The following is a 72089-nucleotide window of genomic DNA, read 5'->3' on the forward strand; positions in this document are numbered from 1 at the left end:
GAATGTAGATATTATAGTAATCATGATGACTTGAAATCAAGATATTGGATTAATAAATGTACATACACAAGAGATTCACTGGTTTTGAATTTTATCTGACGTACATTTGAATTAATTCCTCTTTTCTCACTTAATATGTTTTTGATCGTATTACATGTATGTTATTTGTTTGATATTCAGACAAAGACCCTGAAATTACATTGCATAATTACATTAAAAGCAATTAAAAAAATGTGTGTTTGTGTGAGAGAGAGAAATCGTGGGAGGGTGAGACAGAAAGATTGGGATAGAAAGGAGGGGTTGGAAAGAGGAAGTACATAGACAGAGGGACAGAGATAGAGAGAGAGAGAGAGAGCGAATAATTAAGCTGGAAACAAAGCGAAAAGAAGTAGGAGGGAAAATATAGTCAAAATTGTTTGAATTGTTACTATAGTAGACATCATAAATGTTTAAGTTTAAATCGGGCTATTCAAACTTGTGTGCAGAGTAAAGAAGAAGAGAGGATACAAGAAAGATCAGTCGTTAGTCTGTTTCAGACTAACGACTGATCTTCTGAGTTTTAATTAATCAAAATTCTGGTGCAAAAGACCCTTGTGTTGAATTAAAGTGGGCTAGGGGAAAAGAGACCCACCTTCACCCCCCCCCCCCCCTCCCCCTCCCCCCGAACAAAATATGACAGTCTTTTTGAGGTAAAGTATGTGATTTGCATTTTATCAGTCAAGCAGCATGATAAAATTTATTTAATGATCTGTCACATCACATGAAATCATATTTATTCATACGTATTTTATACAAATCTGTGCATAAATACTTCACATAATATATTACATAATATTGATCTAAAATCATACTTTATCTACACATCTAACTACATACATTTGATCTATAGCTTTGTACATATTATTTGCGTAGATCGTTTCAAGACTTACACAATCATTCTACAAGAACATGTCCAGTAACCCGTGATACACGGGCAGGGGCCTATAAATATATATACTTTCAAATAACTGCAAACAATTTCGAAACTAGAATTGTAGCTCTTTCTTTGTATACATGGATAGGGCATGTCAGTACAGGGCTCACGATCAGTGATACTCGACACACATGGAATAAATCTTGTTTAGTTTTGTTGCGAATATTTCATCTCCTAGCTATAACTTAACTGCATGTCGGTCACCGAATCGTGAACACTCAATATGTTTCCCAAAATCCATGACTTTATGAACATGATCGCTAATACTTTCGAAAAATCTACCTAAAAGGCAAAATTCAAAATTGGCCCTGTCCATTACTGTCCATGCGAACATTAGTATTGTGACTTGTTACATCAGGGGCCATTGACCGCGAGTTGATTGCTTGGAAGTCTTTACCAGTTTACGATTGTGTTTATTATAAATTATTGGATTTAAAAGTAATTACTCCTTGAAATAAAGTTATTTGGTATGAGCAGCAGAATGTAAGCCATTAATATGCAGCAGATAATTTAGTTTACCCCCCGGGGGTAGTGCTACTATTAGCATCGAGAGAAGCAGTGAATGATGAGTGCTCATTGCTTTCAGAAACACTGCCTGCATGTTCAATTTGTTAGAGTCCCCCCCCCCCCCCCTCCACTGTCATCAACGTTCTTCCGCGTCTGCCATGAAATAAAGTTATAAAACCGATGAATTGGGATTCCTTTTTATTACTTGACCTTGATTGGTCCAGTCGAAATGGTGTACATTTCTCGTACTCCGCGGATATGTCGTCTGTTACGAGGTTCTCGTCTACACTCTTGCCAGCAGTGAGCCGCAGACTCCTGGCCACGACACACTTGAACACGACAATGCATGAATACCTGCAGAAAATGAAGATAAAACAATAAAGAATTGGCAACTAGGTCTTTTCATCTCTTTATTTACCTCTCTATCTTCTCCCCTCTATATCCCTTTCTCCATTCGACACACTCTCTCTCTCTCTCTCTCTCTCTCTCTCTCTCTCTCTCTCTCTCTCTCTCTCTCTCCATCTCGTCTTGTGCCCCTATATCCCTTTCTGTTATCTTCTCTCCTCATCTACCTTCTATAGTTATGTCATTTGCCCCATGCAGCCCGCCCCAATCTCTTTATCTCTCTCTCTCCATCTTTGCTTGTTTATATATAATATATCCCTTTCTATTATTATCTTTCGTCTCTCTTTCTCTCCCCATTCCTTCTCGCTACGCCATTCGGAATCTCACCCTATATCTCTCTTCCCCTCCCCGCCCCTCTCTCTCCCTTGATCACACTTTCTACCACTGTAGCCTCCACTCCCTCCATCTCACAGGCGATTAGGCCTCTATTAGGCCTACAAAAGAAAGATGTAGTATTGCCCTATGCAACCGACCCAAAAATCTTGAAATCTATGGTCGGCTTTTTAAAAAGTTTTTTTTTTTAAACCGTTTTTTAGAGGAAAACAAATATTAAAGCATTCAAAACTGAGAAATATCAGTCAAAAGAGGGAGTAAAAAAAGAAAAAAGTTATGATTTTTTTGTTTATAAATCAGACCGACCCATGTTTTGGCACCTAAAGGGCAATACAACATTTTTTCAAAGGCCTTATAGTATACTGACCTCATTATACTCTCCAATGGGGCTGAACGCATCGACCGCTATCGGCCTGAATCGAGGATCATCGGCCGAGGCTCCGATATGGATGGTATCATCAATCTCACAGCTGAAAATTAAGGTTTCAATACTCTTACATATTTTAACGGTATGATTAAAACAAAAACATGAACAAACAAACATGAGCGATATATAACAAGAAACAAAAATTTAGTTTTCTGCTGTATATGAGAGCGTTTGCAGAAGCATCTTCCAATGAAAAGTTCGGGTGGATCGAGGTGTCTTGGTATAGTGGTTACTTCACTTGGCTCGATCTCAATCCAAAGGTTGAGGGCTCGAATCCAAGCCCAACATAACATCTTTTGGCACGGCATTAATTCAAAATGTGTCACTATCAAATGGGTACCTGTAAATGCTGGGTTGATAGTTATAGTTGCAGCGCCTGCAGTATTAATACTGATATGGCTATCCTGAGTAATTAAGACCCAATTATCAGAAGTTTGCTCATAATCGAAATACATTCATGTGTTAGTCAACCAGTAAAGATGCGATATGGATGTTATCATAAATACCACAATCGAAAGAAGAAAATTCGCGGCGATATACTTTTACATAATTTGATGATTTAAACCAAAAGGTGTGAATCGTTGAAGATAGATAGATAGAGAGAGAAAGTTAATGAGAGAATCTTGTACGCATATGACATGTGTAGATGAATTTAATCAAAGCTTTATGATATAGTTGGGGTTGGCAGGGGCTTTGGTAGACCGAAAACTTCACTCTCTTATACCCACGGTGGTTTAATTGAGACTACCTCTTGCTCTATTTACTGACCACCATTGTACCGATTGCTAATATAAGTTTAATCAAAAAAAATCCCATACTAGACGGTTATTTCTGTCTACTCAAGGCTTGAGGCTATTTATTTTCTATCTTTGTGAGCCAGCGAAAGGATTTGTGCTGGACACTTGAATGTCTGAATTCTGAAAGTCTGAATAAAGGTGGCAGCTGCCGCCAAATTGCCAAAAACACAATTGGTAACTTTGAACTCTAAAGGAGGAGGGGAAACCCAATGCAGCCCCTACCTCTTATACACATTTTTCGACCGGTACACGGTATGATCTTGTACTTACCCATCCTGGATGAGAGACGTTGTGTCCTGGTCTTGAGCGTCTGGTCCTGGAGTGGTCCAGCACGAATCAACGAACACATTGGCATCCACTGAGGACGTCAGGTTCACCGCAAAGACGTTCTGCCCCGGCTGAACCCCTTCCATCCATGTCCCAAACAGGTCTGTCCCTGAGGAGGCATTGCTTGATGATGACCCGAAGGCATCATCCATGTACTGGACAAGACTAAGAGACAGGTCACCTAGGACAGCATCAGACAAGACCAGGGCGCTTGGTTCCCGGCGACCACCGGTAAGTGGTGAGATCCCGCTGATTCCTGCTTGGTCCGATTCGCATTTGAAGGAGAGGTAGCGAAGGGGAGAGTCAGGGGTGATGACATGGTCGGCGAACCTCAGGGTGTTAGAGAACGTGACAGAATTTCCTTGTTCCTTATAGACGGAATGTTTGATTAAAAGAAACGGAATATCCTTAATCAAAACACATCAAAATTGCTACAGGAAATTACCAAATGACTATTCGTTAAGGCCATCGCGTACTATGACTACGACTACGACTAGATTGTGACAGAAAAAAATGGGTTGGATATGGACTTTCAAAATAAGTTCTTCCTGTCTCAGACTCGAATTCCAAATGAGGCAATGTTTGGTAATATATAGGGTAACCGATCCTCAATCAATCAAGTCGGCATACCACTTGTACGACTGATTACAAGTTCATTACCGAATAGTAGCCGATTATGGCTTTTTCTGCGACTGAAAGAGGTAACGATCTATTTTCCTTTCCCTTCACTGTCTTAATTATTTTCACATTCCTTTTTTTGTAGAGACGAAGAAAATGATTTCAATATACCGGCCAGCCGCATGACTTGGCACCTGGTTCATAATATTTATCATGAATAACAGCTGTCACATGTTCATAACTTTTAAAACATTTTCATAAACTTGCCAATGTCCAATCAAATGCAACTATTTCAGTAGCTATTGTAGTTTGTTTTTGATAACAAGAATTGTAAAACAGGGCCCTGGGGCGGGGGGCGTTTCACAAAACTTGTCATGGGTGACAAATGACAATTTGTGTTATATGCTACTGAAATCCTTGATTCTGATTGGTTATTAGCAGATTTGTCGCTGATTTCTGTTATTTGTCATTGAAAAAAAGGCTTTGTGAAACGCCCCCCTGGTCAGACATTCTGTTTTACCTGAACTCGAGTATCACACGAATCGAAGGGTGTAGTAAGCATGATGATGCCCTCCTGGATGATCACGTGTTTGCAGGAAGGATCGTTGAGGGTGACATCATCGGGACCGTGAACGAGAAAGACCGATGTATCCAGTGTAATAGACATTGAGGAGTTGTAACATTGCACCTCGTAACCTAAACAGATACAAAATGATCTCAGAAATATCATTTACCCCAAGTAAGAACAAATAAATCTCTATAAATGATATTATAATATAAAGTCCTACTCTGAACACCTTTAGAAGGAGATAAAATCACTAGCTTGTTTTGACTGTTGAGCAATACATTTATTATAAGTAAAGAAAACGAATCAGTCATTTCGTGCGTTTATGTGCGTGTGTGTTCTTGTATATATATATATATGGAAAAATACATGCGTAGAATCGTATGTGTTTAAGAAATAGTGAGTAAGAGTCTTGAAGTTTTAACTTAATTTAAATTTAAATTTGTAATTAATTAATTTACTTTGTGTACCTATTTGCTTTGATATTGTTAACGGGGATGACATAGATAAGTATTTGCACGTTTGTGATCCCTCCACTTCGTTAGATTGTATCATTTTGTACACTTTTTAATTTCATGTTTTGTGGAAATAAAGTCAATTCAATTCAATATATAAATCGACATCAGCTATGTTCAGACGGGACCGTACGATGTAGTATTACATTTTAAGAGTGGAAACCTCGAACGTGACACAACGACGAGGTTTTACACGTGACCGAAACAACAAGTATTTCAAGTTTTTAACTGAAAGCTGGGGTAGCAGTCATTTGTATATCTAACTAAAAACTGTCGAAAGGCTTCGAGTGATGACCCCTGCTGCTCGTACGTATATAGTTATAATAAAAATAATAATAATAATAATAATATTAACAATATGTCTTGTTTACCCAGGGTAGCCTCATCAGTATTCATACTGTTCTCCCTGAGGGCCCTGCAATCTTATTATCCCCCCAGTCATCGGATTCTGGCTCACCCGCACATGCAATGTATGTACATGTATCGTCATATCCTTAAAGCCCATCTGTACTAGTGTACAGGAGGGATTACACCACCCTGCAAGGTCACTGGACAGGTGCTTATCTCATCAACTCAGCTCTCAGTTAACATAAGAAAAAGAGGATCATGGGGGAACATTGGTCACCGATTAGGCATTGTTTGTTATATAGAGGGATCAAGTAGCTACAAGTAGTACAGTGGACCTTTAAGATTGCTCTCGGTTTATAATTTCGAGTAAACTTAACGTTTCGTAAGCAGAGTGCATCCGCACGGTCGCAAACTCCAAGATAACTTCGATTTTAAAACCAGGACCTAAACTTAAAGTTAACGGATTGTCTTGAAAATTAACTATGTTTTGCTTATCTGCCTTTGTAATAATGATATAAATGGGCTTATCGAAGGTTGCCAATTAGGAATATCATCTTAATAAGTTTCAACGTTGGAAATGTAAAGGAAGGTTGCTTAATTGGTGTATCTTCTGCTGAGAGCCATGCAGAAGAGCGTAAGCTATGTGTACAATCAGGTGAGTTAAAGTCCTACTGGCTCTCAACAGACGATGTATTTATCAGGTGTGGATCAAGAGCTCTGTTGATCGAGGAAAGCTAGGGGGTGCAATACAATTGTACTGTAAAAAAATAAGATAAAAATAAAAAGGTTTATCACACTTTTAAAGTGAAAGTTTTTTTTAGGGGGGGGGGGGGGGTCCATCCACCCTGCTTCGTCAATGAATCTACCACAGGGCTAACATATTATATTGTATCAACTAACCTGTTGGAGGAATGAACAGCGGTTCTGTACTCGGGACGTACAATCGTTTAAGATAATACGCCACAGGGAACGCTCGTCCGCTCAGGTACCCCGTTCCATAGCCAATCACCAAGAACCTTGCTTGAGGATCAGTATGGCCGATGGTGTGACGACCCGATTGTAAGGTTCCATGGAGGACACTTGAGACATCATCCTCTACAATGACACGCCAGTCTGGCGAATCGCGACCAACGAGGTTACCGTTCACGCGCAGTCCGGATAAGCTGATGTTCGAGTTTGTAACCATCACGGTGACGTGATCATTGTCCATAGAGGTGAGAGACAAGTCCCCGACGATGAACTGCTCGACGGGTGGGATGACGACCATGGACGGGTCCCCGACGAAATCTCCTGATTGGAAACCTTTCATGAACTGCAGAACCAGAACGGGTTCGGTTGATCGGAACGAGAGCTCGACATGACGGGTAAATATAAATTCGTGGTGTTGGTTTTCGTTGAGGTGCACATCATTTGCATGTGGGGATGAAAAGATGATGTTGGTGTCATTGAAAGGGGCGACGATTCGAAGAACATAGCTGCTTTCTCTGTCCTTAAATGGCGCTACGATGAACTGCTTCCCAAGGGTATGTACTGGCGGCATTTGCTCAAATAGGTAGTCGCAGTACTTGATTCCCTTCGGGACTCGCGAACATTCACTTCCGGTCACAACCGCCACGGGTTGATCCGACTTGATTCGTGAACCTGTCAGGTCCTTGTCACTCATGATTTGCAGGGACTCAAATGCCCCAAGCTGAAACTTAAAGACATCATGAGGACCATATAAGACGTGGCCAAATGCTACTATCTGACTGAACCTGATTTGTAACAGAGCACCCGTTTCCGTCGCGGTCACGGTAAAGCCTGCCTTGTACTTAGTGTGTTTTAGAGTCAGTGGCTCGTAGATACCTACGATGTAGTCGTTCCCAAGACTTCCGGTAGGGAGAGGGGTAAAGGCTCCAGAGTTTACCCCTGCTTCTATTTGGACATGAACGCTCAGGTCACCATCAGCTCGTATTCCAACAACATTCTGCTTCAAACCAGTGCCACGTGAGGTAAGGGAACTTGGTAGATCAACCCTAAGTTCACGATCACCAGGTACCTCAACGACATGGCGGAAGTTGCTACCAGAAGTGACAATCGTAGCAGTAACAGTTTGGCCACTGTGTGACGACAGAAAGACACGTTTGGAAGAGCTACGCCGATAGACGTAGTCCGATGGTATACCGAATACAAAATCATTCCCGATCGTACTCGGAATGTCAAGTGCTTCTGCAAAATAAAGGAAAAGAGAGCCAGTAGCTTAATTTTCACTTGTGACAAATTCATGAAATGCCCTTTTTGATTATATTGATATGGGGATTAATTCAAGCTGGTGTATCTGGGAGGGGAGAATTAATCAAAGAGAGTGAGAGAGAGAGAAAAAGAGCGAGAGAGAAAGAGAGAGAGAGAGAGAGAAAGAGAGAGATAGAGGGTATGGAGAGAAAAACAGGTCAGAGGCGGGGGAAGGGTGCGCCAAAGGAAGACGATACGACTTCTCTTCCTACGGCTGTTGCATTTGCTGTTGGAGAAGGTGGTAAAGGATTTTTTTCTCTCCTTTTCTCTCCTAACTTCTGCCTGGGACTTCATTCGGAAATCAATTTCCTTGTCTGGGTTTTGGGGAAATCGAGTAGGCCATTACTGAAGGCCTATAGTTACTATTTATGACTGTATGGAAAGTTTTATTATGACTAATACTTATCAAAGCAATTCCTGAATAATATAATACAAAGGAACCACGGTTGAGATTTCGAAATAAAAACAATAACCACATAAATCATTATGCCAGTAAAATTTGATAAAATAAAAAACAAGTCAAAGCGCTTAAGAGACCATTGCACAAGAGGCGCCAATCGGCGGTTGCGTTATTATTTGTGCTAATCACACATTTAAAGGAATTAGCCTATACGCTCGGTAAGTCAAGACAATGTTTGAAATATTCATTACACATTCACTCTCTGCATTGCGCGTCAAAGCTTGTGTCAGTAGGGACTTTTAGATTCTGCACGACGAGAACGTGGACTGCCCTTTTAAGGCAATGTGACGTCCTTTTAAGGCACTGGCAGTGACGTCACATTGCCTTAAAAGGGCAGTCCACGTTCACGTCGCGCAGAATCTAAAAGTCCCTATTCTTTGGCGCATGTCTACGTCAGGCAAATATCGCTTCGTGTGCATGCAACGTCCAGGCGTTCATAATTCTCTGTCAGGGGATAATACTCACTGGTCCCGTCAATAACCACCACCACAGCCATCACTACAACCATCATCCATGCCTTCGTCGTCGTAATCGTCATCGTGGTAGTTCACGAGATCGTTCACGTACAAGAAGCTCACTGGAACTGGTGTCTGAATTATTGAAGATCCAACCTTTCCACTTATTTCTGCAAGGCTTTCTCGCAATTAGCGTCAGCAATGAAATGTTGTCCACATTGCGTTACGCCATAACTGTATGGTGGGGAGCCTAGGAGGGTTGGGATTAGGTCTATTCCAATCTCTCTCTTGAACCCAACTAGTTTGTCGAGCTGCCAAGCAAGCTAGTGCGCAGTCAAAACAGTCCAGTTCCTGGTCCTTATTGGGTATTGATAATAAGTCATCACATGCTTCCTGTTTTGGATCGAGCCTGGCTTCAGAGAGCAGGCGCGGATCCAGGATTTCTTAGGGGAGGGGGCCCAACTTTTTTTTTTTTTGCTCCCGAAAATTTGAAAATCGCGCCGGCCGAAAAGTCGCTCAGTGGGGGGGGGGGGGGGGGGGGGGGGGGGGGGGGGGGGGGGGGGGGGGGGGGGTACAGAGCACAATTTTTTTTTTTTTTTGCTCCCGAAAATTTGAAAAACGCGCCGGCCAAAAATTCGCTCAGTGGGGGGGGGGGGGGGGGGGGGGGGGGGGTAGTGAGCACATTTTTTTTTTTTTTTTTTGATCCTCAAAAAAAATTCAATTTGCACCCCCCCCCTTGAGCGCCAGGGGGGGGGGCCCAACCCCCAAAAATCGTAAAAATCACGTGATTTTACATGATTTTTTTCTCAAGGGGGGGGCCCGGGCCCCCCGGGCCCCCCCCCTGGATCCGCCACTGTCAGAGAGCATGCACCAAGCAGCGGCGTATCCAGACCTTGATCTCAGGAGGGGCAATACTTTACTGTCATCCCTACACTGTTTGTATGCGTTACGTTTAGTAGGGGGAATGGGGGGGGGGGGGGGGTTATCGATAAAAAATGACTTATAATTTGGGTGAGAGGAAAAAAGTAAGTCCTTTCAGAAAATGTTTCACGTTATCTTCGGCGTCTTTTTGTTTAGGGATAAAGTAAAACCTCATCAGTACTTGAATAATCTATACAGTTGCCATGGTTATCTTACTTGGTAGGACATATGTCAGGAGGGGCAACGCATTGCCCCCCACCCCACCCCCCCCCCTCCCCCAACCCGCTGCGCTACGGTCAAATAAGCTAGTGGCATGTTCACGTTTGCTGACGCCTGTCCATGGAGCATTCTGTGTGTCTCTATCTAGTGGATAAAGTTAGGGTTAGCTTGATCGCATCTACTTTCTAAAAATCGACCTAAGGAAATTTTAATAGCTTCGTCCATCCCATTTAGAAATACGGGAACATTACAATGATGCATTACGTTATCAGCATATGATTTCTATATGATATACAAAAGGGTTTTGATATTGCTCTTTAAGGATTGGTCGAAATTAGTTTCGATCATGTTGTTTAGGGTTAGGGTTATAGGTAGGTATACTAGCTGTCGGGCTAAAAATGCAATATTTGGTTATGAAGGCCTTGTCTGCTGAGCTACTGTTGAAGGAGCATGTGTCGTATAACCGTTTCAGTTCAGTTTCAGTTTCATTTCAGTCACTCCGTATGTGGAGGATCCACCCCCCCCCCCCGGATCCACATCTTCCCCTGTTCTAAAATCGATTTTGATACATCACGATGCACAATCACCTTTACCCTTCATAGACAAGATATGAAGCTCTCCGCGTGCAGACTATTTAAAGGCTCAAACCCGAGGCACACCAACAACACCGACAACAGGCCGAACACAAAGAATTCAGTACTGCGAATGGCCACGGATCGGTCGGTTTGGGTTCGTGTGGAGTTGGTTTGGCGGTGTGACTGTGGTGTGAATGATCGATTCGAGGTCGGTTAATCATTGTTTGACAACAAACCCATTCAATAACGGTAGTTATACAACATATTGGTTTCACACAGGAAAGGAATAATGGCAATGGGAAGCCCACTACTTCCACCTCTTAATCTATCACTAAACCTTTCTTTCCGGCGCGTTCTTAGACTTTGATTCCTATATGGTTCCATTTACCGATACTGATCTCTAGCCTCTCATGCGTCTCATGGTTATCATTGTATCATGTATTCATACATGTAATGTATCCATTTTCAGCTTTCTTGTAAACAACCTAAGTGTATTAGTTAACCCTAAAAAGGCCGGGCTATTTGAGGTCTTAGTACGGCCGGGGGGGGGGGGGGGGCATTATGCCCCCCCCCCCTTAAGATCTCGGCCGCAAAAATTTGCACGCATGTCAAATGAAGTTTATAGAATAATATGATAATTTCAATTTTTTGAAAAATTTACTCATTTGCATATTTATGGTAATTTATGCAAATAAAGTCATAAAAATCATATTTTTACTCATAAATCATATATTATTCATATTTAAGCATTCTTTTTCACTACATAATATTCATTAGACCATTTCTAATAATAATACGACAAAAAATTCGGAAGAGCCAGCTTATTCCTCATGTTATCCCTTGTTTTGATAATTTCTTATGTATTTCATTGTTTTTTTAACTTATGTATTTCATTGTTTTTTTGTTTTTTTTCATTTCTTACTATTTTGACTCCCCAAACAACCACCTAAACTTTAAACAAGACCAAATAACCCATGTTCGATCTGTTTTTAGGAAAAATGACTTTTCCATATGTTTTGTACACAAATCACGAAAATGAGCGATTTTCGGGCTGACATGCAAAGACAAAAGGTCAAGTGACCTTGTAACCGTAGGTCCGATTTTCAAAAAAATTCTTTTAAAAGTTGCGCAAGAGTACTCGTAAGAAAAAAGTCAGCGAGTGGCGGGGCGCCATCCATATGTGTTCCCGAGCAATCGGAAAAATCGTGGGGCCTTATTAGGGTTAAAGAGCAATTGAATGTTAATATGTATATAACAATTTTTTATTTTGGTGTCCCGTGCGTTAAGCTATATCAGATTATTAAATGAACGTTTTTAAAAAATGTATTTGATTTGAAAATTCCATCACCTATTTCTTGTAAATGATTAAGGATGATTCTTGAATGATCAGTTATTTCATGGGGATACCAATTAATTTGTATTTTACCTGTTTATATGCTTGTGTATATATCTATTTGTTTTTGATGCTGTTATTTGTTGTTTTTATTACCAAACGCCTCATGGAAGACCCCAAATTGGTGACATGTGCCACCCTGTATAAATATCAGAAATAAATAAATAAATAAAATAAATAAATGCACACGAGGTGCACATTGTGGCTTACACTATATATCTACGCAATTATCATCAAGTCTTCATCAGCAGGTATTTCTGCGTTGCGTAATGATTAACATTATTTTAATCGCAAAACGTTTCAAGGGACAAATTTGTTTGTTTTTGTTACAAAATTTTATTTTTCATGTTGTGGTGTATTTGTATGTTCTATTATGTAATAGAAAAGGTCAGATTATATCGTGCGTTATGCCCCGGGGTGCTGCCGGGCCGACTACGTACCGACGGGGGGGGGGGGGGCTATAAATGCTCTTTACTTCTTAGCCTCTCTCTTTCCATTTAGTGTCGGTCTGATGGTCGTATCGTTTGTGCGGCCGGGGTATACAAAAGTATCATGCTTTGTTTTTTTTAATGTTACACTGAAATGTAAAACAAAATTATTGTAAGTGCATGTAAAACAATAAGATTATCAATTATTTTTTCTGCAAAAAAATGTAACGCATATTTTGTAAATCATTGTGTTTTCTGATCAATATAACTTATCAAGATCTAAAAAAAAGAAAGAGTCTACTAAGATAACACTAATTAAGCGCATAGGGTGTGTATTTTTGCGTGTACATATACGTGTTCTGGCAACAATTCTTGGCGCCTGGTTGCGGACACCCTCACTCCTCGAAGCGGATCTACCCCATTCTCTCTCCTCGATTACGTCACTCTATTTCCTTTTGTTTAAAGCCCCAATCAAAGATTTAACAAGCCCTCAAAAAGACTCATCTAAAATGTATCTATTATTTATTAATGACGCTGATGGTGCTGACGATGATCAAGATAATGATGGTGATGATAAGGATAATGATGATGATGCTGATGACGAGGTTGATGGTGATGATAATGATCGAGATGATGATGATAATAAGGTGGACTTTCTAATTCAATGTTTTTCCCCACGTAGTAGTTAAGCTTATCTAAACAATAACAAATATGTCTTTCAAGTTTCACGGATAAACAAATGAGATGTGGGAATTGAATAATGAAATATGGATAAATAAAAATGCAGAGTGGGCATGGTATGTAAATTATTTGAGGATACTCTTTACCGTTTTCGTTATTGTTGCTTTTCTTTATGTGTGTTTGTGTATGATGATTACTAAATATGTATATAGCTGATTTATAAGCTGATTTATAAGCTCAATGTTAGCTGTCAACCTGGGTTGTATTATTCTATATAAAACAAACTTTGATTGTTTTGGATACCTACTATGGTTTCTGGAAAATACTCGATAAAGGAAGCTGAAGCTGTTTTATAAATGAAACCCTTTTCTGACTGTTAAAAATGTGACGGTAGAAAACAATGTGAGAGATTCAGACTAAAAGATAATTCAATAACACCCTTACTCGCGGTTTATTTGTTCGTTTGTTATTATTGCTTTTCACCCTTTCCCCCAACAGCACTAGAGGGCGGTATTTACACAGCACTTTGAGTTGTCCGTGTATTTTTTAAAGCTGTGTTTTGGTATTAGTTTATAATTTTCTGTTCTTTTTCTTATTCCCTACTATTAGGACGTCGCAATCTGGAGATTAAGAGCACATGCTTCTTCTTTTTTTTGTCTCGGAAATTTGAAAATTTGGCCGACCGATATTTCGTTCAGTTAGGGGGGGGGGGGGGGGGGGTACGGTCTCTTTTTTGGTCACTATTTAGCACATTTTAAAAAATTTAATTTTTTTTTATTAAAAACATTTTGAGGTTTTCGCATAAACAAAAAAAATTAGGGGGGGGGTTGACCCCCCCCCCCCCTGCGTATACGCCTGCTGACATGTGAAGTAGGAGAGATGCTTCTCAAGACGACTCGTGTAAGGTCTCAATTAAGCCTGGACATAATGTCTCTCTGCGTCTGTGTTCAAAATAAGACGAGCAATTTTAAAAATCGTGTCCGTAATCTTATCCTCGTTCATCAAATTTCCTTCACAGAAATCATAACACTCGATCATCTTAACATCATCTTAAAAATTATATATTGATATAGTCACGTTTACCAACAAACCTTTAAACCGTCGTTATCATCAAATTCATCATCAATTGCATCAACATCATCATATTTGTAATCATGATGATCATGATCACCATCACCTTCAATCATCATCATCATCATCATCATCATCATCATCATAATCATAGCCACTGTAGTGTTTTGTGAAGCTTTATTGTATATTGTACATGCAATTTATTCTTCGATTGCATCGTTAGTTTCTCTCCATGATCTTGCTTTCTATTTCTTGGTATTCTCCTGCTTACTCATCAATACATCCTGTAGTGGACATTCCACCCCTCTTATTTATTGATAGAGATTCTTCGTACAAATTGACCACTCCTCTTATGACTCATTACCTCGTATCGTTTATGACAGAGAAAGTACTATGGTTGTTTTGGAATAACACTTCGGCCCGAATTCACAAAGGAGGTTTAACTTTAACCCATGGTTTAAATCTCCATTTACATAACCCATGGTTTAAATCTCCATAGACATAACCCATGGTTTAAATCTTCATTTACATAACACTGTCTAAAATTAGCGCAAAATAAGCGCGACACAGTCAGAGGTCCAATTAGACGAGCGCAAGGCAAGGTATATTTTGAGTAAATTTTAAAGCCATGGGATATGTAAATGAGGGTTTAAACCATGGGTTAAGTTAAACCTCCTTTTTGAATTCGGGCCTTCTAGTTTAGACCTCAACTAGTCAAGTCGTTCTGCATCCCTGTCCAAGTCTATAAATCCTTCATAGACTACCGTCGCTCCATAACAACCACCATCATCATCGTCAACATCTTCACCATTATCATTATCATTCTCACAACTACCATATACACTATGTAAAAAAAACAATGGATGATTCTTTATTGTTCAAAATATTAATTTAAACCGAGAAAAATACACTCCACATTGAAATATATACATCAAATTAAAGAGAAATTACTACTCTACCAACATAAATTATGATCAAGTTTTGAACTGCCACGATTGGATGGGCACATTAATTTACCCGTTAGAAGGTCTGATTTAGAAAATAGCGAAGATAGCAAGAAACCAAATAGATAACAAACCTAGCCATTCAAATGCAAGTGACCAGATTCAGCATTTCCCAATTTTCTTTCAGTTTACATTAAATATTAATTTAAAAATTGATATAAACAGTTAAACACCATAAATAGTAGACACACTACAAATGGTGTCAACTTCCTTTTGTTGGATATATATATATATATATATATATACATATAAACGTACATATATACATATAAACATACATATACATATAAACATACATATAAACATTTAAACAATAATGATTAAAAAATAATACGATGTGATTGCTCATTTTAAAGCCATTAGATAAATGGCTCGTTTTATCCTAGGGGCATAAAAATCCCAGATTGTAGACTTTCTTTTCGGTTATGCTCTAAATGTATTTCCTGTGATAAGATATCCATAGGATGTCGTATTTCCTCAAATTCATTTTGTTTAAATAGAACATGACTTGACCCTGTATTTCCTTCTTATTTCTCGGTCAGACTTACGAGACTGACACCAGACAGAATACAGAGCAAACAAATAAAAAAATACATTACCTCTAATGACCAATAATCGGTCGGTTACTTTGCTTTCATCCATCTGTTTACAGTGTGTAAAGCATATCAATAATATAATGTGAGGTTTCACTACACAAACGTCTGTATATAGGCCTACGTATCAATCCGTATCCGGACATCTATTCCCCCGGACATCCACCCCCGGATAACCACACCCAGTCAAATACCCCCTAGGACAACCACCCTCTAGGGCAACCACCCTCTAGGACGACTACCCCCAGGACAACTACCCCCGGACAACTACCCCCGGGCAAATACCCCCGGACATCTACCCCCTATAGTTGTCCGGAGGTAGTTATTCTAGAGGATAGTTGTCGTAGGGGGTAGTTGTCGTAGGGGGTAGTTGTCCTAGGGGGTAGTTGTCCTAGGGGTAGTTGTCAGGGGGTAGTTGTCCTAGGGGGTAGTTGTCCTAGGGGGTTGTTGTCCTAGGGGTAGTTGTCTGGGGGTAGTTGTCCGGTGGTAGTTGTCCTAGGGGGTAGTTGTCCTCCAGGGTAGTTGACTGGGGGTGGTTATCCGGGGGGGGGGGGATGTCCAGGGGGTAGGTGTCCTAGAAGTAGAACCGTATTAATCGTATATAGGCATGATGCCACGTCTTATTCGAAGATGTAAATTATTATTGTTAGCGGCAATGGCGTATCCACACCTTGCGTGAGGACTCGAAATTACGTTTCAATTTACGATGATCCATAAACATTTTGTCAGGAGGGCCTGGTTTGCGTTACAGGGCGTAAAATGAGATATATTGATATATATGTAATTACTAACCAGAAATAAAGTGTATAAATTTGTATATGTATGCACGAACAATATATGTCAAATCACACAATACACATCTGTAATCTACTTCAAATGATCATTGTGATGGGGTAATTGCAAGAGTTAGTATATGTGGTCAAGTTGGTGGCCAAATGCTAATAACGATTATTGATTATCAGTTGATTGATTACTGAATAATCATCTGAAAAATCAACTGGTAGTTCAACTTGAAATTCAACTGGTAAATCAACTGGTAATTCAACTGGAAATTCAACTGGTAAATCAACTGGTAAATCAACTGGTAATTGAACTGGTAAATCAACTGGTAATTCAACTGGTAAATCAACTGGTCTCAGTTAGCGTTGTTTCAATTTCCATATAAAAAACCAGTTGAATCTACTGGTTTCAACTGGTACCAGTTGACTTACTGGTTTTAACTGGTACCAGTTGCCTACTGGTTTGAACTGGAATTCCGACCTGGGGAGTTTTGGCTTAACGCTGGTCACATGTATCATAGAGGGGTAATCCTTTCATTTTCATTCTCTTGCGAATAATTGCTGTAAAATGTACATCATCCATGAAGAAAACTGAGCACCACTCAGGGGCCGCTTCCTTAAGTCTTGGCTTCACTACGCGTCGATCTGTTACGTCATCCTTCCTCACATCACGACATGTATCGGATAAATCAAGTTGAAGTTTTCGAAACGTTTTCAAATCTTCCTCAAAGCTGGGTCCATACCCCTTCACCTTCCCCCAGAACGTTCTATTGAAACGCTCGTACAACTTTACATCTGCAGAATTCCATGACCGGATCTGCGCGCGCACGTCGTCGGTCAGTGGTTCGCGAAAACCTGGTTGCCTCGCTCCTCTTGATATATATCTTAAATCGTCTAAACTCCAATGCATCAATTTACTTAGAAGCACCATCGACTCATCGAAATACTCGGTGATCATCACGAGATCAAGCTCATCCTGGAGACGATCTATCTTGCCATCGATGGTCGAAGGATCATCCATGTCGTTGAGATCAACTCCTAAATCGAAAAGCTGTTGATTGTGCATCCGCTTCTCTGTAAACTGCATATTTTTTCTCCTCATCAATTTGAAATTGTTCTCAGGGTCCTCAAAGAACCCCCCTAACGAGTTTTTCCCGCTGGAAGATACTTAAACATTTCGAAATAGTAGAACATGGATTCAAATTGAGTTACAGGGTCGCGTAATATGGTGACGTACCTCGCCTCATGGAATACTCCATCCATATCCGTGCGACTATAACGGGCGTGGTTCGTAAGGAAGTTGAACAACGTTTCCCTCTCTCTTGCAGACTTGGATGAGAGACCTTGGACTTTGGACAGGTCGAAGTGATGATACGTGTCAAGGATATGTCCACATTTCGGCATGAGGAAAGAGAGATCTTTGAGGTAGCCATACCGCTGCAGGACCGAAGTAACGGTGGAGGATGCCGTCTTGTGTGTCTTCAGGAATACCAGACGTGGCTGCTTAAGGGTGGGTATAGTCTTTGAGTCATTGAGGATTGGATGACGCACGCTGTTGATTGGCTGTGGCATTGGTCGTTCTGACTCCTCAAATTCTTGTTGAATCCCATTCCTGACAAACAAACCAAACCAAAAAACAAACAAAAATGATGCCTACTATTGCATTTGCATTCCTGCCGAATATGATGTTATCATCACTATTATGATTATTTTATTAATATCAATATTATTATCTCGTTTTTGTTGCTGTTATTATAATTGTTACCATTATTTTTTCAAGATACTGTGATGTGGTAAAATATCAAATGCAACGCTGTTCTTGTTATACCGAAAGGTCTGTTCAGATACGATGTGGCAAAAACGTTGCGGTTCTGCTTTATGCTGACGTAATTCTAACAGCAGTGGTTTTGGGGGGAGGGTGGGGGGGGGGGATAGGGGAGGGAGGGAGGTGAGAGAGAGTGGGGTGGTTTACCCCCGTCCCCCCCCCCCCCCCCACTCAAAGATATTTAGGATATACGCGTATGCATGTTCCCTCCCTTTGAAACACCCCCCTAAGTCCGGAGTGTAAAGTCAATATGAGCCGGACTTTGTTGCGTGAAAAGTACCCCTTTACCGGACATTTTAGGAACATGAATGCGGTCCCTCCGTTCCTGGAGTGAGGGGGCCGGGAGTTTACCGTGTCATAATAGGGACTTTTAGATTTGCGTGGACTGATACGTGTGACGTCCATTCAAGGCAGTGCATTAAAAGGACGTCGAAAGTAGCGATCCACATTGTCTTCGTGCAAATCTAAAATTCCTAATATCTAAACAAGCCTTCGACGCAAATAAATCGCCGATTCTTGGCAATCAGGGGATATCGATGTTTTGTTTGGTTTGGTATCGATCTCATCGGTGTGAAAGGGATATAATCAATTAAAAGACCGACATAACTTATCCTTTTTGAGTGGTAAGGTACATTGGATTAGGTTCATCTGACATGTGCTCCAGGCTGTATTTCGTAAATGATGTAGGTTTTTAGGTAGTGCGGTTACTGAGACTTCAACTATCATCTGGTCCTCGAACTCACACCCGCTATGGAGATCGTGCCTTCTCTGTATGTGCTCCTAAACTCTGGAATAATCTCCCCGTCTCTGTCCGTGAATCCCCAACTCTTGACACTTTTAAACGTAGACTTAAGACCTATCTATTCAACACGAAGTAATTGTCCATCATCATACCGTATTTATAACCACATGTCCTATCTTCTTGTAATTTATTTATTGTTTAATGTACATAAGTATTGCAGTTTCATTAATGATACTTAATTATTGTATTTACATTTTCATTTTTCATTATCATGTTATTGTTATACATTGTTAGTCAAGTAATTCGTCCAAATTAAGCGCATTGTTCATTTCACGTTTCTTGTTGATCCTTGTTACATATTTAGTTTAACCGTACTTTTCATTTCACTTGTTTTGTAAAGCGCTTAGAAACTGTACTTGTATACCAGCGCTATATAAATCTTAATTATTATTATTATTATTATTATTAGGGTTGTGCTTTCACGTCAGTCTGATTGTGTTTTTTGAAGGGCAAGGTACGATGTTTTGTCATGAATTGAAGTAAGGAGTAAGCTAGATTTGAAGAAAAGGTGAACGCGGAGCATGAAGTCGGTGGAGCACTATGTCATAGACCCCCTATCTTTGTTAGCTTTGCCTACACCAAGGGTAATAAAGTACACTGCTAAGAACCAAAAAGCGTACGGTCTGTGTAAAAGGATAAGAGTTAAACTCTTCTGGGGAGCGTTTCACGAAACCGTCACAAACCCATTGACCCGCGTGTATTCAAGTTTAAACGCATTTCTGGCGGCTAACTTGTACGTGTGATAACGGTTTCTTGAAACGTTGCCTGGATCGCAGCAAACAAGACTTGATTTCGATTACAAGACCTCCCAGTCCCGAGACTCTCATTTAACCTTTAACCTTTACAATAGAGAACAAATTATTACAAAGGATTTTACTTTCACTCACGTAGTAAGAATTGCCGCCACCCCATCTGCCACTGTGCTCATCAGGTAAAGTGACATGGCAACTAATACCACCATGGTAATGCAAGCCGCTGTGAAATTTCCTGGCGAGATCCTCATGTTCTCTACGGTTGGTTAGGGTGAAGAAGAAATGGAAGGACGGCAATTGGAAGATTTCTTGTCTCATGGTGCCGTGAATGCAGTACGATTCTTCCTGAGATTTTAGCTAGATTTTGCAGGAACTTCCTTGTAAAAAAGGAAAAATAAGAAAGAGTAATCATGCATACCCGTCAGGGACGGTGGTATAATAATCTATTAAAGTCCACTCCAAATGTTATTAAACCGAAAATGGAAATTCTTTTTGCACAATTGATCATGAGCCCGGCAGCCACTGAGCAGCGCCAGATCGACGTTGCTCTATCCCCTTAGTAGGGACTTTTAGATTTGCGTGGACTGATACGTGTGACGTCTCTCCAAGGCAGTTCACGTCGATCGTAGCAATCCCCATTGTTTTCGTGTGAATCTAAAAGTCACTATTGTTGAACGCCAAACAAGGAAGCAGCAACTCCCGTCTTTTAACGTCTTTTGGCATGACGCGGCCGGGGTTCGAACCCACGACCTCCCGGTTGTGAGGCGGGCGCTCTATTGACTGAGCCAACACACCGATCGATCTGAACACAATTCTGTGTGCGCGCTCGTGTGTGTTAAGTAAGGTGTAGCGGAGGGGTTGAGGGTCCTGTAGGCTGTAGCCTACTCCACCATCCCAACCCCGTCCGAGAATTTTAAATTTACTAATATTTAGACGGGCCTGTAATCAAGCGCGGATCCAGGATTTCTTAGGGGGGGGGGTCCCCCTTCCTCCTCCGGAAAGCGCCGAAACTTTGACGTTTCATTAGGGTAAGCAACTGTTAAACGAATTTATCATGAGTCCTTGAAAAAATTAATTAATACTGCTTGTCACGTATTATTGCAGAGCAGCAAAGACGAACACGATTGTCGTTACAATTCAGAAATCGTTGCTTGGATGCTTTTCTCTCAAAATTACCATAAGATATCAAGCTACATAGAACTATGATCGACATAAAAGATATTGTCTTGAAAACAGTCAGAATGAATAAAACATAATGCAAACGAATAAGACTAGAATGAATAGGACACAAGTTCATTTTTAACATTTAAATCATCCAGTACCAATACCTAAGCAAAATTCGAGCCAGATGCATTTAATGGTAAGCGTAAAGACAATGATTCATGACAATTGTCAATTGTCATGAATTTTTATACACGGGAGATTTCGTTGTTAATCTCATATTCATTCAATATACTGTACATGTACATTTTGGAAATACACATAAGATAAAAACTTAAAGATACTTTGTCCCTTTTGCAGCCAACATCATATTCTGTAGAACTTTGCAGGAACTATGAATATTGTCATATTGTCACGTTCACAGTGTCCTAGTATTCAAATTATGAAAGGAAACCCGTTTACTTTCTAGACTTCCCTGTCAGACACTATTGAGTAACTGACTGACATATTTTACTCTTTGGAAGTAAGATACATAAAATGAGCTGTAACAGGTACATGAGCATTTGTCTACATCAATAACCCATTACTTGTAATGGCCAACATTAAACTGATGGAATCTTTGTGCAGCACAAAACGTACGACTATTCGATACAAGTATCCGAAAATCAGACTATTACTTAGGTGATTGCAATCACTTATATCGATTCGGTAACTAATTATTTTCCCACAAAACGCCATTTTCAAACCCTATCGTTTTGAGGGAAGGCTATTAAGTATTGACTTTTAAATGCCGTTGGAATTTAACCTTTTCATTTTTTTGAAATCAATAATTGAAATTATTTTTGAAGAAAGCATACAACTCAGAGAAGTATAGTGGTGAAAGTTTGAATGAAATCGGACAAAAAATGGGGAAGTTGTGAATTTTTGAAAGTTATAATCACCAGAAATGTGGGCACTTGATTGGCTGAATTATCGGTATAGTCTCTGTAATATTGTGCCGGACAACTTTCCCATTTATTTGTTCCAAACCCCGCCCCCCCCCACTCAGTGTTATTTAGGGTACGCATATGCGTGTTCCAACCGACCCCCCCCCCCCCCTTTCAGCAAAAGTCCGGTGTGTAAAGTCAATACGGGTCGACCTTTTTCTTTTGTTACGAAAAGGACATTTTGGCAACACGCATGGGGTCCGTCCGTTCTCGGAGTGGGGGGGGGGGGGGGGGCGGGTTCCAAACACACACAATAATTTACTACAATTTCACTTTTCTTCTTCAAAATGTTTGACTTAGAAGGATCTTTTCTATTCGTAGGACCTATAACAATATAATATCCATATATTTGAGTGTAGTGCCTAAAATGAGAAGGCCCTTATCATAATTGAGAGAAAACCAGAAATTAGTAAATTTTATGTACGCGACAAACGGCAGAGTTGCCCGTGATTACGTCACAATCCACCGACAAAATGGCCAATTTGAAATTCACATATACATGTATATATAGTGATCTCATATTTCAAATATTCATAATTGTATTTATTATTGGTCCGATTTCAAACTTAATTTCACCATTCTGTTTCGATTATTTGTCTGCTTAGTTCATACAAAATAATGAACTTATTACAAGGGTCAGATTTAATACCTGACTACATGGAGCACGAATGGTAAGTCTTTCCAAAAAAAAACTTTTGACAATTTCAGTAGCCTTTTAGGTATCATCGCATTGTGACATCACAACAATAACGTATTACGAAATGTACGGTTTTTATGGAGTATACAATAAGTACAGTATACTCTATATACATATATATATATATATATATATATATATACATATATATATATATATATATATATACATATATAGGATGTAGGAGTTGCCCTTGAGTTGATATTCAAACGTCCTTTCGGTCGTGTCTTTCGTTTTGTAACTATCCTTCGCTTTCTTGTAGTATTTGTATTTTCATACTACTTTGCGTTCCTGGAAATAAAATCAAATAATGTTTAACAAGATTAAGAGATGACGCATTTTCTTACCCCATCCACGCAAATAGTCGTAATGTATTAAAGATCAAGCAGGCATCAACCGGCACGTACCCATCATGAAGACGGACATCACGGAGGAGATACGGCAGCCGGAGTCCAGTGATGCGGGTGAATGAATGAGTGAGTGCATAAATAATGGTGTTATGACATTACCATCCGACTTAGCTACGTGATCATATATAAGGCCAAGCGAAATTGGTTCTTAGTTTCCCTTCCCGGTTTTTCGAAAATGCGGGGTTGGCGCTCTTCAGATATTTGATAGTTGGTACGTGATCATATATAACGTCAATTAATTTAGATTCTAGAGAGGGTGGGGGGGGGGGGGGGGGGTTGGTGAGCACTATTTTGTCTTTTGTTCAGGGGGGATGTTGAGTATTTAAAAAAAGTGCTCCATACCCCCATTGAGTACACAAATTAGTCTCCCCCCCCCCCCCCCCGCTCAGACGCTGCCTGCTGGATCCGCCCTTGTCTTAGTCTAAAATGAGGAGGAGGAAGTTTCAGTTTCATTTGATATTTACTGTGATCATTATAAGGCCAAGATAAAATTGTTTTATAACTTCACACAGGGAAAAAAAATCATTAAACAAATTTCGGGGGCTACTTTTCAATCTTGCTTGCATAAAAATAACACGCTTTAATTTGTTTTGCATTAAACTCTATGCAAATTTTGGGGGGCTCTTTTATGACTTTCGGGGGCTCTTTTTGGCATTTCGGGGGCCAATTCGTCCATTCGCCCATTCGTGCAGGAATGGGCGAAAATGAATTCTGACAAGGATTAAGATACACACACGCGCGCACACACATGCACATACACACACACACGCCCACGCACAGAGCTGGAGGTAAAACAGGGATCATGAAGAGGGAACAGGAAACGAAATTTAATTTCACTTTGGCCAAAGTTGCATTGTGACCCCGTGTATGATGCTTTTCGGAAACCAATGGAGGTAGCTGAACTGAAAGCCCGAACACAGCTGGGTGAAGGAATACTCGCATGACCCCGCGACCGTGATCATTACATCGGAGAAGTGACAGGTATGCCAAGAGTTGTGGAGGGACAAGCCGCTGGAGTGGATGAGGAGATGTTACCCCCTTTTTTAGTGCAATCATTAGTTACATGAGCGCAGTGACAGGTACGTAGGCTATATAATATGCAAGTAGGTGTCGAGAGGTGAGATGGGGTAAGGGGGGGGGGGGGTCATCTGCCCCCCTTTTTGACCGCAATCATTATCGTTACCTCAACGGAGTGACAGGAATGCCATGCTGAGATCTTGTTGAGGGGTGATCAAGCTCAAGCTAGCTGGGGTGTATAGGGGAGATGCTACCCCTCCCCCCCCCCCCCTCGGCCGCAGTCCTTAGTTTGCTCAGCAAAGTGATAGGTATACGGGGAGTTGTTGTGAATACAGATGGCACTATTCGCCCCTCTCAAATTTAGCGTCATCATGGTCTTGAAATTACAGCGAATTTGGACAAATTGGCAATCTTGAGCTCTCACTGGTATTCATGGGAATCTTATTTTGAGAGAAAATTGTTAAAACTAAGCATTTTAGAATGGATAAGTGTATTAATGGTTACGGCTTAAGAACTTTGTAGAAGTCGTGATATTAAAATTGTCAATGGAAGGTTTGGATGTGATGATGGTATTGGGAATAATACTTGTCATACCGCAAAAGGGTCCAGTGTAGTAGATTATGTTCTGGTTTATCAATATCTATATATGCCTAAGATTATTAACTTTCATCTAGATGTGTTGGATAAATGCTTGTCTGAAGTGCTGTTGCTGTTCAATTTTGTTTTAAAACAAATAATTAGGTCACCGTGGATCCTGTTGATCATGCATACCCAACGTGATGAACCGGTCACCCAATATGATATCACGTTTAAACCTCTTCAAAGTTCAAACTATGTGGAATAAAGACCTTTAAGTTGTTTATAAAAATGAGTTCAATATGAATGAGATTAAGACTATTGATGAATAAGGGACCTAGACTTTACTTCGGTTACTCAGGGTGAATTAGATAGTATTGTTGATGATTTAAACAATTTATGCATTGATACTGCCAAATCTTTCGGAATGTGTGAACTTGAGGGAATGAGTATTCATAAGTCTCGTAATTTCACCAATCTAAGTCCTTCAAAGAAGAAACCTTGGTTCCATTAGTCATGTGACCTGAACTTCTGAAGAGAAAAGAGTTTTTTATAGCTTTCATAGATTACGGAAAAGCAATTAACTTAAGTAACAGGCTTGCCTTTGGTCTTAACAAATTTCTAATGGCATCAATGGTAATATCATCCGTGTTGTTTACAACATGTATACAAATGCTTGGTTGTGATTTATCTAAGTTTTGTCCTTCCCTTCTACGTGTAATATGTGAGGTAGACAGGGCAATTTCTATTATAAACCGGGGCTTTCCTGAGTCAATCGGAAGTGGAGGACGAGACAGAGTTAAACTTAAACTTGACACAGCACACATTGCTTACATTGCAGAATGACTTATTGAACCGATTTATGCCGCAAGTGTCATTTCCCTAGAGCTAAGTTTACACGGGATCGCCGTAGTTTTGAAGTGTTTAGGGTGCGTTTAATCGACACTTTTTCACCCTAGAATCACGGTTTCTAAAGACGTTTAGTTTAAAACGCAATGCGTTCAAGCGATTTTTTCGTCGGTCGTAAAAATAAACGTGTTTGAAAACACAAACATGAAACGCCGAAAAAGATGCGTTTTGTATCATGATTCTGCAGGATCACGGTCGCTAAAATTCGATTGAACGGACGGAGTTCTCAATCATGATTGTATGACGGAGCCTGTTCCGGTTTGGGCAAAAACCGCGCGCCTGCTTTTCATGCAATTTGCGTTTACTATACCATCCTCTTTATCATGGCCTGTTCCGTTATGTTATACCTTGTTTTCCTCTTTTTCTCTTTCTGTCTTTCGTTATGTTATTCTTTGTTTCTTCCTTCTATTCTTATGTTATTCTTTGTTTTTTTCCTTCTATCACCTTCTCTTATGTTATTCTTTATTTTTATAATTCTATCACTTTCTCTTTCTGTCTTTCCTTATGTTATTCTTTGTTTCTTCCTTCTATTCTTATGTTAATCTTTGTTCTTTTCCTTCTATCACCTTCTCTTATGTTATTCTTTGTTTTTATAATTCTATCACTTTCTCTTTTGTTATTCTTTGTTTTTTCCTTCTATTCTTATGTTAATCTTTGTTTTTTACCTTCACTCACAGTTTCTTATGTTATTCTTTGTTTTAATCATTCTATCACTTTCTCTTTCTGTCTTTCCTTATGTTATTCTTTGTTTCTTCCTTCTATCACCTTCTCTTATGTTATTCTTTGTTTTTTACCTTCACTCACAGTCTCTTATGTTATTCTTTGTTTTAATCATTCTATCACTTTCTCTTTCTATCACCTTCTCTTATGTTATTCTTTGTTTTTATAATTCTATCACTTTCTCTTTTGTTATTCTTTGTTTTTTCCTTCTATTCTTATGTTAATCTTGTTTTTTTCCTTCTATCAGCTTTTTAATGTAATTCTTTGTTTTAAGCATTCTATCACTTTCTCTTTCTGTCTTTCCTTATGTTATTTTTTGTTTCTTCCTTCTATTCTTATGTTAATCTTTGTTTTTTACCTTCACTCACAGTCTCTTATGTTATTCTTTGTTTTAATCATTCTATCACTTTCTCTTTCTGTCTTTCCTTATGTTATTCTTTGTTCCTTCCTTCTATCACCTACTCTTATGTTATTCTTTGTTTTTATAATTCTATCACAGTTTCTTATGTTATTCTTTGTTTTAATCATTCTATCACTTTCTCTTTCTGTCTTTCCTTATGTTATTCTTTGTTCCTTCCTTCTATCACCTTCTCTTATGTTATTCTTTGTTTTTATAATTCTATCACTTTCTCTTATGTTATCCTTTGTTTCAATCATTCTATCACTTTCTCTTTCTGTCTTTCCTTATGTTATTCTTTGTTTCTTCCTTCTATCATCTTCTCTTATGTTATTCTTTGTTTTTATAATTCTATCACTTTCTCTTTTGTTATTCTTTGTTTCTTCCTTCTATTCTTATGTTAATCTTTGTTTTTTTCCTTCTATCAGCTTTTTTTAATGTAATTCTTTGTTTTAAGCATTCTATCACTTTCTCTTTCTGTCTTTCCTTATGTTATTCTTTAATTGTTCCTTCCTTCTATCACCTTCTCTTATGTTATTCTTTGTTTTTATAATTCTATCACTTTCTCTTATGTTATCCTTTGTTTCAATCATTCTTTCACTTTCTCTTTCTGTCTTTCCTTATGTTATTTTTTGTTTCTTCCTTCCATCACCTTCTCATTCTTTGTTTTATTATTGCGATCTATGCTCAAAACAGCAGTCGACAGTCGGCCGTAAACAATTCCAAAAAGCGCGCGCCGAAGTTGACCTATACTTCCTGGGTCAAACTGCGAGTGTGATCCGCAGTGGCTGGGCTCGAAATGAGCTAGAATCAGCGTTGATGAAAAATCGCTTGAACGCTAACCGCAGTGACCTTGTTTTTTGTAACGGCGTTTTGATTTGTGATTCATGTTTGTGATTCTAGCTTCGAAAATTCGATTGAACGCACCCATAGACAACGATCCACTGCCTGACCATGTTAACAACGACGAGCTAGGGTTCACACCGGATCATAACTACGAGTATTCAACTACACGCACGGCAACGCGAGCAGTCGTTCAACAATCCGGCGCGTAAACCCGGAGTTACTACTAGGAGCCCCTCTCCCCCTCCCCCGCTGAAAATAAAGATGGCACGTGGTGTTTTACTTAGAGTAATGAAACTAATGCAATTAAAAGTATTCTAACAACAAGTGCGTCCGCACGGTCCGTAACTATAAACTCGAAGTTTTAATAACTACGACCCAGAGTAAGCTTTAAGTTTTATGTACTGTCGTGTGAACCTGACTAGTTAGTGTCTACGTATAATTCTCACAGGTCATTCAAAGCAAGAACCAAGGAAACGCCACTGTTTTGGGCAGCCACCAAAGTGATAGCCCAGATGGGTTCAGAGGCGTCGATAGACCATTTAAATGGGCCCCGGGGAGGGGGTGTTTACCAAATATTTCCCGACAGACAACAAATTTTAACACCCAAAATCAGCTACATGTATTACGATTACGGACAACGTCTGAAATAAAACGTTTATTTTCTCATTATACATGTATATGACATGTCGGAAATTTACCTCTCTACTAATGCTCGGGAAACTCAACTTCCCTCTACAGTCTTTGAATTGTCCTGGGGTATTGTCTGGGGATTGATGGTTGGGAGGTAGTCTGCAGGCACAGACCCTAATCTGACACTTAATCAAAAAATCATTGTGCCTTGAGAGAAGTCTAGCCCAGCTACCTACTGGTTGTGTCAATATGTGAAGGAGCAGCCACAGTACATGGCCTATGGTAGTCTTATAGTGCAGACTCACTTTTACGACTGACCAGGGTTTGTGCTTGCAGACTAGTTGGGAGGGGGGGGGGGTGATTGTTCTATGCTGAACATAATGATGTATGATTATGATTCCTTTCGTGTTAACAAATAAAATAAACTGTGATTGCATTGAAAGAGGTTTAAAATAAGTAGGAACAAAAATATATATAAGTAAACGGGTTTCCTTGCATAATTTGAATACTAGGACACTGTAAACGTTTAAATTTCACAGATTGGACATACATGACATATTCATAATTCCTGCACAGATCTACAGAATTTGATGTTGGCTGCAAAAGGGACACAGTATCTTTAATGCCTAATCTATGTTTCCTGTTTTACAAATCTGAGATGCAAGGCTCTACAAGCTACCAGTGTATGTGATATGGTGTAAAATTGAAGCCCTAAATAAATTGCGCTTCAAAATAATCATGATATGCCTCAAGAAAGTAAAAATCTTTGAGTATTCGGTTAATACCATGCTCATTAATTTTCTCAAAATTTTGAAATTTCGAATTCCAATCATAAATATCATCAGACAGGCGATCAGCTTGTAAAAGGGATTCCTAACTGACCTAAAGGTTTATAATTATGATTGCAGCATGCATGAGCTAAATCCAGGACTTTGTTTAGAAAATGAGGCAAAGATACCCAATCCCTTTAATATCAGACTGTCTAGTCAGATTGTGTTCTTTTTACGCGCTTTGTTATCGAAAGAAATCTCTGTTGTCATAGTTATGACTTCTTTTATTAGATCGGGAAGTATAACAAGCTGCTTTTCACCTGGATCGGGTGGTAACTAGCTGTCAAGGTGACCACCTGCTGCAGGAAAGCTGATTCCATTCAGATCCATTCATTTCGGTTTAGTGAAAGACAAATCCTTATAAAGACAGTCCAGCTGATGCATACAGAGATTACATAGTTGCCTTTGTTCAAAATGTAATCACCAACATTGACCACAAAAAAAAAAAAAAAAATAGAAATGAAGAAAAATAGTTCGACTTTATTATTGCACTTCAAATTGATAAATTGATAAATAAACATATGCAAATTTCCAATTATAAAGTGAAGAGAGAAAAGGAGAAATGAAAAAGGACACTTTTGAGAAGAGAGAGAGGAAGAGGAGGCCAGGAGCATGGAGAGTAGGGGTGGATCCAGCCGGCGGCGAGGGAGGGAGCCCAGTTCGTGAGAAAATATTTAGCGGCTACTCAGCCGAACGGCCTAATAAGTGGGCGGGCGGGGGGGGGGGGTGGTGGTGGTGGTGGTGTAAGTGTCGTGAGCACTATTTTTTGGCTCTGTAAATCGATAGAATCGGGGATCACTTCGTGTGGAGTTGGAAACTAAAAACTCGCACCGAAATGAAATTGAGTCATTGTACTATGTGGACTATAGACTACCCTGTGATTTGGAAGAAGGAAGGAAGTGAGCCCATGCACATTATGACTCCCATAAAATAAACATGAAATGAAAGGTGGATATCCATTCTCCTAGGTTTGATTGAATGTTGGCCGATATGCCAAATATAGCTGCCTCCATGCTTCCGTAGGATACAAGGTGTTAATATGGTTCAATGTGTCCTTATTTTGTAATTTTGGAATGTGTCATCAATTAAGGGGTAGAGGGCACACCCCAGCCCCCGATTCGCCGTCAATATCTTTTGTCCCTTGTTACCATTTGACATGACGAGAAAGAACGTGCCCATTCCCCTCCCTCTGCGCACACATCCACATACACGAACACACACACACACACACACACACACGAACACACGCACACACACCCATCCAGTAAACACACACAAACATACAAACACACCCACGCAGTGCACGCACATACCCACGCACACACATTCACTGTTTACCCCTATCCCCCACTCAACCAGGCCACTGTAATAAACCTACATCTCATCCCAATTTCCGCAATGGCATCACCTCTATCCTTACGCCACTGTTCAACCTTCCTTACTTCGCCCCACAGACCTCATTCCGCCTCTCTCTCGGTGAATGTCAAGCTGGCAGATTTAACAAACCCACAATCCATTAACTGTCCATGTAATACGACTGGTTATAATAATAGTATCTACTGCAGTCCCAGCCATCTATTTCCGCGTAGGGTCAAATTTTGGGGTGATATATTACGACGTCTCACAGGAAATATATGTTCTACACGATACGGACTGTTGTATCATGTCGTCGGTTACTTGTGAGGACATTCATCTGCCCTACAACTATTAGGTATTTTCAAGTGAATGTTCACATTTGTATGTATGTGGTATTGAGAAGCCGAACTTCGATCAACAACAAGAACTAGCTTGGGTCTTTGGTAAGTAATCTTTTGATCATGGACATTTGTGTCCATCTCTCTTTTTCATCTCTCCGTGACCTAGGATCTCTACATCGAACGAAGTTTTAGGTTTTTTGACTTCTCTGATATCATTAATATTATACGAAATATGACACTTCTGATGTCTGTGCAAGGTTGGGACAGGGTCGTCGCTAAAGGGAGGGGGTGGGGTGCGACATCCCTCCACCTGTCAGGATATCCTGTAAAGAGAAAACGGGAGGGAAAATGAGAGGGAACGGGAAAGGAAAGAAAAAAAGAAAGGAAAGAAAGAAAAGGAAAGGAAAGAGAAGAGAAGAAAGAGAGAGAAAAAAAAAGGGGGGGGGGTGAAAGAGAGGAGAAAGAGAGAGAGAGAGAGGGGGAGGTAAGAGCATGAAAGAGGAGGATGGGGAAAGAGAGAGAGAGGGGGGGGGGGGGGTTGGCCCCGGTGGGTGGAGTCGTCTCGTCGAGGGAGCAAGAAAGATACGCATAGATATGTTGCTGTGTCGGGTCAGCTGTATCGTCATTCTTGCTCGATCCTCGTTTACTATATCAATGCAGAAGTTTGAAGTCGGTGAGATGTAATTGTCGGTTGGCCGACGGGAGGGGGGAAACTGTATTGAGACAAGGATTAACAGTCGAAAACAGTACATCGAATCGTCTTCTTTCTCTAATGATTTGATGAAACGTCAAAGCCTCCGCGCTTTGCGCGGGTTAGGGGGGGGGGGACTGAATTCAGAAAAGGATTAGGAGTAGAGAACGGTACAACGAATCGTCTTTATTTTCTAATAATTTAATGAAACAGAGCTACTGCGCTTCGCGCGGGAGGGGGAAACTGAATTCAGACAAGGATTAAGATTCGAAAACACTACAACGAATCGTATTCTTTCTCTAATAATTTAATGAAACGTCAAAGCTTCCGTTTCGCGCGGGGGGTGGGGAAAAAGTAAATTCAAACAAGGATTAATAGTAGATCACGGTACAACGAATTTTCTTCTTTTTCTCTAACAATTTAATGAAACGTGAAAGCTTCCGGGAGGGGGGGGGGGGGGGGACGGAATTCAGAAAAGGATTAGGAGTAGAGAACGGTACAACGAATCGTCTTTATTTTCTAATAATTTAATGAAACAGAGCTACTGCGCTTCGCGCGGGAGGGGGAAACTGAATTCAGACAAGGATTAAGATTCGAAAACACTACAACGAATCGTATTCTTTCTCTAATAATTTAATGAAACGTCAAAGCTTCCGGAAGGGGGGGGACTGAATTCAGACAAGGATTAATCGTCTTCTTTCTCTAATGATTTAATGAAACGTCATAGCTTCTGCGCTTTGCGCGGGAGGGGCGAAACAAGAAAAAAGTCTGGAACGGTACAACGAATCTTTTTCTTTACTTAATAATTTAATGAAGTGTCAAAGCTTCCGCGCTTTGCGCGGAAGGGGGGAACTTAAAAATTACTTAGTTCCTGGCCCCGGGTTTATAGGGTTAAATTTGTAGTCATTGCGATATTTGCATTAATATGTTTGTCGGTAATTGGTGGCTAGTTTTGTCGGTAATCAGTAAACTCTACACCTCCCCCTCCTACTGTAAAAGGTCTAGCGACGCCCTGGGTTGGGTCTATCCCTAGGTGATCCCTCGTCTTCGTATCCCTCTCCTCCTCCTGCTCCTCTTCTTTTTCTTCTCCTTCTTCCTCTTTTTCATCTTTTTCTTCTTCATCATAAAAATAATAATCATCATCATCATCAAAATCATCATTATCGTCAATCGTCGTGGTCATCATTATCTCTTTCTTTTTTTTTCTTCTTCTTTTCTTTTAGTATTTCTTTTTTCTTCTTCTTTTCTTTTTGTCTTTCCTTTTTTTCTTTCTTTCTTTCGTCCTCTAATTCTTTCGTGAACTTCTGTAAGTGTAAGGATGAGTGTGATTGCCTCAGAATCTTCTATTATTAGTTGATTGAAAGTGAATTTGAAGACGATATTGATTCATTATTCATAAATCGAACGCAAACAAAATGTATATATGTATAACAAAAACTGTCGCAGGCATGAAACGTTAATAAAATTCGCTGGTGATGCACATTGGCCAAAGTTTTTTTTCCACGATTCGGTACAGTCGGGACCAAACTGGAGGGATGGCAACACCTAATGTACGTGATTTGAATTCTGACTATTGAGATGCATTTATTTGTAATCAGTGAATGAAATAACTAGTATCGAGGCGCTTCACAAAGGCATATGCATACATTTGGTTTACACTTCGAGAATGGCTTATTGTCCTATGGCTGATTTTTCGAATATGATCGCGATCGTGTTAACTGATTGAATATGTTAAAGGGATAGTTGAGTTCTGTTGCAGAGGGCGCTACACAAAATATTTTTTTTGTGAGATAATGAAAAACTGAGTGTCAAATTTGAAAGAACATAATATTTAAATGACAAAATCATCTTTGTTTGATCGAAATCGGTTCAGAGACGGCTGAAATATAACGATTTCTGATACTTGTGTACCACCACAAATATTAGACATTTTGAAAAATTTGAAAAAAACCGTTGAAAAAAACGAAATAATGCCTTTTACGTCGTATTTCAGCCAATGCCGATGTTGGTTTTCTTGTTGGCATTTTCGTGTTGCTTATATTACCCACATTAAGCCGGCTCATGTATTGCTATTTTTAATTAAATAATTAATTAACGGTCACCATGTTTTTTTGAAAGTGGAGCTGAATTGGTATGATCGTATTGGCTAAATTTCACACATTTTGGGGTCTAAAATTACCTTCATAGCAATTTTAGGTTCTAAAAGGGCACTATAAATGTCATAGATAGAATAAGAGCAATAACCATGCACTTTGAAGGCATTTGCGGTCTGAAAACAGAACTCAACTATCCCTTTAAAAATATCCGCATTTACTTTCGTTTGATGATATCAATGCCCTAAGGCAGTGAAGTACGACCAAATAATCGAAGAAAGAATTTGAAAAAAGGGGAGACGGGTAACTATTTAGATAACATAAGAATAAAGAAGAAGACTTTGTGACCCCTTCTCATACCAGGCCTCCAGTTATTGAGCTTGTTAGTTTGCATCCAGTAAATCAAGCCCCCACCCAAAGATTGCGACGCACCCTCAACCCTTGCTAGGCCACTGATCATAAGTTTCCAAATTAAAATGATCACAGTAAAAAGGAAGAATTTGCTTGTCATTGCCACTGCCGTATCCCCTCAAGATTCCGACCCCTGTTTAAGTCGAGTCAAACGAGGGCGGGCTACGGATTAATCCCGCATCTTACAATTAACCTACTGGGTAGCTTTTGATCCCCTTTTGATACAGGATCACACATATTTGCAACTACAGCTGACGAAAGATTGGGACCATTTCTCGGTCGTTTTCTTCGAAAGAGTGTACTCTAACTTTATCGCATCTTACATTTGTTTAAACACAGGTTAACGTCAGTTACTACAATGGCGGAAAATAAAAGCCCGCAGATTAAGTGTAACGCACACTGAATGATCAGTATGGGATATTCAATCTGGCTTTTCTTAAGTAAAATAAATAACAATAAGGGTACAATATTAACTTAATGGGGGGGGGGGAGGAGTGTGCATGTACCCAAATAAATTTTGTTATCCTATATTCGGGCAGTCGTCGACTCATATTCAGGGAGCGAGTTAGTTTTATTTGTTAGTTTTATATTAGTTATATAGTATTATTTTGGTAACAGAATTAGGCTGTCACTGTAATAAAGCGTGGAAAAACTCTTCATGTTTGCTCACTCTCTTTGCCGTCTCTTTCAAAATGTACCCAAGAGAATCCAGTCGCCCGCCCCCCTCCGCCGAATCTCCCCAATTTCGTCCGGTACATACGCATACATGGGAAAATTTAAACTTCATCCCGTAACATCCCTACAAGTTGTTTTATTCTCTCATTTCAGGTGATTTACACAAATAAGTTCATCTACTTGACATCTTCGTAGTCCCCCACCATCACGACGTCAGAGGCTTCCATCCCAGTACTTGAACGCCACCCTTGACGAAGTCAACGATGACCACGGCCTGATGTACTTTACGATGCTGCTCTTGTCTCGGACTCGCCCGACCTTCGTCCTCTTCATCATCGCAATCATCTTCGTCATTGTCTCGCTTTTGGCGCTGCTCTCGATACCGCCTGTCGGTACTCGCAAAGTCAGGTAAACTCCAACAAGCTCTTATCAATATTTATAGCACATTGACTTTCTGTTCTGACTTTAATAACAATACGGAGCTCGCAACAGAGACGTCGTATAACAGAAATCTACAGAAATTAATTTTGACGAGGTCACGTCTTGAAATGACAGCTGGCCAGTCATTAGTGCGCGCTTACGAGTTCCGCCTATAGTCATACGATATTCGTACGAAATGAGAATTGACTCGAGCGTGACACCGATTCTGTATCGAATTTTCTTTGGAAACAATGCTTTTTCATCTTTATCTCTCTCTCTCTTGGGGAGTTCTTCTCTTTTCAGAGGTAGTACTGTATTTTGTATTTTTATTTTAAAACAATATTTTGACAGACTATAATATTTCATGTTCAAGCATTTATTCATTGTTGTTTAATTCAACAGATAAAGCGTTTTTGAAAAAAGCAAAAAAAAAGAACAAGAAATGACTATAAGTATTTTATTATTATTATTATTATTACTATTATTGTTTTAAACGGATAAGGACATTTATGAAAGAGTTTTTTTCAGTAATTGATCTTAGTTAAGAATTATACTTTTGAATTGTTTTTTTAAAATTCTGAATGTCATGTCGAGTCAGTCAGATGTAAATTGCATGATTTCGATTATATGTACTGCCTCTGGAATTGAGAAAATAAAACACCTTATAATTGCTCAAACGTGCATTTCGTTAAACGACTTTGTTTATACAATGTTCATACAACGAACATTTCAATTACTTATCCTATAGCTCACGAGTCTGGTAGTAAAATGGGGGTTGACTCCCATACCTGAATTAAATTCATCTGTTATTCTTGATATAACCAGATTACTTGGGATAAAGTTCTTATTTGCTTCTAAAAAACGTCATAAATATGATGAGGAACGGATAAATAAGAAGGAAAAATGTTGTTGATTGCCTGCTACGCTATTTATTCTTGAAGCCTGTTATCAACAGTTCCATCTAATTATTGTTCTACTTAAGGAGGCCTCTGTTTATATCAATGTATGGTGCTTAATTTTCTATTACTTTGTCAGCTTTATGTTCTTATTAAGTAATTATGCTTTATGTCGACTATCGCCCTTTAAATGCCTCATACATTTGATATGTTTTTAAGGTAGGCACTCGTAGAATTAGTTATACGTACGTCATTAATATTGGGAAAACAAAAACGGGAACACATGAACAGGAATAAAACAGGGGGGAATTTTTACTTTTCTCGGTAGAAAGAGGCCACATTCCTTTACGTTCTTTACCTCATCAGTTTTTGAAGACAGTTGAGTTTGCTCTTCTTTTTGTTGGGTTAATGTTGCATTCCTTATCTATTCCAGCAAAGGTCCTGTTCAACAGAGACTGTTTCAAGCCATTCGAGACAAACCCTCAGCGTACACCCAGACACACATCCTCAGAAAGAGCTCAGAACCAAGCAACATTAACTGCGTACCACACAAAAAATTGGTCTTCCTGAAGACCCACAAGACTGGGTCAACCACCTTAGCATCAATCATCCAGCGGTATGGCTACCTAAACAACCTGACCTTTCTGGTGCCACATCGGAACCACTTCCTCAACTACCAGAAAATCTTCAACGCGGACAAGATCAACTTGACCGAGGTGAAGGACACAGGGGAAGGTCCCTGGACATTTCGGAAAGGCTACGATATTCTAACCAACCACGCTCGGTATAACCGGACATCCATGGACAGGGTCTTTCATGATGTGAGGTACGTCACCATACTCCGAGAACCCTCCGCGCAGTTCGAATCCGCATTCTACTATTTCGAGATCTGGCGGTCAATCCCACGGTCTCGCGAACCGCTCAAGCTCTTCATGGAAGATCCCGAGTTGCACTTCAAGAACGTGATGCGAACAAGGCAGTACTACAAAAGCAGCATGCACAATCAACACCTGTACGACTTCGGGATGTCACATGACGATATGAACGATGACGACAAGGTAAAGAGGAAAATCCGCGAGATCGATGCCGATTTCGATCTTGTTATGATCACCGAGTACTTCGACGAGTCTCTACTTCTCCTTCGTAAGCTCCTCTGCTGGAGCATGGACGATATTTTGTATCTAGCCAAAGGCACGCGTACCCCGGATTACCACGTCGAAATTGGTCCAGACCTCCGCAACAAAATTCAAGCTTGGAACAAAGCAGACGTTTCCCTCTACGCGCATTTTAATCACACGTTTTGGCGGAAAGTGAGACAGTACGGATCCGATTTCGAGAAAGATCTTGCAGAGTTCAGAGATAGACTTGCTGACACGCACGACACATGTTGCAATAATACTCGTCAGAATTCAAAAGACAGGAGAGTGGTGCTCTTTTCTCTAAAGAATAACCCTTCCACTTGGTGTCGACACGTTGCGAGAGGGGATGTAGACTTTACCAATCTTATCAGGGAACGTATGTTGCAACATGGCATACCGACATATGATAATCGGGAATCCCACAAAAGAAAAAAAATAAACTCTTGAATTGAGGAGAAGGTTAAGACATCAACATTATTTTGTGAGCTGTCTTTTTATCATCAGTTTGGGTGTATATAGTATTAGAAATATTCCCTAAAAAGATTGGTGTCCAATTACTTCTCATTCAAAATATGATGAGAAATAGCTCAAAATTATGACCAAACTGTGATGCCTGATGTGTATTGCACATTTGCACCATATACCCATTTCTATATATATATATATAATATTATTTTTCATAAAAAGAGATAAAACATTGGTTATTTAGTCTTGTTCAAAGTTAAAAGGTATTTTGACAAATGTGTGGATAGTGATTCTTTACAATTTTGATATATTTGGATGCCCCTGTGGATGTATTAAAAACATAAGAATATTTAGCCCCTAAAACACTTCTGCTTTCGAGAAAAATTGAATAATAAAGATTTACCGGTGCACCCGGTAAATTTTGGTAAATTTTAAAACGCTCCTACGGCCGTACAATGGTAGCTGCCACCATGAAAATCTCAGAATATGTAGTTTTGGTATATGATTTCCGAACGGGAATAGCTAATCGGTCTATTTTAGTCAATAAACATTGCTTTATAGCTTAGTTAATATCTTGACTTTGAGAGGGAGCAATACAACATGAAGTGTTTATTATTTACAATTTCATAACTTTAGAGTCAATTTCGACCGTGACAACGAACAGTGAATATTGTAGGGTCGCATATGCTTCCAATATGTTCATTTGAACCAAATTCACGACTCCATACCAAAACTTTGTATTACCTTTAAGTGTTTGCTTTGGGGGTCAAAATAGTTGAATTGTAGTTATGAATTAAATAAAACAACAAAAACACTAAAATACATAAGTTGAAAAAACATGGGGTTGTTGTCCGGGGGTAGTTGTCCTAGGAGGTAGTTGTCCTAGCTGCGTGTACCAACTATTCAGTTGTATTATCATGAAAATGGTGCATTTAGACTGATCTATTTTCCTATGTTCATACTTAATTATACAGTTTATATTAAAATAACCCAACAATTTTTTACCATAATCATGTTTGGTCAATGTTTAAGTGTAATAAGCTTTTGAGAGGGTTCAAGAAATCTAAAGTGTTGGCAGCCCCACATTTTGTGGCATAAATTAAATTTAAATCGTATAATGACGTACATGAAAGGGGATGTCATTTAATAACACTTACGCAAGGATTTTCAAAATAAATGCGCTTTAAGATGAATTTTGATGACAGAATGCCCTATTTGAGTTAACTGTTGTAGGCAGAAAACCTCAATTTCAGTTTTTTTAAATAATTGTGCAGCAGTTTTTGTTCCAATATTACTTTATTACCAATCATGATTATTAATCAAGGAAGTAATAGGACATACACTTGTCTAGATACCTAAACAAGAAAAAAATATATACAAGTAGAAAAGAGAAGAAGCCCAGGTCATATTCTATTATAAACAATGCAGGGCTGATACTTCATATCATTCATAATGGAATACCTGATACATAATGTAGACACATATTAACAGGCACGTTTAACATATCGTCTGCTTGGGGTCACAAGGGCACTCAGTCCATGTCAAAGTAATATAGATCAATGCCATTGTGGCTCCAAACAGACGATGTTACATCAATTCGAAATTAATAAATAGAATGTAGAAACTATATATATATGAGACTGATGTGTAGGTAACATAGAGAAAACAAGCTAATTTTATCTGAACTCTACATTCATAAAAAAGCTGTTGAACAGGTATGAATGATGAATTGAGCATAAAAGAAACAGTCCTGAACGAGATGAATGATAGGAAGCAGACGGAGAAGAAAAAAGAGAGAGAGAGAGAGAGAGAGAGAGAATAAAAAGAAGGGGAAGAAAAGGAGGAAGGAGGAAAAGAAGAAATGAACATGAAGGGATCAATAAAAGGAAGAAGAGGGCAAGGAAAGAAGGTGTCGAGAAAGAGTAAGAATGTGGAATATGCATTTATTAAGACTTCAGACCCTCCCAACATGGCCCATCCTTAGAGCAGTATATATCGAAAAGGAGTAAGTTACTGCAATCTTTGATACGGTTCAAAATAAATTCAGAAATTATACAGATGTGTCCTTGTAACTGTAGGGGTACGCTGATTTGGGCAACACATTGACCTAAAGGGGGCGCTAGAGCAATAGAGGATTCGGGTAGGGTTGATTAATTGTACGGTTATTAGTTTGACTTGGTATACATCTAAAATTTGAATAGCATTAATTATGTTTCCAATAGTGTGCCGGGAACGGGTAAACAACACCTGGTCTTGAATTCCTGCATAAGATTACAGTGTTCATTTCGATAAGCACGTTGGAAATGAATTCATGCATTAAGATGTACAGGGCTTCATTTCCGATAAATACGTTAGACAATAGACTTTTTCCAGGGATCTGACATTCTCGCGAAGAGATATCCTCCCATTTATGTCGGTGACTAGTTCAAGTCACTCTTATTTATTATGCTTTGTCATTGGTTATAGTTAATTAAATTAATCATAACTCCTCTCTTAATTGGTCGGATGACCTAAGGGTAAGTTTATATATCCCATCTTGTAATTGGATGGCTTCGTAAAAGTCCTCCTGGTTGGCTTGTGATCAAGGGTGTCGATTTGTATCCTCGGTTGGGGGGGGGGGGGGGGGGGGGGGGGGGGGGATGATAGGCCAAAATATTTTCGGCAATGGATCAAAGCAACCAAGAGGTAGAGGCGTGTGGCAGGTTGCACCCCCTCCCTTCCAAGTTTTTAACTTTTTCAAGTCACCCTCAATAAAGATAACATTTTAGAGAATATAGGACCCATGTGTGTCCCACATGCTTGCTACCTGGGTTTGATCCTCTCAAGCATATAGGCAGGATTTTATTTTAGGGGGCGGTAGTGAGCACCTCCTAGGGGGTGGGTGCAGGGAGGGGAGTTTCTGACGTTTCATGAAATTATTAAAAAAAGAAGACGATTCGTTGTACCATTCTCGACTCTTAATCCTTGTCTGAATTCAGTTCCCCCTCCCGCGCGAGGCGCGGAAGCTTTGACGTTTCATTAAATTATTAAAGAAAGAAGACGATTCGTTGTACCATTCTCGACTCTTAATCCTTGTCAAAATTCAGATCCCCTCTTCCCGCGCGAAGCGCCGAAGCTTTGACGTATCATTAAATTATGAGAGAAAGAAGACGATTCGTTGTACCATTCACGACTCTTATACCTTGCTGAATTCACTGAGTTCCCCTCTTTCCACGCGAAGCGCTGAAGCTTTGACGTATCATTAGATTATGAGAGAAAGAAGACGATTCGTTGTACCATTCACGACTCTTATACCTTGCTGAATTCACTGAGTTCCCCTCTTCCCGCGCGAAGCGTGGAAGCTTTGACGTTTCATTAAATTATTAGAGAAAGGAAGACGATTCGTTGTACCGTTCTCGACTCTCAATCCTTTTTCTTCCTACGTCCTCTTCCTTTCTTTTTTCTCTCTCCTTTTTTTTTTTGGGGGGGGGGGACCACCCCCACCATCCCCACCACCCCACCACCCCCACCACCCCCTGGATAGGCGCCTGTATCCTCGCTGTCTCTCATTATCTCTCTTTCCCACTCTCTTCTTCTTTTTTGCACTTTTGCGCTTCGCGCTTAACATTTACTAAGCTCGTTGCTTTTTAACGCTGCGGCTTTGCATTTGGCGCATTGCATTTATATGACGCTGTTGATTGAATAAATTGAATAAATTCATTAATTCCTGATGAAGCCGTATGAGCGAGAATTCAATTTATTCTTGTCTCATATACGGTCGTTTCATTTACTACGTATCCTATTTATATATGTATGTATTATGAAAATGAGATAGCAAAATGTGTATATTGATGGTCATCTTGCGAGTAATAACCATTAACTACTCTCATCGGGCTCTCATCATTTCTTTTTAATTTTTTTTGGTGTGAATTATTGGGGGGGGGGGGGATGATTGTACAGGCCATCCCCCCACCTGAAATATTGGGGGGATATATCCCCCCCCCCCATCCCCCGGGATCGACACCCATGCTGGTGATATCATGTGATATTTAAGCCTCGTCGGGTGCCGGAGTATTTAAATGCCATGTGCGGGATTTTGTAGTTGAGTTTATTTGAGTTTTTATTTCATTCCGTAACCATGTTTAGGATGTGCTGCTAGTTTTACTCGTCTATAGGCCGGCCGCACAGCCTCTGAGAGAATTAGCTAGTTTAAAATGTCCTTAAATAAATAATCTTCGTTTATAACTACTGGAGCTTCGGCTGACTTTTATGATTAATAAAGTGGACTTCAACTGTATATCCGAGCTTCTTTCGTTTTCATTTTGTTTCTGAACTTGTCGTCACCGACCCATTAACGGGTCCATTACATTTGGTAGTACTGATGGGGTCAACTTTCTTTCGTTAACGGCGAATTTTAACTTTGGCTTCCTAGCGATCACCGCTAGTTCGTCGTGCCGACCCACCACTCGAACTCGATATTATTTGCTCGGAACACAGGCATTTTTTTGAGTTACTGCTGCTGAACTGTTTCTCACCGATGGAGTAAGCGACAGATTATCGTGGCGCTTGTTGAAGGGCATGTTTTTGTTGTGGCTCCAGCGGAGTAGTCCAGTACGAATAGGGACAACGGGTAATTGGAGTCCCTTCTTGGAACACATTGCACGTTCTTCTCGGTGGCTGTGATTAGGATCACCACGGAGAGAGAAGTTACCCGAGATACCCCTCTTACCTGTTACTAACACGTTCGCGATGTAGGATTCCACGATGTCCAGAACGTTTGGTATATACTAGCGAAAAAATGTTTAGTCGACTGCCCCACCAGAAATATTTCGCAAACCATTTCTGCGTGGGCGATCTGATACGTATTACCTAAGGGAGGTTCACCGTACAGGAGCTACGTACTCAAAGTCTGGCTGATTCCAATGGCACGCCACAACCGTCAAAATTCGTCGAGTTTACAAAAAAGCAGTCGAGTTTACAAAAAAGAGGTCGAGAAAAAAAAAAAGAGGTCGAGAAAAACAAACAAAAAGCGGCCGAGAATAAAAAAAAAAAAAGGCTTCGAGAATTAAAAAAAAAAAATGTCGAGAAAAAAACACAGAAAAAAGGGTTGTCGAGAGGAAAAAAAGGGGGGGGGGGGGAGAGAGAGAGTTTACATGGGTAACCTCATAAAGTGGAACTTTCCATACCTGAAGGACTGCTATTCATAAGACGGGAAGAGGGTCGCTATTCATATTACGAGGAGAGTGTCACTATTTATAATGCGGAATTAATGAGGGTCGCTATTTCAAGAATACGAGAAGAGGGTCGCTATTCATAATATGGAATGAGGGTCGCTATTCATAATACGGAATGAGAGTGGATATTCTTAAACTATAAAACAACAAACAAAATGATAAGAAGGAAGGGAAATATTGAACGGGGGGCACCCCCACGGCTGTGGTGTAGCGATAGGGGGACGAATATTTGTCGAAAAACATTTCGTACCTATTACCGACGATTTTCGTCAAAAAGTTCATACTAACTCTATGGTTAATTCCTTTTCATTACATCTACATTAACGCTCTTGAGCATTAAACCCCCCACCCCAAGGGGCGTTGCTAAACCTTTTCGGGGGGGGGGGGGACGCAGAGGCCACCGATTACCGACAAAACTAGCCACCAATTACCGACAAATAATAATGCCAATGTACCAATGTCTACAAATTAAACCCTATAACCCTGGGCCAGGAGCTAAATTATTTTTCTGTTCCCCCCCCCTCTCGATAGCGCGAAAGAAAGAAGACGATTCGTTGTACTGTTTTCGATCTTATTCCTTGTTTGAATTTAGTTTCCTCCCTCCCGCGCGAAGCGTGGAAGCTTTGACATTTAATTTAATTATTAGAAAAAGAAGGCGATTCGTTATACCGACTCTTTATCGTTGTCTGAATTTTCAAAAATGTTTCTTTGTCCGATAAAAATTCAAAGTTCGTAGGGGAAAAAGATTTGCCGGCCGACCGACATTTACATCTCACCGACTTCTGCATTGATATAGTACACGAGGATCGTACAAGAATACCGACAAAGCGGACCCGACACAGCAACATAATTATTTATGCGTATCTTTCTTGCTTCCTCGGCGTGGTGACTCTACCCTACATCCCCGTCTCTCTCTAACTCCCACCCCTCTTCAACTCTCAGGCTCTTATCCCCTCTCTCTCCTCTCTTTTATCCCCCTTTTATTTTACTTCTTTTTTCTCTTTTTTCCTTTTCTTTCTTTTCTTTCTTTTTCTTTCTTTCCTCTCCTTCCTCTTTTTCTTTTTCTCTGTCTCTCTTCTCTTTTCTTTCATTTCTTTTCCTTTTCTTTCCCTTTTCTTCTCATTTTCCCCCTCCCCCATCTCATTTTTCCCAACAGCAGCACAATTTTACTGACAATATCCTACTTGCGGTGCTATGATGATGAGCGCGAGCAGAGCAGTGAAGGTACGACAATGTTCCTCCGAGAGTCTTTCATATCTTTCGATACAATCAATGTCCGCAGATTCTATGTCATTTCCTTGAATTGATTCAAGGAACTGACATAAAATCTGCAGATATTCTTGGAAATCATTCCCCGCAATTTTCAGAATAACTCAGTCACGCATAGAATCGAACTAGACCGAACGTCTACGCCTAGCTAGCCATATATGCTCTCATGCAATTGCGCGCGCGCGCGCACACAATAAAAGCTGTCGCCGAGAAAACGCAAGCCGTCGCCAACAAAAAAATCCGTCGCCGGGCAGTCGAGAAACAAACAAAAAGAAGTCGAGAATTTAAAAAAAAGCTGTCGAGATAATAAAAAAAAAAGGCGTCGAGAATTAAAAAAAAAACAAAACAACATAATTTCTTAATACGAAATCAGAGTCGCTATTCATAATACGAGAAGAGAGAATAGGGTCCCTGTTCATGATGCGGAATGAGGGTCGCTTTTCATAATACGATATGAGGGGCGTTATAATCATAATACCGGAATTAATGAGGGTCGCTATAATCATAATACCGGCATTAAGAAGGGGGCGCTATTCATAAACATGAAATAAATGATAATATCGGAATTAAGGAGGGGGGCGCTATTTATAAACATCAAATAAATCATAATACCGGAATTAAAGTAAGATTTGTGAGGTCGCAGTGCGAAAAATTTTATCTTATAAAGAGGAAAACTCCTATCCCGATGGAGTTATAAGTACAATATCACAACGGAAGACTGAAAACACCTTTGATAAATAACATAGTTATAAATCTTTATAGCGAGCTTTGGGGGCTACTCTTAGTCGCTTAAAATTAGGGGCACGTTTAATGATGAGAGGAAAAGGGGACACTATCGAAAGGGATAAGACACGTATTTGAAAAGAAAAGGAGCACGTATGTGTCAAATTACAAAGGCTTATTATCAGAGGTAAAAATGGGAAATTTCTATTTTCACCTAAACAAAAAAGAGGCACTCCCCAAGGATGAAAAGGCACTTAGGAGAATGGGAAATGTGCATTTATCGACGCATCAGATTTTGATAGGGGCACTTAATTGAGAATTAATGGAAAATGGACACTTATTGCGAAGGAAAATGGGAACTTGTCGAAGGAAAAGGGGTTGGTGTCATAATAAAAGGGGCACTTATCAGAGGTGGAAAGGGGAAGGGGCGCTTTTACAAATTAATAGGGCACTTTTCAAAGTAAAAGGGGAACTTTTCCTATCTGAAAATGGACATTTCTTACAAAATTAAAGGAGCATTTTTCCTATGTCAATAGGGGCACTGTTGGGGTACTTGAAAAAGTAGACGAGCAGCGTGTGTCCTCTCTGCACCCACCCACCCCCCCCCCCGGAGCCCCGCCTCTGAGCTGAGGTGGTTTGCTTGTAAATATCTATATTTTTTAACCTCTTTTTTTGGTAGGCAAAATCGGACATGATAAGCTGAACACCAGCCACTTATGGATCCAAAGACACTTCCTATAAGGATATAGGCCTACTTTGCTGATGAAATCACACATTATTAAATACAAATAACCCTCCTACAAGAACAAGTACTTCACCATCATCAACTCAGCATACACAATTCACAATACTCAGACATAACACCCAGTCCACCACAAAATAATCAAAACTTTTGAAATTATCTTATCTGTATTTTTTTCATATGATAACAGTTATTTAGTATATTTTGCAAATTTCCTTATTTGAATACGCAAATGTCATAAATTCCCCATAGTTTGATTTCTTGAGACTTTAATTTGTTGATTAGGGGAGCGTACTGAAATGCACTGCATTGGAATAAATTATTTTGCAATAAGTGGTTGGATACCCCCTAAATATTGCTAGATTGACTGGACAACCTGCTTTTACGTACTGTAAAGAAATAATCTAGATAAATAAAGGAGAGAGAAACGCAATTAAATCAAATGCAACTTGAAAGCGGAATGCAACACAGTGTATATGGCTTCAAAGTTCCTTTTGTACATTTTTTTTTCCTAATCAGAATATCCAGTTCTGGTCATGCGATTGCATTGTGAAAGAAACGTTATAGAATCGATCAGAAACGTTTGATCATCTGGTGCAAGGTTTGGAATCATCAAAATAATAAGAAATTTGGCCCAGTCATGTCAAAGTTACAAGCACTGTACACAGAAAGATGTATATGGGACTACGCGACACATGCATGATATCTATCCGGTCCGGATAGATATAATAATTTACCAAATATATCATCACGTATTAGTCAAAACATATTCTTGCACATGATTGGTAATAAGAGCTTCCATTTCACTTTTGAGAAAGGGGCGTTTCAAAAACTGATCTATACTTTAACATACCTTAATGTTATATATATATATATATATATATATATTAATATATATATATATGATTCCCAACAAATGTGTTAGTGACATGAATTGTCCCCCTCATTGTTATAGAATGGTATCTTTTGAACTTCCTGCGATGTTTAAAAATATCGGTGTATTGTGGATCTCCCCTATTCAATAGGTCACAAATCTTTGGCGCGTTCTTGTTCTTGGAAAACGTCTCTTCCCTCCCGTCAATCTTTAGAATTCGGTTTTATTCAGACACGTATCAAAGGTATCTGAGAGCTATTCTTTAAATTGGCCAAGTCTTGGGAAAATGAAGGTCCGTATTCAAGAACTTTTCGCCAAAATTTTTCGTTAAAATGGTTGTAGAGCATTAAGTCGGCTTTGTTCCATTCGCGTATCTTATCTGCCAAGCTGTCGTTGTTCTTCTTTCGATAGTCTGCGGAGCGAACCCCATGCTTTAGATAAACTACATCTTCCATGCGCCAGCAGAGTAGCTTTCGAAAGCAAGAGAAGGGATTCGTCGAAGTACTCCGTGATCATCACCAGATCGAAAACCGACTCGAGCTCGCGAATTTTATTCATGACTTTCTTCGTCGTCCGTGTCATTGTGCTCCAAACCGAAGTCATAGAGTTGCTCGTTGTGCATGCTAAATTTGAAGTATTGATTCTTCGACATGACATGTGCGAAGTACTTTTCGGCTGAGAAAGAAAAAGATCCATGGGCGATTTCGACTGGGGCACGATTTCCAGACCTCAAAGTAGTTAAAGGCCGACTGCCATTGCGCTGCTGGCTCGCGAATAATCGTCACGTACCTGTGGAATAATGAGGATCATCATAAATATAATAATGATATCAGTTATGATAATAATAATGATAACATCATTAAAACTAGATGGAATTCGACTGCGCGCGAGTCGAAAATGATGCCTCCGTCATAGAGCAATTTTACAAACCAAAACAGAAGAAATTTTTCGGATTCAAGTTCAATTGTAATCCATTGACAGGTTCTCAGAATATCGTGATTACAAACAATTTCTCATATACATATATGACCCTTTGATCTTGACCTCATGACCCTAAAATCTACTCAAGTTCATTGGCTCTGCAAGATGTCCTGAGTTAAATAGTAATCCATCTGTCAGTTCTAATGAGAATGCATTCACAAGCTATTTTTGCATACATAATGAGCCCATGATCTTTGACCTTTGACCTTATGAACCAAGAATCTACTCAGTTCATTGGCTCTGCAAGTAACATACATGACCTAATTTTGGCAGGAATCCATCAATCGGTTCTTGAGATAACGCGATCACAAGCTGTTATTGCATACATAATGTGTGCTGTGGCCTTTGACCTTTGACCTCATGACCACTAAATCTAATCAGTTCATTGGCTCTGCAAGTAACATACATGACCTAAGTTTGGCAGCAATCCATCAATCGGTTCTTGAGATAACGCGATCACAAGCTGTTTATGCATACATAATGAGCCCTGTGACCTTTGACCTTTAACCTCATGGCCCCAAAATCTAATCAGTTCATTGGCTCTGCAAGATACATACATGACCCAAGTTTGGCAGGAATCCATCAATCGGTTCTTCAGATAACGCGATCACGAGCTGTTTTTGCATACCTAATGAGCCCTGTGACCTTTGACCTTTGACCTCGTGACCCCAAAATCTAATCAGTTCATCGGCTCTGCAAGATACATACATGACCAAAGTTTGGCAGGAATCCATCGATCGGTTCTTCAGATAACGCGATCACAAAACGGGACGTACGTACGTATGTACAGACGTACAGACGTACGTACGGACGGACGGACAACCCGAAAACATAATGCCTCCGGCTACTTCGTAACGGATGCATAATAATTATAGTACTACAAGCAGTTAATAGTATTGGTAATAATTGATTACTTCACTGTCATACTTTGAACAGTTTTGGAAATATATAGTGTATGCACACGATCACAAGGACCTTTCAAAAAACAAAGTTAAAGGGCCACTCTAACCAAAACGGGCTAAAAAAAATGAGGAAAAAAAAGACATGTAGAATAGTCTTTGACGTAGATTCCGAACATGACAATGATTTTTTTTAGAAATCATCAATAATTCTGGAATCTAGCTTTAAAAATGACGACTCAAAACGGTCAGAAATATCCCAGTTTCGGAGCTGTATTGCGCAATAGCATATGACGTCACTGCAGGAGACAACATGGCATTATACTCAACATAACATAGCACTTGAATGAAGATACCCTCCTATAAGTTCTATAAAATTCCAAAAATCAACTGAGTCTTCATCAATTGTTTAAATAATGGTCATGATTTAGAATTCGTTATCTTTTTTTTTTTACCTGTTTCGTGTCAAATTTCTTGTATTTTTCCTAAAAACGAAGACAAAATACATGCACTTTCTCACAGGTTTCACGGCAAACCGCTGCACAATACAAGTGCATAACATAGATGGGGTGCGGGCGCAAGCGCGTGTGTGAAATAAGCGACTGTTATCTCAGTTCCTCATTAAATTCATGAAAGTAATTCACATTAGGCCTAAAATAAAAACTTGTTGTATTGCCCTTTGCGACTGACCCAAAAATCTGAAAATCTACGGTCGGCATTTTAAAAAAGTTTTTTTTTTTAACCGTTTTTTAATTTTTTTTTTTAATTAATGAATTAAAAAATATGTATTCTGTTTGTTTAAATGGGATATAAATGCATTAAATCAAATTATTCCAAAATTCTCACTCGTGCAAACCATGGATAATTATGAGGTGAAAAAGATATCAATGGAATGATGACGCTGAAACACATGTATTAAAGCATTCAAAACTGAGAAATATCAGCCAAAAAAGGGAGGAAAAAAACAAACAAAACATTCAAATCTGAAAAAAATATCGCCCAAAGAGGGCGACCAAAAAAAAAGTTTAAACAAAAAAAAGTTTTTCCGACCGACCGACCCATGTTTTGGCACCCAAAGGGCTATACAACAGGTTTTCATTTTAGGCCTTATGAATTGATGATGATCATTACGGTCGCTTACTTCACACACGCGCGCACACCCGCACCCTATCGTCGGTACCAATTAAAGACGTTTAAATATAATTACTAGACGGAAAGCAGCACGCACGGAAACCATTACACGAATGGGATTAGGCTCCGCCTCTTTTGGATCATTTTGAAGACGAAATAAGCACCTAAGGCGGCATTATGATTGGATGTGGGCATCATGAATATGTATTTTATCGATAGATAGATTTAACGTTACACCTTAAAACAATCTATGAAGTATGATTTTTTTTATAATCCAGTGGATTAATTCTTGTTAAAATCTTCAGTGGATGTCGGGACTCCGTTGGCTTACTCAGTGCCATTCGTTCACTCAGTTGCATCATCGGTGCAGTGCGTGTCAACTTTAGACCAAAATTATACTGTGGCCATTGATAATCAAACAACTTCAAACCCTATTTCATTTAGATGTAAAACCTGGAACTTATTAGTAAAAATATTCAGAAAAAACTAGGATTTGGTTATTTAATGTTTAGATTTTGTGTGGGTCCAGCAAGCTTGTCAAGTTGTCATATATTATAGTTTTTTCCTCTAAATATTGTGCAGTTCATGTTGATAAATCTATTTATGCCTTTGTATATAAAAGAAGACCCCTAGTCCACAATTATGTTAAGTTATATGTAGTCCACCTTTTCTTGTTTTAATAAACTAATTATTCTTAGTACTACTCCGAACTCATAGGCCATAGAAAGCACTGTTTGAGGCACAATTTAAATCTTCCATTTAGTTTTACTTTGTACTGTGCATGTGGTTCATTAAATACGAATATTGATTTCCTCACCATATTACGATTAAGGCCAACCATGACATTAAAATTAGCTAATAGACTAGATCTATTTTATTTTGTTAAGGAGAAAGGAACGCCTTGATTTTCATATTGATTTGTTGTCTTCATTTTGTTCCAATAGATTGAAACTGAAGAGCTGGAGGGAGTTAATTGATGAGTAGACGTTAAAACATCTCTTATATTTGCAAGATGAAGCAGGAAGTCCCATGCAGGTAAAACTTTCAGGATATTTAGCGCACAAAATATTAAACTGCCACCTAACTTTTACGTCGCAAGCGTATTTAGTGAAGAATATTTTATTATAGTTCTGCACTTAGCATACAGATATTGATGTCTTTAATTCCTTTCTTTGTTTACAAAGGAAATTTGTCCTTATTTACAGGAGGTCCTGTGTAGAAGAGCCATATCCAATGCACATTCAAAGCACTACATGTAGGGTATACAACAGGACCCCTCATTACTTTTATTTTTGTAAGGGGTCCTTTCACTTCTTGAGCAATGAAAATGAGGACGAACGCAAACTAAGATCGATGAGAGTATGTGTATAGGATGTATTATGGTTGATATGTATCCATTATTATCAATTTTTAATTGAAGTAGGCCTACCTGTATTGTTTTCTCTCATGTAGGATGATGCTTCTCCACAATGGATGGTAAGGCATGCTGGTTTTACAAACTCGGGAGAGGAACAAAATAACAGATATTGACGGGATCATATCTAGAGATGCAGGCCTACTCAGGGCGGCGCCCGTTATTGTGTTGGGAGGGCGTGCCACGCAGGGATGTGTCCCCCTCTGAAGTTGATTTTTTTTTTTAATTGATGGATAAATGGCTCGATTTGGTGCATACTTTTGCCAAATTAAAAAGAAAACAGTCTTAAATTCAACTAACAGGAACAAAACGCAGGTTTTTTTTAGGGGGATGTGCCCCCCTCAGAAGTTGAAGATTTTTTTTAAATTGATGCATAAATGGCATGATTTGATGCACACTCTTTGCTAAATTAAAGTTCTTAAGTTCAACTAATAACAGGAACGCAGGGGGGGGGGGGGGGGGGGGGGGGGGGGGGCTGCCACCATATTTTTCAGAAGGGTTGTTATAGATGAATTTGTCGTTTCCATTGAACAATCAGCCAGAAGGTTTAGGAGATACAAGGATTAGTTTGATTTTCTTCAGTTGGTGAAAGGTTTTTCATCGTAAACCAATGTTTATTTACTAAAATTCATACTTCTTTAGCAAGTGCCTAGCCATAAACTATACATGACAGTATTAAGGACATACAATTTATTTTCCTGCCTTGTGATTATCCTCTTCTCAGTTCATTATGAAAGATATCAGTCAGACCGCAGCCGGTGCGAAACCCTCTATTTTACTCAGCACGTATGCAAGAATTTACGTGTCTTGCATACGTAATGAGTAGTGCAGACGGTCTTCCCGATCGGCAGTTTTTGCCTTTATAATTGTTTATTTCTCATGAAATGGGTCTTATTTTAAGGATAAGAAGTTGCACTCTCTATATACTTATATGTCAATCATGTTAGATATATTTTGGAAACAGATATTTCGCCTTGAAATGGGGTTTTTCGACGATAAATCTATCTAAAGAGTAGGGCTGATTTTCACATAGAAATCATTCTTGCGTCAAGAAGATGTTATAATCAGCATAAAGCATAAATATTTTTCTTTACAATGATATCAAAATCATTATATTTTACGCTGTCCCAAAGTCAGGAACCAAAAAGATCACGCTCATGTTCATGAATAATTAAAAAAAGTAGTCAACTTTGCCGATGTGATAATAGAGAGTTTTGATTGGTCAACTACGTCAACTACGTCACATATGTTTCGCTTTGGTTTATTAACATTCTGAATACCGCATTTTGTTAACCATGCGTTGTGGCGTGCGCCTGTTATGCACTTGCGCGCAAGCCATCTTGACAACAATCTAAGGATCCTAGATCAAATAACCTCACCTGCAGCATCGATGATTCTTTTCAACTACAATTCTTTTTTAATCATTTTTCTAATTTTTTTTGGCCAGTCGATGGCGCGGCGGAGCTCCCTGGAGTTTAATAATCAGTTATGCATTGCCATTGCTCAGACGGCGAGCGTGCACGAGTAGGAAATCACACAATTTCGCGCTATCATAAAATAACAAATTGGTAATTTCCGGTTTTTAGGGTCTTAATTACTATGATTATAAAAAAACATGATTTTGCGTCAATTAGTTTTTGACATATTTTTGATCAGTGACTTTTCATCTTTCGAACGAATCTCAAAGTGGACAAATTTATTTTGTCCCAAAGTCAGGAACCAAAAGTGAAATTCCAGGTCAAAACAGCAGTTGAAATGTTACAAAAATAACGTCAATAAAAGTTGTGAAAAATTATTGTTTACAAATTGCGAATATGGCAAATTACATATCAAACTGATGCTGAAAATCTCGAGAGTGATTTTCCGCTGCATGCTGCCATGTTGAATGAAGTTAACGACCAAAAACGCAGCTACATGTACACCCCTACAAATCTCACTGAAATCGCATGGAAATTCAGCAGACGTAAATGTTATGTGATCGCCAGATATCGCTGAATAAAAATCAGCTTTCAGCCTCACGCGCGCTGCGGTCTGACTGATATATACAGTAAAATGTTTGAATGCACACGACTTGTATAAATGGAAATATGTATCTAATAGAGGCATAAATACGTGTGAAATATACCTCTCGATTTTCATGTTGATATTTTGTATTTTTCGTTTTGTAAATTGAATAATATCAGTCCTTGCACTAACATGTCCAGTGCATATTTTGTGACAATTTTTTTCTATTTATCCTCTTTCGAGGGACTTTATTTGTTCATATCATAAAATAACAGCTATTTACAACAGTGTTTAAATACAAAATTCATGCAATTGTAACATATCATACATAGTACAGAACATGAAACTAATGTGACATAATCACTAACTAAAATAATGAAAACATTTTTGTAACTTTTGTAACTTCGTTTGTATCGAATTTCTTTTGATTTTTATTTTGTGACAATAAACCAATTTAAATTTTCAAAAATGCAGTTGATAACCCCAGACCGTTTGTGGCCATTTCATCATTCCTAATCATGAATTACAATGAGATTGTAAGATCTTTAGTTATAGAAAAATACAAGGACATTCCCACAATGACGTCAAATGCGTCATCAAGTCACGTGACCGTATTTACCTTTTCTCGAGGGGTGTAGCCCAGAAAGCGTAAGATCTGTGAAAAATTGATGGTTATTATCACATTGTGGTCAATATACAGATTTTCTGAAAAAATGGAGGCTCGAATATTAATAAGTAGAGGTGTATTGATGTTTTAAAAGGCTATGTTTAGTTGGCTTAGAGTGGCCCTTAATTTAAGGCAATTTCACTAGCATTTTGCGTTTCAACTTGTAATGTGGAAAAATGACGATGACATTACATAAGCGGTGACAATCCCAACATGAGAAGTTGTGGTCTATTGAAAAAGTCTCCTGAATGTAACCACGGAGTTGGAACTTTGCCGCAGCCAGTGGCGGATCCAGGGGGGGGGGGGGGGGGGGGGGGCGGGGGCCCCCCCCCCCCCCCCCTTGAGAAAAAAAAAATCATGTAAAATCACGTGATTTTTACCTTTTGGGGGGTTGGGCCCCCCCCCCTGGCGCTCAAGGGGGGGGGGGGGGTGCAAATTGAATTTTTTTGAGGATCAAAAAAAAAAATGTGCTCACATCCCCCCCCCCCCCCCCCCCCCCCCCCCCCCCCCCCCCCCCCCCCCCCCCCCCACTGAGCGAATTTTTGGCCGGCGCGTTTTTCAAATTTTGGGAGCAAAAAAAAAAAAAAAAAAAAAAAAAAAATTGTGTTCTGTACCCCCCCCCCCCCCCCCCCCCCCCCCACTGAGCGACTTTTCGGCCGGCGCGATTTTCAAATTTTCGGGAGCAAAAAAAAAAAGGTGGGCCCTCTCCCCTAAGAAATCCTGGATCCGCGCCTGGCCGCAGCACTAACGTCCTCACTCAAGACAATATACATTTTGCCACACGCGATCCAAGAGTAGAAAGTTGGTACTTGGTAAGTTGGTAGGATGTATTCCCTGCATACTCAGTCTGAGCGCTACTGTTGCTGTAGTTAAAACCAGGGGAATAATATGCAAAGTCCAACGTCCTTTGAAAACGCTTCTACACGCTGCAAAAGACTGGCATTTTGTAATGAATATTACGACTTAAGCTATGGTCACAAATCAGAGCAGCGACCGACCAATTAGTAGCCTGCTCGGTCGCCGCTGGAATTTAGGCATCGCCCAACGATTTTTTGTTTGGAGAAGTCGAGCAGGCTGTAGAGCCCCAGCGATGCATTGGCGGTACGTGCCCTATCGATTTCCTGTCAGGCGCCAGTCAATTTTTGGTCAAATCTGGGCGAAATCGGAGAGCTTCTCCGGGCGGCGTGACCAACCGATGACCCACCGATACCCGCGCGGTTTCCCACCGGCCACCGGCTAATTTTAAGGAAATTGCCCGGCAGCCGCCGGTGATCGGCGGGCGCCAAAATACGCTCATTGCCCGGGTGTTTGCCGCCCGGACACCGACCTGATCGAGCGATTTAGGTAAAATATCAAAGCCGCTATAGGTCAAAGGTTGCTGACCGATTTTTAACTCGCCGCCCAGTGACCGACTGATCTCCCAGCGGCGAGCGGGCGGCGACCGGGGGGGGGGGGGGCCGGGGGGCGAACGCTCAGCAGCCTTTGACCTAGCGGCTTCGAATTTTGACCTAAATCGCTCGACGCGGCGAACGCTCGATTGGGTCGGTGCCCGGACGGCGACCACCCGGGCACCGAGCATACTTTGGGCGGCGAGTGAAAGTGAGCAGGCGCCGCCCGAATTTTTACTCCGCGCTAAGACTTCAGCAACGACCGAGCGATGCCCTAAAAACAAGCCGTGCCCGGGCGGCCGCCGCTCGGTGCCTGGGCGAAATTGGCTCAAAACTCGCTGCCCGGCCGCCGAGCAGGCTACTTTTAGGTGATGTGACCATAGCTTTAGACACAGGAAGTTGAAGGAAAAACATGGAGCTTTAAAAGTTGGCAAAGCTTAATATCTTGAAGGCCTTTGCGATCAACTAAATAACCTGGCATTATGGAACGCTTTGTCCATCTCCTTCTTGTCGAGCCGAGCGTGATTGGTCAGCATATCGTAGCCCGTTTCGAAACTCCAGTTCCCCTCCTTCGCATGATTGCCACCCCCTTCGATGATTTGCTTGGTGTTGAAGAGTGTCCGGCAGTTCACGAAGTGCCCCAGATGCGGAACAAGGACTGTGAGGTTTCTGGTGAAGGCGTAGCGATTGAAGATGGAACCCATTGTTGTGGAACCAGTTTTGTGGGTCTTGAGGTAGACCACCTTGTGGTGAGGAAGACAAGGGGGCTCGGTGAGCCAGCGAGAAGGTACTGAAGCCATCAGTCTGGGAGAAAGAAAGGAATAGTCAAGAGATAACGGACAGAAGGGGGTAAGTATTGGTGATAATTGATTATTAAAGATGGTAGACAAGCGAGAAGATACGGAAGGCATTAATCAGGAAAAATAAAATGGGAGTCAAAAGAGAATGGAGAGAAATGGGTGAGGATTAGGTGCTGAGAATTTATTAAAGATGTTATATCAGGGCTCATTTGGGCCAGCTAGAAGGTATCAATCTGTTAAAGAGAAAGCGATGGTTATAAGCAGATGAATACTGGACGAAAAGAAAGATGGAGGGGTACATGACCGATAATTAAGCGAGTTTCATCAGCATGATAATCTGATGATCAAATAATTAAACGAGGACGGTGATGTGTCTTGTGCGTCTTTAGTAAAGTGTGGTAGGTACGAGGAGTCGGCCAAGGTAAACTTATGTATGCATGGTAATTAATTACCCTTTACATCGAATTAATCCTTTATAGACTTACAATCTGCGTCTAAGGCTAGGTTCATGATTTTGATTAATATCAATTACTGAACAACTGATAAACTGAATGATATCGAACGGTAATTAATCATTCAGTGGTTTCACTTCTATCAATTCTACGTTGTGATGAAGATGTGAAGTCATATATGGTAGCTTTAAATCAAAACAATATTAAAACGATGAACAATATTGAAACGACTGAAAGCAGTGGCGTAGAATGGGTCCAGCAATGGAAGTGGCACTGGTATTATCAAGAGGGTGGCAGCATGTTAACGAAATGCGAAAGGACACGACATAGGGATGACATAATAGAAGACTTTTGGTATATTCTGTTCACTTTGCAGTCTCCACTGTCCCTTACCTCTCCAGTTCACCTTCCTAAATATATAAAATATTGGAGATCCAATGGAATTTTAAGACTGATTACAAGTCGACTTTTATGATTCAGGTCCAAGGTTTATGGTGTTGCCATGACTTCAAATATCTTGCCCTTAATGATAGAGGCAAGCTTTTCGTCGCCTGCCCGCAAAGCGGCCGTTACTGCCACTGACAATACATAGCTCCTATCACCTTCTTGTGGGCAGTTGATAATTTTCAAGGAGCTTTTTACTCTATTTTGAGTTTTTGAAAGTAACTCTTTTTTCAGTAACTCTCAGCTCTTGATAAATAGGCCCAATCAAGACGTAAGCGAGAGTTGTGTATCATCGCGCCACTCTAGGTGGTATCACGTTGGACGACTTTTGACAAATTAATGACTTCCCCGAAAGCGTGATATCCCCTCCCTCCTTCTCTCCAGTTTCTGACATGATAACATTTACCTTACAACGTCGTACAAGCACAGCAGTCTCTGAATTGCTCAAGTAATTGAATACAATTTACAGAGCCACTTTACTTGCAATTCCGTCAAGGCAATTTTCTAAGTTTGGTTTTCCTGACCGTGATTGTCAATTCTATCGAAAATGAAAATAGACAGCTCTATCGTTCTCTTCTCCGTCCTATTCATATCATCTATATCACCATCTTACGCGATTTGTTCTGACCCCATCCAGTGTAGTATCGAAGGTAGGTTTATGTAGAATTTCACTTTTCACCATGAAAACCTTTATTGAACGGCCATTTATTATGATAGTTCATACTTTTGTTTCGTTGATTTTACTTGTGATCGACTCTGGGCTAATTAAGAAGTTTTAATTCCCCTAAACAGCATATTTATATTATTGTTGGAATAACAAAACAAAACAAAAAATGTCTTACCCCCCCCCCCCCCCCGCTTATTCAGCGGCTGGCTGAGACGTTGCGAAATTTTCGGCCCGATTTGAAATTGTTAACCCCCCCCCCCTTGAAAAAATCCTGCGTACGCGCCTAGATGTAACAATAGCCGAAACATAACTTTCACCGTCAAGAGCAATGAATTTTTTTTCTTTGCCTCATCAGAGGATTTATCGATGATATATACATGGTTACATTCAAAGATACAATACTACAAATCAAATTTACATAATCGCAAAAATATTAAAAGAATTGAAATTAAATTTTGCTTTGCAAAGCAATTGAATCATAATTAACATAAAAATTATACTGATAGTTTTGTTTCCCCTCTCTTTTTTTTTCTTTTTTTTTTCTTTTCTGAAATAACACCCAACAGTTCTTTTGGTAAAAGCTTTCTGGTCACCTTTAAGTTTGATTTATTTTCCATTCTTGTTATAATTTCTCTATGGATATTCTGTTTAGAAGCAACTTTTTTCTTGTCTATCCCAGTTATATTTCGTTTAACAATCAATTTAGAAATGGTCCAAAATGCTATTGTAAAGAATAAAGTACAATGACTTTCACAATCTATTTTGAGCAGGTGTTGGATATTGAGCGTCAGTATCCTTACTTTGTATATATATCTTAGCAATGAATATCCTTCGTTAGAGAACGTAACATTTGCATTAGAACCATTTGCATATCAATCATTGATGACAAATACATAAACAGCTGAAACGCGAACCGTATCGACACACCATAACAAAAATTGGTATTGGAACGGGAATAAGATACTTCTGAGAAATGCATATCTGTTTCATGCGAGTACATTATGAAAGAAACGGGAACTAAGTACAGCGATAACACGTACTGTTAGGTAGTGGAATGGTCATGATGAAGGGTGATATTAATGACATTGTAAATCGTATCGAAGTGTCTACGTTATGCGATGCATTAAAGTTTTAAACAAAAACTGTAAATACATTTCTAAACTTTAAAAAAGACCGAGCATGATGGAAATCACAAGCACTGCATACAGAAGTAAAGCGGGACAACAATCACACGTATAGCATGAACGTTTAGCTATCGTATTTTATTGGTTTGGATGGTTTGGAAAAAAAGGGCCTCATTTTCGTTGTCCATCTTCTCGCTCCACCTGAAAATGTGTGTATTTGGTGGTGAATTGAAGTAGAAATGTTGCCACGTTTAAAACTTGCACGTTTTCACGATTAATGAGGTATTAGAAATCGTTATATTTATGGCTATTTCAGCCGTCTCTGAACCGATTTTGATCAAACAAAGATGAATTTGTCATTTAAATTGTATATTCTTTCAAATTTGACACTCAATTTTTCTTTATCTCACGCACAGAATTATTTTGTGTAGCGCCCTCTGCAACAGAACTCAACTATCCCTTTAATCGAGCAAATTTTACAAAGTGAAGATATTGCAATGTTAAAATCAATATCACCCTCCTTTCCGATCTTTTATTGAAAATTAGAAGGAGGTATAGAAAAAAGAATTTTATATTTTTATGTTATCCGTTTTCGTACAATACTCATGTACATTAAAAATATAAAAATTACTTTCTGTCTGGCATGTATATATTATGTGATGCAATATTTGTCGCTTTGATTGTACTGTGTGATTGCTCAGAATGTATTCATGAAGTGATTTTGACACTTTCTTCCCGTATCAGGTGGTCATATAGATGTCATTTAGAGGACAAAAAGACGAACAGATCATGTAAGGATGTGAAGTCTTTATGACGTTTTCTGTTGGTATTAAACCACATTTTAAAGACGTCCCAACAATGTAGTCTCTGACCAGCAATACAACAAAAAGGACATTGAAATGGTGTCCCTATGACGTCTTCCATTGGTACAAGTTTACGTCTCGAAGATGGCCTTTTTTTAACCAAATAAGATGTAAAACATATATTAAGATGTCCGTACGATTTAAACTATTGATACAAGTTTATATCTTTAAGACGTCTTTTTATTAAAATAAAAAGATGTAAAAATCACGTCAAATGTGACATCCATTATATTTCTTATTTTTGTAATTAACCTTCTTATTTAGGTCTATTAGTGTGTCAAATTTCAAGTCTACAAAATGCATGGCTTTTGAGAAACCATGTACAGTTTATTTGACCTTTGACCCTACAATCTAAATAACATAATGAAATATGCATTTTTTCGATTTTGTGCTTTTATACATGTAAAATACATGTCACAACTACAAACTGCAAAAAAAAAAAGTGTTTTTAAAGCCTTTCTGAAGGTAGTAACTGATGGAGACTGCCTAATTCTAATTGGTAGATAATTCCAGAATTTTGAAGCAGATACAGTAATTTTCCTATCACCGGCTAATGTGCGGGTAACTATTATGTGAGACGGAGAGGATCACCGGCTGACCTCAATGCACTGGCAGGTGTATATAAATTCAAACAGGTATCTTACTATGGTGGAGCTTGATATTTTGAAAACAAACAGGAGTAATTTAAAGTTTATTCTTTGTAGCCGTTGCACACGATGGTAGAGAGAAGCCCATTACAATAATCAATACAGGATACATTTTACATCCTCCCCCATCCACCCCATCCCGGATGGAGAGTGGCATTTAAAAAAAAATTTAAATCATCGTATGGAGTAAAACCTGGCCACATCATGAACTCACCCAACTGGTCGAATTCTTCGTTGCTGAAAAATTGACGTCCATGCGATAAACAAGGTGACGACGGACAAGCCCCCGAAGGTGAAGAGAACTAGTTTCAAGGAAGTTCTCATGTTTTCACCCCTGCAATTCTTCCTGCTCCGCTGCTCGGGACCTGTTATGAAAATTATTTGTTTGCATCGGTGTTTGTACCAACTTGAAATTGGAAGCAAAATTATGAATTGATCGGACAAATTTCGAAAATGAATGACCAAAGCCGAAATTGACTCAGACGTGCAAATTAATGAAGTTTTGGGGACGAAATTGAATGAAAAAGTGTTAAAATGGATGGGATACCCAATACTAAATACTATCATTATTTCAACAATAATAGCTATTTCTTATAAAGTGTTTTACCAATTACATAGTAACTTAATTAAGCGCTTGTGGCGTTGTTAGATATCTCATGTAGCATATCAAAGGATGTAGAAAATTTGACCCGGAGTTTTTGACGGGCAATTGTGTCAGCAATTTGTCTTTTCCAAACTCAAGGATATTTTTTTCATAAATACCAAATAACAAAATTCAGTAGGATTCTTTTTGGACAAAAATGTATTAAGTTTATTATCTTTAAAAATAGGATTACCGATTCTTTGAATAAAAACTTTCTTCCAACTTGACCTGATTGCATAAACAATAGCACTATGATTCATCAAGTGAGTTAAATTCAGTTTAAAATCATGTTGAATTTCTGAAAAGGGTTTGAAGCTAACATCTTCTTTCAAAATATCATGTTTGTATTTAAAGATAAAGTTGAGTTCTGGTCATGCGATTGCATTGTGAAAGAAACAGTGTGGAATTGATCAGAAAAAAATGATAATGCAGCATATAAGTATTGGTGTGTACTGCAAGGTTCTGGAATCATGAAAACGATGAAAAAATTTGGCCCAGTCTTGGTTAAAGTAACAAGCACTGTACATAGAAAGATGTTTATGGGATAACACAAACATGCGGCGTAAAGAATGAGGCCCACATTTTTAAGCTGTTACATGTTATATTTAGAATATGAGGCATTTGGAGAGCCTTGCTTTCCAGGGGGAAAAAAATCCCTCTAATGTTCTTCCACACTTGCATAATAACAATTTAAACGCTCACAAATTATTCTTCACCTCTCCCTAAAACTCAACCTTCTCTTTAAACCCTGAATCATACCATTTTCTATAAAATATAATTATATCGTCTACTTTCAGGCAGACTTAATCCATATACGTTGTAACACAATATCCTTGAATTTAACCGGATTGTAGTATTTATAAGAAGACCAAGCCGTTAACACATCCAAACAGAATTGATTTATTAAAGGAATGTACATGTATATCTGCCGCCTGAAAGTTACAGCAAAAAAAAGGGGGTTTCAATTGTGGTCTTTATATACAGGTGGTTGCTTAAGCAGGTTTGACTGTACAAGGTATTTCCAGATATGTCAATGTGCTCTCGATAATTATCAATGTTAATAGAAGTATACAAGTTTTCATAGGATTGTTTTTCTTCAGTCAATATTTGAGATGGCTCCGTAGTAATAACATCACCTTTTACCAACTTTTGTATAAGTTTCTTTAATACAAAAATTCCCTTTTTTTCTACATTCAGAAAATAACTCGAATTCTTTGATCCCACATAAATCCATGTTGCTCTTGAACGGACCATTATTCCACGAACATATTCTTTATGTATTTTGTCTAACTCTGCTTCTTTACAAATAATTTTTTCTTTTAACGTGTCATCATCTTGATTTTCTTGGAGCTTCTCAATATGTCTTAACAAACATCTACTCTTAGTTTCCTTTCCTTTTCTGTGTAAAGAGGACATTTTGCTTTTACTTTAAACTTCAAATATTCCCATAATTTATTCTCTTTCATATTTTAATTTTCCTCAAAAACAGAGAGCATAATTTATTGTATTTCACTCCTACTATGCAGTGACAATAATGAAGAATGTTTTAGCTTCGTTTCATGAATTGTTTTGCAATGTATATTGTAATCAATCAGGAACATATTACAATATGAAGTACGAAAGTGTATGTCATTAATCATTCTTGTCATGGCTCTCTTCCGTGTAGCTAGCCATTATGTGTAAGCGTTGCTACGAACCTCTGAAGAGAGTTGTAGACCATTATTATGTCAGGTTTGCCAGAATTGTTACAAAGAAAAACAGGGAGTCTTCATGAAATTGTCTTTGTAATGGGGAGGCTCGAATATAATAAGGCCTATATTTGCAAATTTTCAGTAGCGGTAATAAATGCTGGCTTGGCAGGGGGATTTAGTAAGTTGAAATATCCATATTTTTCTGAAAGGTCCCCTATAAATGGCCTTCACGTTTGTCATAGATTTTCTTTCAAGCAATGATTAAAACATAACAAAAACATAAATATAAACATAAAATTGTTGAGTTGTCAAGAGAAACATTTATCCAAGAAGTATAAATGAAATTAATGAAATTGTCTGTGCAATAAGGAGGCTCGAATTTAATAAGGTCTATATTTGCAAATTTTCAGTAGCGGTAATAAATGCTGGCTTAGCAGGGGGATTTAGTAAATTGAAATATCCATATTTTTCTGAAAGGTCCCCTATAAATGGCCTTCACGCTTGGACGGTACCCTTTTTGTCATAGATTTCCTTACAAGCAATCATTATGATTAAAACATAACAAAAACATAAATATAAACATAAAATTGTTGAATTGTCAAAAGAAACATTTATCCAAGAAGTATAAATGAAATTAATAAACCTGTCTATTTTACGCATAACATTAATCACTTGCCCTGGTCTTCCAAACAACAGTTTAAAAATGTTGGAGAGATGTATTAAATGTATACGTCCTTTGGCGAGACATTAATCTACACTTGCCACTCTCCACCCAGGTGTTAAATGGGTACCGGTAGGAAGGAGTTCCTTAAATGCTGTGACCGTCGAAATCGGCAGCCTAGCATAGCCGGGTAATGTTAGAGCGCCTTGAGGGCCTTACAAGATCGATACGTACGCTATATAAGAATCCAATATTATAATTATTATTATTATTATAAATGACATTAATAAACCTGTCTATTTTACGCCTAATATTAATCACTTACCCGGGTTTTCCAATCAACAGTTTAAAAATGTTTGGGAGGTACTGGACCACTCGCTACTGTCGCTATAGTATCGTCCTAATGTAATGGCGAATACAGTTTCCAACTAAAAATATAAATATAAATAAGTATAAATGAAATTAATAAACCTGTCTAATTTACGCCTAATATTAATCACTTACCCGGGTTTTCCAATCAACAGTTTAAAATTGTTGGGGAGATACTGGACCACTCGCTACTGTCGCTATAGTATCGTCCTAATGTAATAGTTTCCAACTAAAAATAATGCGTCTGTCAGGCAGAGCATTAAGATATGATTACACTGATTCTAGCTTTTGTCAATATATAAATAACCGAATATCACGTTCAGGCCCCATTTCAGATGTATTCTGGGATAGTTTCGCGCGTTTGCGCTGTGCATCCCGACGTTGATTGTGTGTGCGTGCGCGCGCGTTTGTGTGTGTGTGTGTGTGTTTCATTTTCCAACAGTAATCACAATAATTAATCAACACTTTTAAGCGATTTCAAAAGCCAATCAATGCGAAAAAAGACACGATGACGAGTTGATGAAACTCGGCAAGTCGACTTGTTTGGTACAAGAAGACACGATGACGAGGTGTTAAACCTCGGCAAGTCGACTTGTTTGGGACAAGAAGACAAGGTGACGAGTTATTGAAATTCGGAAAGTCGACTTGTTTGGGACAAGAAAACAAGATGACGAGTTATTGAAAATCGGAAAGTCGACTTGTTTGGGACAAGAAGACACGATGACGAGTTGTTGCAACTCGGCAAGTGTAGTGCTTCATAACATGCGCAGGGACACCAAGCTCTCGCCCGCCATGTGCGTGTTCGGCCATCCTATTCGGGACTTCATTCCGGTGGCGCCCGGCAGATACGAGCCTCACCGCACTTGGCGTGAGACCATTGCGGCTCGGGAAGATGCACTTCGCAATCGCCACATGAGAAGTGCTGAACGCTGGTCATAGCACACCAAGCGGCTTCCGCCTCTTACAGTTGGTGACCATGTTCGCGTACAGAACCAGATGGGACCACACCCCCTTAAATGGGACAAGACTGGGGTCGTGGTCGAGGTTCGCCAGTTCGACCAATACGTGATCCGCGTTGACGGCTCCGAAAGAGTTACACTACAGAACAGGAAGTTCCAGTGAAACAGCCCTATCCCTTGTGCAACCATTGACATGCCCTGACACCCCTGCCACCAGCCAGCCGGGACCTGTCATGCCCCCTGCCCAAGCAGCTCCAACGACCCCTGTCGCTTCTTCTGGAACGTCACATGGCCCGGCCCGTCGTCCTCTTCGCCCATCTGTGGTTGTTCCTGTCTCTTCGTCGGTCGACATGCAGTTGCCGTCGCTCTAACCAACGGTGTCGATTTGTATCCGTGGTTGGGGGAATGATAGGTGCCAAAATATTTTAGGCAATGGATCAAAGCAACCAAGAGGTAGAAGCGTGTGGCAGGTTGCACCCCCTCCCTTACAAGTTATTAACTTTCTCAAGTCACCCTCAATAAAGATAACATTTCAGAGAATATGGGGCCCATGTGGGTCCAAAATGGGCGTGCAACTTGGGTTATTATCCTCTCAAGCGCGTAGCAAGGATTTTATTTTAGGGGGGCGGTAGTGAGCACGCGAAGCGTGCGAATCACTTACCTAGCGCGCGAAGCGCGCTCCCTAGGGGATGGGTACAGGGAGGGGGGGGGGGGGGTCCCGGTTCCTCTAATAATTTAATGAAACATCAAAGCTTCCGCGGACGCTTTGATGTTTCATTAAATTATTAGAGAAAGAAGACGATTCGTTGTACTGTTCTCGATTCTTAATCCTTGTTTGAATTAAGTTCCCATTCCTCCGCACGTAGCGCGGAAGCTCTGTCATTTCATTAAATTATTAAAGAAAGAAGACGATTCGTTGTACCATTCTCGACTCTTAATCATTGTCTGAATTCAGTTCCACCCCTTCCCGCGCAAAGCCCGGAATCTTTGATGTTTCATAGAATTATTAGGGAAAGAAGACGATGCGTTGTACCGTTCTCGACTCTTAATTATTGTCTGAATTCAGTTCCACCCCCGTCCCGCGCGAAGCGCGGAATCTTTGATGTTTCATTGAATTATTAGAGAAAGAAGACGATTCGTTTTACAGTTCTCGACTCTTAATCCTTGTTAGAATTAAGTTCCCCTTCCTCCGCGCATAGCGCGGAAGCTCTGACATTTTATTAAAATATTAAAGAAAGATGACGATTCGTTGTACCATTCTCAACTCTTAATCCGTGTCTTAATTCAGTGCCCCCTCCCTCCCGCGCGAAGCGCGGAAGCTGTGACGTTTCATTAAATTATTACGGAAAGAAGACGATTCGTTGTACCGTTCTCGACTCTAAATCCTTGTCTAATTGCAGTTTCTTTTGACGTTTCATTAAATTATTAGAGAAAGAAGACGATTCGTTGTACCGTTCTCGACTCTTAATCCTTGTCTGAATTCCGCCCCCCCCCTTCCCGCGCAAAGCGCGTAAGCTTTGACGTTTCATCACATTATTAGAGAAATAAACGATTTGTTGTACCGTTCTCGACTCTTAATCTTTTTTTCCTACGTTCTTTTCCTTTCTTCTTTCTGTCTCTCTCTCTCTCTTTTTTTTTGGCCGGCATTTTTGTTTTGTTTTTTTGTTTGGGGGGGGGGGGATGGGCGAACGCCCCCACCGCCTCCCCACCTGGCTACGTGCCTGTATCCTCTTTGTCTCTCATTATCTCTCTCTCACACTCTCTACTTCTTTTTTGCACTTTTGCGCTTCGCGCTTAACATTTAGCTCGTTGCTTTTTTAACGCTGCGGCTTTGCATTTGGCGCACTGCATTTATATGATGCTGTTGATTGAATAATTGAATAAATTCATCAATTCCTGATGAAGCCATATGAGCGATTGTCTCATTTACGTATGTATTATGAAAATGAGATAGCAAAATGTGTATATTGATGGTCATCTTGCGAGTAATAACCATTAACTACTCTCATCGGGCTCTCATTATTAATTTTTCTCTTCATTTTTCTTTGTTTTGTTTTTGATGGTGAATTATTGGGGGGGGGGGTGGTGATTGTACAGGCCATCCCCCCCCCCCCACCTGAAATATTTGGGGGGGGGATATATCCCCCCATCCCCCCCCCCCCCCGGGATCGACACCCATGGCTCTAACCGTCGCCCAGCCAAACCTGTCTGGCACTCAGACTATGACATGTGACATTGACACTCGAACAGTTTGCCTTATGTCTTTAATTCTTTAACTGATATTTGGCTATTGCATTTCTTGTTTTGCTAGTTTTTGATGACATTCCGTCATGTGTTAGGTTTCGTTTTAGCCTGGTCCGCGTTCACGTTTATTGTTCTTACTTTTACTTGTCGTTGGGTCGAATTTTAATACTTTGTCGCACTGTTAGCCTTTCGTTTCTTTTTGCACCAAAGACTTGGGGGGGGGGGGGGGGAGATAGAGGATTATGTTATAGTTTGATCTTAATTAAGGGTATCTTCTTTTATCTTATTTGTTTACAGACCGTGATCATTGTTGAAGTCTACTGATCGACTGACACAAATAGCCAGATCTTATTTAGACACAACATGGCGACTACTGATTTGGTGGGCAACCACAAAAAATACGCCATGTTGTGTCTCAGTGAAACCTAGTTTACCAAACTCTGTGTAAACATATGGCTCTGGTGTACGTATGTGCAGTTACTGCGGCCTAGCGTAAATTGCACAGCGTAAATTGCACAGCGTGATCGCCGTGATACCGCAGGAGTTGCCCGCTGGAGGGCATTTGAAATCCTGTACGATCGCTGAATGCATGCACAATAGTGTCTTGGAAGAAAAATATCTATGACATCATCCATGGTATAGTGCACTATACAATGGATGACGTAACGGTATAGTACTATTTTCCTCATCGGTAATATCATAGCGATGTTATGTTTGGTCACATAATGCAATGTTGACCAATCATTGATCAGGACTGAATCTGGACTAGTGCACTTCACGTATATACAAGCGCATGCACGCAGATCGTCACGATAGTACATGGGTTCCCGGTCTTCGTTCTTCGTTTTCAAAAACACCCTGGAAACGAAGATCGAAGACCGGGGATCGTCCTGTCCTCCTCTCCTTGATTTGGCTGGGCGCGTCTTGTTTCTTTGTACGCAAGCGAGCCCAGATTGCAACAGAAAAATGCCTTTATCTCTAAAAAAATACTGTAATGAGCCCACAATGGGTCGGTGACGGCGAATTCAGAAACAAAATGAAAACGAAAGAAGCTCGGATATACAGTTGAAGTCCACTTTTTTATTTTTAAAGTCAGCCGAAACTCTATTGTCTAATGCAGGAATTCAAGTCCAGGGGTTATTTACCCGTTCCCGGCATACTATTGGGAACATAATTAATGCTGTTCAACTTTTAGATGTATATAAAGTCAAACTATTAACCGGACAAATAATAAACTTAAGTTAACTCATCTATTGCTATAGCGCCCCCTTTAAGTCAATGTGTTGCCCAAATCAGCGTTTCACTAGAATACCTTACAGTTTTGAGGCGCGGAGCTAGAGTGCAATTAAAAGTCGTAAAAGTTGAATTCGTAATTCGTAAGCTCGCTTGCGTACAAAAAAAATAAGACGCCACCCGGTCAGCCAAATTATTTTTTCCCACGAGGGCGCACATGCGATTATTAATGATGAAAATACAGTCATCCTTGTCTTAGCGGCCATCTCTCTTTAGTAGACACCTTCCTATCAGTGGCCACTATTGGGCGTCAATCATGGGGCGGACAAGAAGTGGGACGTGTCCATGACATTTTTTTTTAAGGGGGGGGGGGACACAATATTAAATGTCATCCACATGTTTTGTTGCACTGTGTAAGACCAAATTACCCTGTGACCCGTTGCCCATGGCACAAACCTTTATCCTGTTTTGTATACTTGTCTTATTACTTGTTGGATTTCAAATAAAGCGTATAATAATGTTGAACTCCACCAGCAGGACCAGACCGTCTGAGAAGCTACAAATGCAATTTTGTGCAATTTGGTATTATTTAATTTTTGTTCTCATTTTGCTAAAAATCAATCATATTTAACTAGTATATTTATATAATTCAGTCATAATTTAAACTGCTTCCTGAGAAGAGATTGGTAGTGACGTTAAAGGTTAAAGGCCCGTGTTATTTCAAAATGCACCTCAGTCAGAATAGAGTCAAAGACTATCTGAGGGTTTGCGTCATATCACCATAATGGAACCAATATTTTAACCGCGTCCATCTTCACATGTTGAATAGTGGAAAACACTCAAATACCTGATAATATAGACCTCTGGGTGTGAATCCTTTGTCGTTTTAAAGCCAAGCAATTCCTTGTGCTATTAATGAATAGTAATGGTGATGATGATAATATGATACTGATGATAATGCTAATGCTTTATTATTGTTATTATTACTATCATTTTTATTATCTGTTATCGTTGTCATTATCAAATATATGAAATGGTTTTATTTCGCAGTATTACAACTGAATTGCCATTGGTGTATTTACAAGTTAAAAGTTCAATAGTCTTAGGACTATGACATAATATATATACAAATATCATATTAAAACTCTATATCAAAATTCAATGAGTATGGAAAGAAAGAAGGGATGAATGAGGAATAGGAGCAAGGAGCAAGAATCAACAAAAGGTCAGAAAAGAATGAAAGGAAAAAAAAGGAAGGGTAAGTAAGAGGAATATATCAAGAAAGATGAGGTGAAAAACATGTGTAATGAGCTTTCTATTAATTAGCTTTAAAATGTACAGATCCTCATGGCTTGTACAAGCCACCAATATATAAAACATGTATTAAAAATTATTAAACTAAACATTTGACAGGAAACATCAAGTATTGTAGTATTGTAGTTATGAAACTTCTCCAGGTGGTCAAATTCAAACATAGTACAATTTTGAAATTAAGTATGATCAAAGATATCAGTCGTGCTTAACGTACAGTAAATTAAAAAGACTCGAGACTAGTGAATAGAAAGTCCCGAAATAGGCGGAGGAGGACATTAGGATGAGATTAAAGTGTAAAGATTAAAGCGTTTCAGTAGAAATTCAAAAACAAACAACTTGCATGCTATCCATTTCTTTTGAGATTCATTTCATTGTAATAACTATTTAAATTCGAGTGTAATCAATAAGGCCTAAAAAAAAAAATTGATGACTTGGCGTAACGGGTCACTGAAAATTAGGGTAGGTAGGGCGATTTTTTTTATTTTTTTGTTGTTGTTGTTGTTGTTGTTGTTGTTGTTGTTGCTTATATTTGCATACATGAAATTAGCCATTCATACACATACATACATACAGTGGCGTAGATAGGTCCTCAGACCTTGGGGATGATCTGATGAGAGGGGTAGACCACAATATGTTCAAATAACTCCACGCACACACACACACATATATGTACACACACATATATGGACACACACACTGTGTGAGCAAAGTGAGCAAGAAATTGTTGAAATCTTGATCACCTTGAGACCTGGGGGATGCATACATACACCTGCCCCCCCTGCATACATACATGTACATGTACATACACCCTCATGCACATAAAATGCAAACATACGAACGCATTAATAGGTTTCCAACAGACCCCAGCCTGAGATATCTCAGACACAGTCTTCAACAGGATAAACAGGTGAATATGTAGGTTTAGAAGGGGCTGTTCACAAATATTAGTATTTTCACAATGTATTGACTAGCATTTTTATAACTTGTCTAGAGGTTAACATGTTAACATGTTAACATGTATCCAAAATCTTGAAGAATGAGGGTTGAAAAGAGTAGCCAATTACAACTTGTGAAAATATTTACAATTGTGAATGGCTCTGTAATAACAAACAGTTAAAAAATGTCTCCAGTATTTCAGAATCCTTTATCAAAAAATTTAAAAAAAAAAAATTAAAAAAAAAGCGTAGGGTCGGCGATAAAAATAGGGTCGGGCGGGTTACGCCAAGTCATCAATTTTTTTTTAGGCCTAACCGTAATTAAGTCTTTCATCAAATAACGATTCACTCGGAATGACGGTTTATTAGCCTAAAAGAAAAGGCAGAGCACTGTTTCTGAACCTTTCCGTTCTGCATTTGAACTCTCTCAGTCTATTGCTACGTCGGAGACGTTGGGTTTGTGCTTCAGGCAACCAGTCTTTGAAGTTTCTTCGAAGCGATTCTGCAAATCTTAAGGATAGTTTATCATTATCTTTTACATTATGATTGTCATAGTCATTAATTTCATTATCAATTTTATAATTATTATTCTTATTATCATTATTACTGTTATTGTTGCTATTTCAGTTATAAATTGGAATGTATGTTATAACTCAAATAAGAATTAAGTGGTGCAAAGGTGCCCCTCCCCTACTCATCCAGTAAATGACAAATTGTTTCCCTCTTTTCTTTTTACACGTTATTTAGTGTATCCCCTAAAGGAATTCCCATTGAACTCTATGCATCAGTGCACGAAACTATCCCATAATACATCTGGAATGGGGCTTGAACGTGATATTCGGTTATTTATATATTGACAAAAGCGAGAATCAATGTATTAATGTCTTAATGCTCTGCCCGACAGACACATTATTTTTAGTTGGAAACTGTATTCGCCATTACATTAGGACGATACTATAGCGACAGTAGCGAGTGGTCCAGTACCTCCCAAACATTTTTAAACTGTTGATTGGAAAACCTGGGTAAGTGATTAATATTATGCGTAAAATAGACAGGTTTATTAATTTCATTTATACTTATTTATATCCTATATTTTTAGTTGGAAAATGTATTCGCCATATTAGAACGATACTACAGCGGCAGTAGCGAGTGGTCCAGTATCCCCCAAACATATTTTTAAACTGTTGATTGGAAAACCGGGGTAAGTGATTAATATTATGCGTAAAATAGACAGGTTTATTAACTTCATTTCGTTCGTTCGGTCGTTCGTTCGTGCAAAGAATATCAGGGAGTACATCATCTAGATAGGAAGATCCATTAAGCCAACATATTGGGGTCATATATTTATACTATATATTTATACTATATATTTATATATGTTGACTAGAGATGTACTGGCGATAAGATCGCGATGATAGACTTCAAAGTGTTGCTTTAGTTGACAGATGTCGTTTTAGTTGACAAGTGTCGTAACAGGGTCGCCATATACGTGTAGGCAGCAACATGACCCCAATATTAATTTCATTTATACTTCTTGGATAAATGTTTTTCTTGACAACTCAACAATTTTATGTTTATATTTATGTTTTTGTTATGTTTTAATCATTGCTTGTAATAAAATCTAGGACAAAAAGGGTACCGTCCAAACGTAAAGGCCATTTATAGGGGAACCTTCAGAAAAATATGGATATTTCAACTTACTAAATCCCCCTGTCATTCAAGCCAGCATTTATTACCGCTCAGGCGCGTACGCAGGATTTTTTCAAGGGGGGGGGGGGGGGGGTTTAACATTTATAAATCGGGCCGAAAATTTCACAACGACTCAGGCAGCCGCTGAATAAGCGGGGGGGGGGGGGGGGGGGTAAGAGGACACTTGTATTTTTTTTTTGGTGCCCCAAAAATCACAACCATTTAGCCGACCGCTGAATAAGTGGGGGGGGGGGGGTAAGAGGACACTTTTTTTGTTGGTCTAAAAAAAATCGCAACGACTTTTTTTTTTAATTAAAATAAAAAAAAAAAAAAAAAAAT

At 39.3% G+C, this 72089-nt stretch overlaps 4 protein-coding genes across 5 annotated transcripts; 1 reads left to right on the top strand and 3 right to left on the bottom strand.

The window, feature by feature from the left end:
- Positions 1–690: 690 nt before the first annotated feature.
- On the bottom strand, positions 691–9138 carry LOC115922697. Its single transcript, XM_030982081.1, has 6 exons — positions 9012–9138; positions 6716–8023; positions 4908–5083; positions 3713–4137; positions 2586–2688; positions 691–1834 (listed from the first exon to the last, which is right to left on the bottom strand). The coding sequence occupies exons 1-6, from the start codon at positions 9082–9084 to the stop codon at positions 1682–1684; spliced, it is 2238 nt and encodes a 745-aa protein (XP_030837941.1). The 5' UTR covers positions 9085–9138; the 3' UTR covers positions 691–1681.
- Positions 9139–16943: 7805 nt separating this feature from the next.
- Positions 16944–20414, bottom strand: LOC115922698 (galactosylceramide sulfotransferase-like). The gene is made up of 2 exons (XM_030982082.1): positions 20180–20414; positions 16944–18277 (listed from the first exon to the last, which is right to left on the bottom strand). Exons 1-2 carry the CDS (start codon positions 20293–20295, stop codon positions 17806–17808), a joined length of 588 nt encoding a protein of 195 aa, XP_030837942.1. The 5' UTR covers positions 20296–20414; the 3' UTR covers positions 16944–17805.
- On the bottom strand, positions 17162–17752 carry LOC115922493 (galactose-3-O-sulfotransferase 3-like). Its single transcript, XM_030981423.1, has one exon. It carries the CDS (start codon positions 17750–17752, stop codon positions 17162–17164), a length of 591 nt encoding a protein of 196 aa, XP_030837283.1.
- A 3715-nt stretch (positions 20415–24129) lies between the features above and the next one.
- LOC100889492 (galactosylceramide sulfotransferase) lies at positions 24130–38063 on the top strand. 2 transcript variants are annotated; one of them, XM_030982084.1, is made up of 3 exons: positions 24130–24377; positions 34944–35198; positions 36540–38063. In XM_030982084.1, the coding sequence occupies exons 2-3, from the start codon at positions 35068–35070 to the stop codon at positions 37690–37692; spliced, it is 1284 nt and encodes a 427-aa protein (XP_030837944.1). In that variant the 5' UTR covers positions 24130–24377; positions 34944–35067; the 3' UTR covers positions 37693–38063. The 2 variants fall into 2 exon arrangements, with proteins under 2 accessions (XP_030837944.1, XP_030837943.1); XM_030982083.1 differs by lacking the exon at positions 24130–24377 and adding an exon at positions 30705–31022.
- Positions 38064–72089: the final 34026 nt, after the last annotated feature.

Source organism: Strongylocentrotus purpuratus, unplaced genomic scaffold, assembly GCF_000002235.5.
Source record: "Strongylocentrotus purpuratus isolate Spur 01 unplaced genomic scaffold, Spur_5.0 spur5_scaffold_12, whole genome shotgun sequence".
NCBI lineage: Eukaryota > Metazoa > Echinodermata > Echinoidea > Camarodonta > Strongylocentrotidae > Strongylocentrotus > Strongylocentrotus purpuratus.

Excerpts from the sequence above, each read along its gene's own strand:
- LOC100889492 (XM_030982084.1), top strand. The coding sequence starts at position 35,068 with ATGTACTTTACGATGCTGCTCTTGTCTCGGACTCGCCCGACCTTCGTC. Across the intron at positions 35,199-36,539 it reads GTCGGTACTCGCAAAGTCAG|CAAAGGTCCTGTTCAACAGA; the intron begins GTAAACTCCAAC and ends TATCTATTCCAG.
- LOC115922493 (XM_030981423.1), bottom strand. The coding sequence starts at position 17,752 with ATGCAGTTTACAGAGAAGCGGATGCACAATCAACAGCTTTTCGATTTA.
- LOC115922698 (XM_030982082.1), bottom strand. The coding sequence starts at position 20,295 with ATGAGGATCTCGCCAGGAAATTTCACAGCGGCTTGCATTACCATGGTG. Across the intron at positions 18,278-20,179 it reads GTGGCGGCAATTCTTACTAC|GAATGGGATTCAACAAGAAT; the intron begins GTGAGTGAAAGT and ends TTTGTTTGTCAG.
- LOC115922697 (XM_030982081.1), bottom strand. The coding sequence starts at position 9,084 with ATGACGATTACGACGACGAAGGCATGGATGATGGTTGTAGTGATGGCT. Across the intron at positions 5,084-6,715 it reads GCTGTTCATTCCTCCAACAG|GTTACGAGGTGCAATGTTAC; the intron begins GTTAGTTGATAC and ends GTATCTGTTTAG. Across the intron at positions 1,835-2,585 it reads CCATTGGAGAGTATAATGAG|GTATTCATGCATTGTCGTGT; the intron begins GTCAGTATACTA and ends CATTTTCTGCAG.